The sequence below is a fragment of the Watersipora subatra genome, chromosome 2 (genome assembly GCF_963576615.1).
Source record: "Watersipora subatra chromosome 2, tzWatSuba1.1, whole genome shotgun sequence".
NCBI classification, from domain to species: Eukaryota; Metazoa; Bryozoa; class Gymnolaemata; order Cheilostomatida; family Watersiporidae; genus Watersipora; species Watersipora subatra.
In genome coordinates this window covers 67,717,144-67,789,232 of record NC_088709.1, presented here as the reverse complement: position 1 = coordinate 67,789,232, position 72,089 = coordinate 67,717,144, and the positions used below count along the sequence as shown (strand labels likewise).

Here is a 72,089-nt window from a genome sequence, read left to right as displayed (position 1 = left end):
GTTGGAATTTTTAAATCAACTGCTATTGTGACCAAAATAAAAGGCTTTGACATCGATACTGCGCTCGATCATTTTGAACAGATTAACAATTATTCAAAAATTGCTTTTTATTAGTGCCAAATCTGTTACTCCTAAACAAATCTCAAATGAAGCTGATTTCAGACTGAATCAATCATTATGCAAAAAGTATGTTATTTTAGATAAAATACGTTTTGCATAATGTTTAATTTATCTAAAAGTTGCCACAGTAACCAATTCATGCATCACACAAGATCTATTAGCTTTTACCATCAACTTGCAGATGTTAGCTATATATGCTGAGACAGTTTCTTGCCCATAATAAATGACATTCACAAAATGTATACCTCATCTTGATTAGGAACACTCTCATAAGCATGTATAGATAATAATGGCTTCTATGAAATCTGGTGTCTATAAAGAATAAAACAGATGGTAATTTTTTTTCTTCAAGGTACATGTAAAGCATTTGTTAATGACTGCCTGTTGTAAAAGTCAGATACAGTGAATAATATAATCAATTTAGTTAAACTTCAAGATGAGGTGAAACTAGTTTGCAGCCTTAGCAATGTTGTAGCCGGAGTGTAGATTCAGTGAATGATCCATAAAAATCAATGTCAATCTTGAAAGAACATCGTTCTGTCAGTAAAATTTTCTAATGATCATGATCTGAGAAAAAAGCTGAGACTCATTGATATAATTTATGCAAAGTTCTAAATTGGTTTTGAATTTTCAACAAAGTAAAAAGATATTTGTATTCATTAGATTCTTTATGGGTGTCCTATTCTTCAGGGGTGTCCTATTCTTCATGGGTGTCCTATTCTTCATAGGGGTCCTACTCTTCATGGGTGTCCTATTCTTGATGGATGTCCTATTCTTTATAGGTGTCCTATTTTTCATGGGTGTCCTATTCTTCATAGGTTTCCTATTCTTCATGAGTGTCCTATTCTTCATGGGTTTCCTATTCTTCATGGGTGTCCTATTCTTTATGTGTGTCCTATTCTTGATGGGTGTCCTATTCTTTATGGTGTCCTATTCTTTATGGGTGTCCTATTCTTCATGGGTGTTCTATTGTTCATGGGTGTCCTATTTTTCATGGGTGTCCTATTCTTCATGTGTGTCCTATTCTTTATGGGTGTCCTATTCTTCATGGGTGGCCTATTGTTCATGGGTGTCCTATTTTTCATGGGTTTCCTATTTTTCATGAGTGTCCTATTCTTCATGAGTTTCCTATTCTTCATGGGTGTCCTATTCTTCATGTGTGTCCTATTCTTGATGGGTGTCCCATTTTTCATGGGTGTCCTATTTTTCATGGGCCTCCTATTCTTCTTGTGTATCCTATTCTTTTTGTGTGTCCTCTAACTAAATCCATCTCAATCTTTACAATAATTTGAAAGGTGATTCTATTTGTCTGCCTGTCTGAAGTCACAGATGAAAGTTACTTTCATTTTTCCTACTGTAGGAAAAATAAGATTGTTTCATAAGGAGTTCAAACCCTCAATTTTCCGCCTGACGACCAGGTAAGCCACATCTGTGCTAAGCATGTTTAGTTGGGTACCTGAATAGGTTCTAATTATAGATATTTTTCAGGGGTCTATGATTAGTCTGCATATCATTATGATCTGTGATTCTTGGTAGATCTCATGATCTCTCGTGGTACTTCAAGTTTTTTAGGGTACTAGTTCATTTAAAAAGGCCACTGGTTTTATAGGAAATTATGAGGTTATAGTTTTTTACAGAATAGATTATAGAAAGATTTTACTTCTGTTCTATATAAAATAATTCTTATATGTTGTAATCATAGTGATCAGTTATATAAATAATATCTAATGCAGCTGCTTTTATGTACTTTTGTTTTTACGTCTCGCTCAGCTAAAGAACCACATTATCTAATTATCGAAAATCTAATTAATCTTTTATATTTAATACAATAATGATAACAATTATTGTCCATTATAATTGTATTCATAGAATACACTAACATGTAAGTGTATTCTATGCATACAATGTATGCATAGAATATATGCACAGTGTATATTTTCTATATGTATATATATGTATATTTTATATTTATGTATATGTATATATACATTGCATTTATACGTATGCATATGTATTTATTGTATATATAATTGTGAGTGTTTGTTTTTTCTATAAGCTGTAGTTTTTATGTCCAGTTATAGCCATTAAAATCTAGAAACGAAAAACTGGCTTCGCACTTGAGTTGAAATTGAAAACACCAGCTCTGCAGACAGGCATGCTATTTAATACACTATACCTTTATTTGCCATATTATTTGTTAATTTTGCATATATTTATTACACCTGCCATTTAAAGCCAATTTGGCTTAACATTTGTACATTCAAATTTACAGGTTCGATTTCTGTGAGGTGCAATCTTTTTTTTAGTGCTCTTAGCTGATTTGTGTGCTAGAAAGCTTGCGCGTCACAATCATTGATTATGAACAAAACTTTGTCTATTTTATTTTTGTACATTTTTTACATTATTTGTTTATTTTAATTAAAAATAACTTTTATTAAAACGATCTATCTTTAATCAATTTTATTTAAAACATTGTGATTTGTATGAATATTACTTATTTGAACTTGATATGGATATAGTACATTACCATGCACAATTTCCTTTTTCCAGCATTATGCATGTTCATCAAATTTAATTGCTATAATTGTTTATGTAATAACATTTTCTGTGTATTAGTAGATTTTTTCTTTAGATTTCCACAGAATCATCATTCGTAAGGTTATAATTTTCAATTTTTTCTCACTCTCTTATATTAGTTTTATAATGATTGCATTTATATAGTTCAACTTGTTTCATTATTATTATTTCAGACTTACGTTTTGCAAACTATTTAAATAGTGTTCAAATTTAAAAAAATGCTAATTTACCAATCACTGTTATTACCACTAAGGTAATTTCTATTCTCCCTCTATTGTCAAAACGATATTATACATGTAGCTACTCAGATCTATTGGATAAAGAAGCTTGGCCAATGGCAACTAAATTACCTTTTACTGTTTATAGTGTTTTAAGTCTTGAACAAATGCATTCCATAACAAGTTAAACAAATTCAACAATCTGCTTTAGCTATGCATTGAGCTTTTAAGTATTTCAATTATGCACTAGTAGAACACACACAAAAATAAACTAACACTTTCAATTAAGTTAGAACAGTAAATGCTGTAAATGTTGATAGAAATAATTTTTCTGTGCAAAAACCTTTTTATTTTTTTAGCAAAGCTGAGCATTTATCTAATATTCAGAGTACAAAGGTGAGTATTTTACTTGGTTTAAGGCTTAAGATTTTAAGACACTCTAGAGAAAACTTAGTAAAAATTGCTGCTACTTAACAGCAAAAAAGTATAACAGCAAAACTTTTGTTAACACTTTCAATTATATGAAAGGTAATTAGTTGGTTTTACTATGACAGACCTTTCATATTGCAAGTAATATATAATAAAGTGGTACCTCACCATTATTATTCTCCGTGTTAAAAGGAGGCCTGTTCATCAGCTGCATATTTGTATGACAAAATCTCTGGACCACTCTCATACACAACCTCCTCAGTTTCCCTTAAAAGGGTACATGCTTATATTTAATGGCAGTATTGTATTACTCGCTGATATAATTTTTAAGCCTAAGAATAGTATCTTTTTCCTGGCACGTGAAAAAATTGCTGTGTTTTTGTCAATGTAATATTTTTGCTACAAATGCCTTAAAATTACAATAGCGAAGTTCAGGAAGATTGAGATACATTTGGGATGACATTTAGTTTCTGTAATTAAATTAGTTAATGTAGTATACTGTTTTTGCTACCTTAATTTGTTTAGTACTACTTGGTATTTTAATCTGTTATGTTTCTGCACAGAAGCAATTAAATAGAGTATTAAATTAGAGAAATGGTTTATTGCACACTCCAGAGACAACTGATTTGATAACAGAAAACCCAAGTATTTATATGTTTGGTCATAGAAAAGCTTTGTAAAAAGCTACAAGCATTATTAATAGCTATAATGAGACAGTACTATATAATATTAGCTTGTATAAAGCTTTAGCTAAAAAGCATAATGTTTGTTGGCAAAGTACCAGTGATACTTGGCACTTGCATGACACCTCCTCACTAAGCTAAAGGTTCTTTCTGGTTCTCTTAGACCTTCGGGGTTTGTCTCTGCTATACTCATCTCCATCAGGTAGACGAGGGTTGCGTGGTCTTCTTCTAGACGGAGGTTGCTCTGTTACAGTTGTAGGGGCTGGTAGTTGCAGTTTTGTCTCCTCTGTTATATCAGGTTTATCTCCAGGGTCTTGATCTTCTTCTGTTGAGTATCTTGGTCTGAGTTGTTCAACATGTCTTCTCCAAGTAGGTCCCTTTGGTACCACTTTGACATTGAGACTACGAGTTCCATATATCTTAGTAACAATGGCTGGAACCCATCTAGGTTGTCTGTTGCGTCTAGGTCCATGATACAAGGCATAGCATGGTGCTCCAAGATTGTAGCTGTGTATCTTGCTAACTGTCTTTTCTGCCGATCGGTTGACTTCTCTGGATTGATGAAACTGTGCTATGTGTGCGGGTGATGGCAATAGGGTGTCAATCTTGCATCTCATCTGTCTTCCATTCAGCAGCTGACTGGGAGAGTATCCTGTAGGAAGTGGTGTCCTTCTATAGTGTATTTGTCCATATTTCCTCTGTGTGCTGGTCAGTGTTTTTGAAACATTGGCTATTGGTCTCTCACTTCCATCAGGATAACGATGAAATAGTACAGCTCCCAGTCCAGTTTCTGAAGCATCACATGAGATTCCAATGTCAAGATCTGGGTTGAAGTGTGCTAAGACACTATCAGTTGATAGCATATCTTTCAGTTTGTTGAAGCTCTTTTCTTGTTCAGTGCCCCACTTCCAGGTCTCTCCTTTGCGTGTCAGTTTGTGCAATGGTCCTGTGAGTTGTGACAGATTGGGTATGAACTTGCTGTAGAATTGTGTAGCTCCTAAGAAAGATCTTAGCTGAGTTAAGTCTGTTGGGACTGGCATCTGTTGTACTGCATCTGCCTTCTTTCCTTTAGTGATTCCCTTTGAAGTGAGTTTGTGTCCCAGATACTCTACTGTCGGTTGAGCAAAACAGCACTTGTCTTTTCTACATCTGAGCCCTCTTTCTTCTAATCTTTGAAGAAGTCGACGTAAGTTTTGTAGATGGCTCTCTGCATTGACTCCACTCACTAGTATATCATCTAGGTATACTGCTACTCCTGGGAGGTCTTGTGTCAGTTGCTCCATGATTTCTTGAAAATACCCTGGTGCTGAGCTTATGCCAAAGGGCAACCTCTTCTGTAGTAGTACTCCTCGGTGTGTTGATAGTGCTAGTCGTCGTTGACTTTCTGGTGCCAACAATATTTGATTGTAGGCATCTGCTAAATCAATCTTTGTGTAGCAATAGCCTCCACCTAGTTTTCTGATTAGATCTTCTGGTAGTGGGATAGGTTTCCTATGTGTTTCTAGCTGATTATTGATAGTCTTGGAGTAGTCTCCACATACTCTGATCTTCCCTGCAGCTTGACCTGTTGTAGATTTGCGTACAGGTACAACTGGTGTTCCATACTGGTTGAATTGAGTTGGTTCCCATATGCCTTTAGCTACACCTGCTTCGTATGCTTGGTTGAGCTCTTCTGTCAAGGCAATAGGAACTGGTCTGGGTCGGCAGAAGACTGGCTTTGTTGAAGGTTTGAAGTTTATCTCTAGTTCAAAGTTCTTGAGACATCCTAGCTCGTCTTTGAATATTTCTGGAAATTCTTTGCACATCTCCTTACACTTGATTTGTAACCTCCCATCTGGCTGGTTCTCTGTGATTGTTGATACAAGGTTCTGTTGTAGCTTGTCATCAATAGCGATGCCTAGTTGCTGTATAGCAGTTCTTCCTAGTAGGTTGAGATCTTGTACAGCACTAATCACAAATGGTAGTCTGACTTCTTTCTGTGCATCCATTGGGCAGTTAGCTCACATCTGCCAAGCGTCTCTATGAGATGTCCTGAGGCTGATTTGTAGTTAACTGTAGTAGGTTTTAGGTTTGGCTTTCCTAGCTTCTCCCATATTGATTTACAGATAAAGTTGTCACATGCTCCAGTGTCCAGTTCAAGTGTGAAGTTGTCTCCCTCCAGTTTGATGTTTTCAGCAAGTTTCACCATCTTGGTTGATGTGCATTCTATCATCTTTACTGGTTTTTCTGCTGCAGATGTTTTCTTTTTCTTGCATGCTCTTTCTATGTGACCTTGTTTAGAACAAAAGTTGCAGGTGGCTGCTTTGAATCTGCAGTCATCGGCTGTATGGTTAGTTCGGTCACATCTGTAGCATAGCTTTCCTTCCTTCTGCTTGTCAGGTGTAGAGTTGTTTTTCTGGATTGGTTTGTATCTTGATTTCTGTTGAGCAACCTTGTTGACTTTAGACGAGTTTCCATAAACTGTCTCTTTGGCAACTTTAGCTGCTTCTTCTGTTTCCTGTGCTACCTGTATAGCTTTGTTGAAGCTGAGTTCATTGTCCTTGACCTTGAAGAGAGATTTTAGAACTGCTTCATTGTTTACAGAGCAGATAAATCTTGTTCTGAGAGCCTCATCTAATGGATCTGTAATGTCTATGAAGGCACATGTAGTTGCATCTTGACGAATTCTGGCAGCTAACTCTTGAATAGTTTCTCCAGGTTTCCTCTGCATGTCACTCCAATACTTGTAACGCTCTCTAACAATGAAGCACTTAGGGTCATACTGGTCTTTGAGAAATTCCAGTATTTCATCCATGTCGAGGTCGTTGATCTGCTTGGGTGTTGAAAGCTGAGCTGCCATATTACTAAGCTGCTTGTAGAGTGTAGGCTGTTGGTTGGTGAGAAAAGTGCCAGCAATCTTGTCTTGATGAATAGAATTTGCTGAAATGAATGTGTTGAATCTGTCTATGTAATCTGTTAGTAGCTCTGCTGTTGGGTCAAAACCTGGGAAGGCTAGAACAGCGGTTGCAGCTGTTTCTTGTTTCCGTTGTAGGTTTTGTAGTAGTAGCTCCATCAGTTTCTTATTCTCCTCCATTCTTTCATCTTGCTGACGTCTGTATTCCTCCATTCTTTCATCTTGCTGACGTCTGTATTCCTCTTGTTGCTGCTTGAACTCCTCATGCTGCTGTTGTCTATGCTTTTCTTGCTGCTTTCTCTGCTCCTCTTGCTGCTGTCTCTGGTCCTCCTGCTGCTTCTGCATTAGCTTGATCAGGTCTGCTACTTCTGCCATTGTAGTGGTGCAATTTTGAACCGTTACTCTTGTAATAAACTAGAACTCTTTGTATAGATTTTATCAATGATAAAATCTGAACAAAACTCTTTGTAACTGTTCAAAAGAGAAATCCTTGTCGCCAATTAGCTTCTGTTATGTTTCTGCACAGAAGCAATTAAATAGAGTATTAAATTAGAGAAATGGTTTATTGCACACTCCAGAGACAACTGATTTGATAACAGAAAACCCAAGTATTTATATGTTTGGTCATAGAAAAGCTTTGTAAAAAGCTACAAGCATTATTAATAGCTATAATGAGACAGTACTATATAATATTAGCTTGTATAAAGCTTTAGCTAAAAAGCATAATGTTTGTTGGCAAAGTACCAGTAATACTTGGCACTTGCATGACATAATCTAAATAAAATTTGTATGTTGAGCAGGTGTTGTATTATATTGTATTTTACACTAATACACACTGATGTATTACAGATTATATCTTATTGGATAGCATTAGACTGCTTTCACCAGCAATAAACGTTGCTAAGTTGAACTACACTGTATCACATAGCATTGATATGCATTATTGCACCTTTAGTTATGCAGCGTTGTTTAAAAACTATACGTTACTAAGCATGTGATATACACACTAGCTCATCATAAACATAAAGTTTAGTTTTTGTTTAGACAAACCAATAGTTAGATATATGTCAATTATGTTGAAATATCAGCTAAAGATTGTTGACTACTATTTTCCAGATATACTTTAAAATTTAAAGGCCTATGCCCAACTTTGATAAAACGGCAATAACACAGCACATCAAAAATGTCAAAATAGCATATCAAGTTGTCGAGGTAGTTAATGTTTTCTTTTTCAAAGGCTTTACCAATAGCTGTAGAGGCAAAAGGAAGGTTAAGCTATAGACATTTTATAGCACCCATTGTAAAAATAATACTTTAAACCATATCAGAGCTTTACCTGGCTGTATGTACCAAATTTTTTGGTATAGTTCTTTGTTGGTTAGGTTTATTGACAACACTGTAATCATCCTCCATCATAGGTTCCTCCAATTTGCTTTTTAAAAAACGTGAGAAAGTTCAGATGAACTAGAATTATTTCTAACTTTCGAAGTTAAATGGAGTAAAAGCCAAAGCAGGCAGGCAAGTTGAAGTCTAGCAATAGTTCTAATAGTTTTAGAATATTAAACTTGTGCATCAACTTCCTGTGTTAATAATGTATACGATATATTATCTTATAGAATTCCTGTGAATACTCCCATAAACTTACCCAACTGCATTTTCCACATGATTAGTCTCAACAGGTGGATACACGTCAGCTGATTGGCTAGCAATTTTTGCAGCTGTATTTCCAATCGGCAGGTCAACATCACTTTATCCACTGCATGAGTAACCTCGGCTTCGTGTTGCACCTGCATAAAAAAACTGTCATGAAAGAGCAGCTGAGGCTTTTTTATATATATATGAGTATATATACAGTATATATATATATACTTTATATATACTTATATAGGCTTTTTATATATATACTAATAAGTGTTAGATCAATGTGTAAAGCCAAGTATTCAAGTTAACCATAAAAATTGACAGAGCAGATACAGACACTTAAAGATGTTGCTTAAAAATACGCAAAAAAAGTTTTTCTTTTAAAACTCATAACTTTACCCAAGTATTCTTTAATATAATTGTTTTGTTCAACGGTCTAATTTGCTTTGAATGGCATTGATTATTGATCATTGATAGGAGATAAAAATACTGAGTAGGCACCATTTAATCTGATAACAGGAAGAAAAAAAAGTGGAGTAAGGAGTTGAATGCAGTGTGAAGAGTTATTACTGTTTTGGAGTTGTAATAACTTGGTTAATGCGATTGTACATTGTATCATATTTCAAGCTGTCTGTTTAAAAATTGTCAAACTTCAAACAACCATTCATGGCATTTAATAATTTTATATGAATATAAAAAAGCCGGTGAGCAAAATAAAAATGTCTTGACAAATTGAATTTCTTACCTAAAAATCATATTACGATTACCTCTACTGAAATACAGGACTTGGCATTCTTGTAGCAGTGACATAAATTATCATCATATAACTACTTTATCCAGCCCCATGCTTTCCGGTCATTTAAATAGTTGTTTTAACAAATGCATAGCATTGTTGTAGTCTAGCTAGCTAGCTAGCTAGCTAGCTAGACCTAGCTAGCTAGGTTCTAAACAGCCACATTCCTACATAATTTACTGGAAGGGCTAAGATAGACTCAAGCTATTGGCCCACAAGCTCTTTACCTTATATCTATATTTAGGAAAATAACCACAATGAAATTCCAGCGGTCATTTGAACAAAGGGCTTTAATTGCATTCTTTAGCAGCAAAAAAGGATGCATTATAATGTGTTTTAGATAAAACTAGCAAAAACTTTAATTGTAGGCTAGGTTTCTGAACATTTTTGTTCATAGCTTTGAAACTCTGGTAGGTTTAAAGCCTGCTTGTGTGCTTTTCATTTTTATTAGAAACTAAAATGATTTTAAAATGGGTATTAAAAACTGTTGGGTAGCATTTTAGCTTTTGTTATAGCACAGTAGGCACTACTACAATGTAAGTAGTTTATTCCAGAAATGTTTACGCTATAAAGATTTTATATTATACGAACGAAAAATACATGAAATGGCCTAATTCAGTCTAAAATCATAACAAACTCATCCTTTTGGTCATTAAAAAAATTAGACTTAACTTTTTAATTTGTGGGCTGGACTTTAGCTGCAGCATAATTAGTTTGCATTGACAACTTTTCTGCTATTCCCCATCAACTTCACTGGTTTTATAAACAATGAATTCAGCGACTTTTCAATAAGCTAATGGAAAACACACATCTTTGACGCTTATTCACATCAATTCGCATATTTTTTCCTAAATAGTAAAGTCTATTTTGCAAAAGAAAGCTAATAAAAAATATAATAAATGTATATAATAAAGCAAAACGAAAAACAATTTTACTATAAAAAGAGCAGTACTACCTGCTCGTCATCTATCTGTCCCCTGGGGTCAAGGTTAAATAAAACCTATGCAATAATCCATCGCCTTCAAGTATTTATAAACAGCAGCTATCCTATTTTCTGTTTTGTTGACACATCTGACAATCTATCACAACAAACTAGAATGTCAAAAAGTTTTATATATAATAGATATAATGTTATATGCGCGTCATTTTTTTTGCAAGTGTGACGAGATAGGTTGCCATTCAACTCAAATCTGAAAACTTGACCATCTTGACAGCTTATGTTGAATGGAATTTTTTTTGTAATACGAAGCAAAAATTTCACATCAATTCTTAACTGTAATTAGAGTGTATGTTATAGGAAGCATATGTTATAGGAGCGTCTATTGTATTTGTATTTATACTTGTTTTTATGGTGGCTTGTTTGAGCTTCACACATCTGTAAGTTATTGTCAAATGCAGAGAAAATGCTTTTCTAGAGTTATTTAAAAGTTCACCAGTAGGATCTTTCTCAAATATACCAAAACCTAAAACTAATTGAAAAACTACACTGCAAAATTGCTACTGTTTTTGATATTGTGAAAGTTGAGGGATTGTACCAAACCATACAAAAATCAGTCTCAGCAGGCATTACTCATGTTTCGAAGAATGCGTTTGCAGATGCATAATTTCAAATAAAATTTAATTTAAATGTAAAATGTTTCATAACAATATTTTTACTAGTTGCGCTAGCCATCAAGTTGAGAGAAACAAAAATAATGTTACAGCAATCAAAACAGGGAGACCAGCTTTGGCTCTTACTTGTGGTTTACCTACTCATTTTTTCATGCGAGAAGATGACTCCTACTCTATGTAACTCATCAAAAAAGCTCAAAAGAGTTTACATTGTACATTGCCTTTGATAATAGCATGCAATTATTTTTTTTTATTTTTTTTTGGTCATGAATAGATCTGCCGCCAAAAATTTTTTTGAAATAATATCTGAAGTAAACAAAATTACCCAGGACTCTAATGCCTCTAAAGGTTAAACTAGTAGTTAGTAAGTTTGTTTTAGTGTTGCTGTTGGTACTAATTAGCATCAGTAAAATGCTGCCAGACATCAAATCTTGGTGAGTGATCAAACTAATGTTCAAAATATACATGTACTACTTGAAAGCCAAAAGTTGCATAAGCGATAGAAAAAGTTTTTGCATAGAAAAATATTAATCAACATATGGAACATTTACTATTCTAACTTTTAAATGAAGGTATTTGTTCATGTCGGTGTGTGTCTGGCCAGTGCATACATGTAATTCAAATATTTAAAAGCTTGAGCACAGATTGAACAGATAAAACATGTTGATAAAATATTTTTTACTTGTTATGCTACATATTCGCTCAACATTTAATGTAGCTCATAAACAGTGGCAAGTGATGTAGTTGCCATTGGCTAAGTTCCTTTACCCAATAAATTTGGGTAATTCAAATTAGTAACTTAAGCTGATATTTTAATATTTACTATAATAAAATATTTTTCTGTCAGAAAATAGTTAGGAGTGTTAAGAGTTAGTAAAAAAAGGATTGCGCCAAACTGGAATCAAGCACATACATTTGGTTGCACAGATGTGAGACCGTATGCACTACCAATAAAACATGCAGCCACCCTCCTACAGTCCAGAATAACCGTGCATAAAATAATTATATATCATGGTATCTGTTTTTAAGCTCACTTTTACACTAAGCTTCCTAAAGTTCCCTTTGTGCTTCATATTATGATTGACATTATCATTATTGATATTGACATTATTATCTACTAGCGCCATGTAAATAAACAAATAAAAGTCGAAAAATTGATATTTTACTAAATGACTAGGTGATTATTTACCAGGATTGCTTTCAGATTCAGCATTTGGCATAAGTTCCAGTCCGCCATAGGTAGAAGAAAATGTTTCTGGGGTACTGTTACTTGCCTCCTTAGTTTTATCTTTTTGCCAAGAATTTCTAAAAAAGATGTAGCTTTTAACAACAAAGTCTATATTGTCTTCGAGACTCGTTTATATTACACAAACTATATTATTGGCTGTATGTGTACTATATGTTCTTTTTGTAACACCTTTAAATATAACACTTTTTTTTAAATATAACAAATCAGAAACTTACCATTCTTTAACAATAATGCCTTTTTATTGAATTAATAAAATTTATTAGGCACAAAGTGTTTTTTGAAGTTTTATGCGGTGTAATAGATGAGGCCAAGCTAATTTACTTTATGATGATAGTTAGAAAACTGAACTTGAATTTATGTTAGAAGATGCTGTGCAATAGATTGAAAAGAATTGCTCTTTAAACAGTAAAAACTTTTCATTCATTATAGCCACAGTTTTTCGTGTAGTTTGAAGAAAGAGTGAAAATAGAATTATGCATACAAAAAATGAAATAAAAATAGAGCTAATTAAATGACATGTGGTTTGCTTTAGTCTGCAGTAGCCTACATTAATACATATATGCCTTTGATTTTTATTTCAGTGATGTACTTTCAAAAGAATCTATTTTCGTTGTTTGCCTAAATGATAGCTAATGAGCTAGATTAGGTCTATATACATTGGAAAGCTATAGAATAAATTTGAGCTTATCTGTTTACTAATTATACAATGAGCTTTTTATTTTATTAGCTGCTACAGCGGAGTCTATAAAAGGTGATCTGTTTTACAAAAAACAGATCTTAATTTACAAATAACATCCAAATTGAACAGCTAGAAACTAATTTTTTTTCACTTTTGTTATAATGCCCAAATGGTCTCACACTAAACAAAATAATATTTTCAACAATGACATTGATCAATCCATACCAATTTATGAATCAAATTGTGAAAGCTGAAGTTTACTTTATACTATTAAACAATTCTCTTTCAATTGGCATTATTTTACATGATGCCAATTCTGCTCATAAAAATATTACCTTGTTGAAGTTTTACTATGAGTTTATTATAGTATATAAAAACTAAGAATTAAAATTCTCATGAATTGTAAAAACCGCTGAAAGCAATTTAAAAATATAGCTTCTAAATCTTTTTAAAACTCACAAGTAATATTAGAAAATATCTGGAATTAGGTGAAAGCGATTACTTGAACATGCCTTAAGAATTAAGCAGATAGCAACTTCATAACATCTAATAAGATGGCCAATTGCGTAGATAAAGTAGATAAAAATTATATAATACTTGAAAAAGAAAGGTAACTTGAAATCCATTTATATTGATTCATATTGAGTTGCAATATTACTAACTAAAACGTTACTATCTTTTTCATGTTTTTAGAGACTCAGTATATGTTTATAAGATTGTTTGCCTGATTATTCACGGGGTTTCCCATGCTTCAAATAGATTCAGAGTTTCTTCCACTCTGAATTATAAAAACAGTAATTTCTAAATGCCATCAACACCATTTTACTTTTCAAACTTTGTGCAAAGGCATTAGCAGTGAGACGACTATTCAACATCAAAGAAAAGCTCTCTGCAGATAGATTCAAAATGGTAAGACATAGTAAAACTTTCCCCAGTGGAGGTAAAAAAATTCTGTGCATTTCATCACAATATCCTATGGGTATATTTTAACTACTATTGCCAGTGATAGAATGCTCATATGACAATGATGAGGTGATTACATTTTTATTTATTTTATTGTAGCTTGTAGCCTCAACATCCTGCAATATATTTTTGTTTTGACTACATTATTTATGTTGTTATTTATTCACATTATCACACTTTTATTCTATCTTCAAATAAAGTTTTTTTCCTATTCAATTTAATTTAGAATCCATCATCCTTATAAAAGCTGCTATCATTCATGCAACCTCTGAAGTATTAATTGTATAGCAAGCAGTAGATTATGTTGCTGTTTTGTACTATGAAGGACAGCAATAACAAAAAAAAGGAAAAAAATCATCATGCATTGTGGGTAGGTTAGTGCAACAAGTGTACAACACATGATTTGAAAAGTGACCATGTCCTGAAAATGAATTCACTTTAACAATTTTTGTCTTGAGGAGTACATAGCTAGTTTGGCAAAAATTGATCAAGTGCAACTTCAAATCGTTGGAAAGGTAAAATGGCAATTAATCGGCAGTGACTAACGCCGAATCTATTTGAAGCATAGAAATCCAGCAAAAGATCGTATGATTATTAACATAAGCTTTTAATTAAGATCTAAAACAAACTTTAATTCAAATAAATTTTGTAATGAATAATTGATAGAAAAAAGAGTGATGTATTTCAATCTTCAAAAAGTATTTTTCTTGATATCAAAAGCTTTGAGTTTAAATCAACTTAAGTTGATCCATTCACATGATACATTCATGTGATGAGCTTACGCGAAGAGCATTGCATAGAATATTCCTATTTTTGCAACAAGTTGCTTGAAGCTCATTTGCTTCAAAGAAAAACTGAGGATATACATGAATGTTGTGCATGATTGAAGAGCACAAATTCTAAAAATTTTAGGAGCCTAATTTATATAATAATGGGTTAATGATATATTGTCAAATCGTTAGGAGAAACCTAAAAAACTCCATGAGTAAAATAATCAAAGTGAAAAAGCACTAAAATACAGCCTTGGTTTAATTGTACTGGTATGTATATTGTAGAAAGTTTCTTACACCGATGAATATAGCTTTAGATATTCGATCTCATTGTTGTTAAAAACCGGAAATGAACTTTATCTTTCAAAAATTTAAGCAATAAACACTGCAAATGCACATAGATGATTTGTAATAAATATTTGTAAAAGTTGTACCTACCTTTGTTTTACCTTGATCAGGCAACAAACTAGTACAACAATTACAATGATTAGGGCAAGAGCACCTCCTCCAGCACCCACAGCTACCTGGTTGTTCGTGTCAGTAAAGAACTCACTGATAGCCATCCCGATGAGATTGGCTACAAAACAATTAGATAGTCTTGCTGTTTAAGTGCTGTTTAACATGACTCGGTCAATTATTGCAGAATAAAAACAAAAAATTTGTGAAAACTAGACTTTGAAAAGTACATGAAAACCTTATATTAAAAACAATTTGTAGAATAGTAGAACAACTGTAAGGTATCAATGAGCTTTAAAAATAACAGCTATCACAAATCTATAAAAGGAGATTTATTCAGCTTCCAATTTATACTGTAAAACTTTTGCCGAGGTTTTCATTTAAATGTATAAAGTAAAAATAAACTATAATTTTTAGACTTTCAAAAAGTAGCAGGCAATAATTATTTAAAGAGCTTTGTAGTTAACTAAAATGCTTCTAAATTCGCATTTACCAAATCATGATGAATATTTCAGTTTTATAACTTTTTAGTCAGTCTATTAGAGAAACAAATATTTTCATTAGCTTGTATGAAGCATTTGAGACCGAAACAGTAAACTGGCAAATAATTATACAATTACTTGAACAATATCAAATGTAACTCAAAAATAACTCAAAAGTAAAATAAGATTGAAGCAAATTAAGCACTACTTACATAGTCTAAAACTGCAAGTACACCAACTGATAACTGAATAGCTTTGCAAAAATCTTGATCAGATGATAAATTTCAAGAACCTTGACTTTTACTCAGTAGATGTTTGAAAACTAGCTGACCTGCTGCTTAGACTAGTTCAGCTTAAAAGTAGCTATTCTTTTTAGAGAAGGTCATGAACAATTTCATTTTCTCAGTCAAAACGAGACAAAGTGCCATAACAATGATGACAAATGTATTTGTGCCTGTAACGTCAGTTGTCGATGAACCAAGCTTTGAAGTAAATTGGCAGTGTCAAAGATTGGGCAGAAGCTAGTAACATATATTTGGCTAGTTTACCTGCAGCTTTAGACCGACATATCAACAAAGACACCCATATATTTTTGATAGATCAGCAAGTAACCTATGTTTAGCAGTCAGTAAACTTTTTGTTAGTAATTAATTCAATGTAAAATATCTAACTAGTGCTAAAATTTAACAACTATGGCTATACAAGGAAAAACCGATCAAATATTGGTGCTCACAAAACCTTCTGCTTTTTGCTAAATTGTTTACAGAACTCAGACCTACTAAATCGAACAATTCTAAGACTCAAGTCTTTGTAGGATTTTAGCTTGCCATGACTATAAAACAATGATTAAGGTGAAGCATGCAAAATAGTGCTAAACCTAGTTGGTTGGATTTTTCTCACCACTTTTCTTGTGTGGCAAGCTTGCCTAAGTCAATTTGAGTCTCACAATCAACTAACATCCTACTATAGCTATCAGTCTACCAAATTGAGCTGAGCAACATATAAGTACTCTCCTACTATTTGTCTAGCTGTTTCTATCTTTTCACTTTTGTCAATGTTACTAATTCAATAATAGTTAGCTCAAAAAGCCTTCTCTAGACTGAAATTCATAAAAAACTTAAAATATGATACACATTTTAAATGTGCAAGTTAATGACCACTACACAAACAGATTGCATGGCCTCTGCAGGCATAACATTAGTGCTACACAATTGTGGATACTCTCAGCAAACTACTGAATACATTATTTACTATCTTCACCAAGATAAATCGTTTCACCTGTTTGATATACACATAGTGATCGTCATGAACCACTGTACTAATATATAAGGCAGTTTCTGCTCCGACAATATCTGTGAAAAATAATGCAAACAAACGGCCAAAGAAAAATTACCATTTCTCATTGTAACATTGGTTGAGCTGGCCTGAGTTGGTGTGGTTGTTATTCTAATTGAAGTCATGGGTGCCGTTAGAGCTGTTTGAATGGTGGTTGCAGAAACAGGGGTTGAAGCTTCTGTGGTAGGCGGAATGGTTGAATCAGCTGGAGTAGTTAGATTTGTTGCAATGGTTGTAGTTGTTGAAGTAGTTGGTGTGGTTGGAGTGGTCAGAGTGTTTGTATTGGTTGAAGTATTTGTAGTAGTTGGAGTGGTTGGAGTGGTTGGAGTGGTTAGAGTGTTTGTAGTGGTTGAAGTGGTGGTAGTAGTTGGAGAGCCTAAAGCGGTTAGAGTTTCAGTAGAGGTTGGAGTGGTTGGATTGGCTGGATTGGTTATGGTGGTTGGTATGGTTAGAGTGGTTGGAGTGGTTGGAGTGTTTGTAGTGGCTGAAATGGTTGCAGTGTTTGTAGTCGCTGAAATGGTTGCAGTGTTTGTAGTGGTTAAAGTGGTTAGAGTGGTTGGTTTGGAGGTAGTATTTGAAATAGCTGCAGTGATGGTAATGTCTTCAATTGTTGTAGCGGTTGTAGTGGCTGTAGTGGTTGGAGTGGTTGGAGTGGCTGTAGTGGTTGGAGTGGTTGGAGTGGTTGGAGTGGTTGGAGTGGTTGGAGTGGTTGGAGTGGTTGGAGTGGTTGGAGTGGTTGGAGTGGTTGGAGTGGTTGGAGTGGTTGGAGTGGTTGGAGTGGTTGGAGTGGCTGTAGTGGTTGGAGTGGTTAGAGTGGTGGTAACGGCATCAGTGGTTGTAGTAGTTGCAGAGACTTCAGTGGTTGTTGTTTTGCTTACTAAAACAACAGAACACACCTACATACAAATCAAACCCACCTCACAACAAAGCTTTGTCTGTGGAAGTAATCAATTCCACAAAGCTTAAAGAAGAAAACTTTTAATACACACACAAATAAAAAGGTGTTTTATACAAACACTAGAGTAAATTACTTTGATAAGTAAGTGATATGTACATATACAATCTGTTGATGGTGCAAACACAAAATGTAATAATTTTTGCTGAAAGCATGAGTGCCTAATTGATTGACGTAATTTCAAGCGACTAAACAATCTTGTATTTTCTGAATAATTTCTAGCCTTAGTGGTGTTTGATGTTCAGTTCAAAATTGCAATATAAGTTTTCTTTAACTAGGTTAAGTATATAAGAGTTTTTAAACAGTTCTAAGCAATCACCTCTGATATGCTTCGATGCATCTATTTTTTTTACCTTTTTTATGCAGAAGTTCTTAAAAGTAAGACAAAAGAGAAAATACTCCATAGTGTAGCAAAGGTTTATTAGGTTTATTATTATAGCAAACTACTATGTTAATGAATTGGATATCAGCAAAAGGAAAAAAGGGGCATGTTGCAGATCATATCTTCAACATGGCTAATTTAAAACAAAAAACAGTTGCTAAAAAGCAAAAACCTTTGGCTGATAACAGCAGGTCAACTTAAGCATATTTTATTAGCTTGAGTTCAAAATGCTAGTAAACTCAATTAGCACATAAAAAATGTTGCTGGCTGCTTTTTATGAATTTCTTTTAGTTTCACAAAATTATTTTTGGTTTTATTCATAACACTGTCACATATATATTTTTACTAAAAGTTTAGAACTAAAAAAATTTGAGTCAGTAGTAACCTATAGGTGAATAAACCCAAACATAAAATTACATTTTTGAAAAGCTATGCTAAGCTAATCAGGAGTATAAAAACAGGTCAAGGTTCTTAATTTGCAATCTTAACACAAATAATTGTAAATTTTCTGTACAGATATAGCTCTAGAAGTGAGTCATAGCAATCATGCAACCCTGCAGCTGTTAATGACTACTTTTTTCTGCAAGAATACATTTTAGTGCTAACAGATATACTTGATAGGTGTTTTTGTATTTTTTTTTTCTATTTCCTTCTTACACTGCCTTGATATTTTTATTACTTTGAAAGAAATTGAATTTCCAGACCAAAATGACTATAATTGAGTCAATTTTACACTACTCTTCAAATAGCAGACATAACCATGCATTTGCACTGTAATTAATAATGCATATAAAATTGGTAAAAACATGATGATATCTATATTGTATTGGCTAAATTATTTGTAAGTAAGTTTTTAAACTAAAATATATTTTTCTTTTTGTAAGTACCATATATCGATAAGTTGAAACAACTAATATCAAAACAATACCCTCTTCATAGTCCCAGTAACTGGTCATATCACTTTAATAAAGCGTTCAACATTTATGCTGCTATCTCGAATTGTGTTTTAGTTGCATTCTCAACCACTTTCTTCTCTCACCATTTATCTCAGATGGCTGATTGTAGTAGAGAAAATCTAGTATACACTTACAGCCACTCAGCGCAATTGCTCCCTGCTGATTCACTTTAAAAACTACAGGTATTTAGGTGCCTATGTCTGCACGTCTTTCAGAGTGATGCGCGCTTCAAGTGCTCACTATTGAATTGAGTGTTAGTACGCGAAGAGCTCAATCTAAACTTGATTCACCATGTTGTACTGTAAATTCTCTGGTATAGTCACTTATTTTAGGATGCTTAAATCATAGCAATAGCCAGTTACCATTTTGTAACCACTTTAGAAATGAAACGTAACCAGATAATTCAAAACTTGCCACAAAAATAAGTTTTTAATTAAATCAGCTCATAGCTTTAGCTGATTATTAACTAATAACTTTAGATGCGGTTTTTATGCTGTTCTCCTAAGTACACTGTAAGTCTTTATTTAAAAATGATAATACTGCAGTTGCTGCTCATCTGCGACATATTTCGCTTGCTGTTTATAGTTTATTTGATAAACATTTGATAAATTGTGGTAAAGGTTCAGTCATTGACTGACATTGCGTCAGTAGTTTAAGTTTTGTCTTACTTAATTTGCTATTATCGAATTTGAAAGAATTTATAGAGCTATGATCACTTATCAGGTTTTTCTTATTATTTTTTCAGCATATACTTTCTAATGTTCAGAGCACCATATAAAAAAATTTTTTTCTTCAAAAAGCTCTACATGATCTAGAGCAATATGTTTTTATTACTAACCTTAATTTTTACTGTTTCTTTTAAAAAACGTTTTTACTGTGCGCGAAACCAAATCTCAATTAATATAAAAAGCTCAAGATCAACATATTATAAATGCATATAATTATATATAGCTGCACACATATAATCAATATGAAACAGTGTCATCCTTTTTCTCATCCTATTTGTTTTACCCTTTTAGCTCCACATCCTTTCAAGCTGTTTAATTCTCTTGTCGAAAGCCTAGCTATTTAGTCCAACGCGAGCTGACCCCGAGCCAAGCCAATGTAGGCTTGCGCACAGGGCTGGATAGCTCTCAGCACAATACATATATTTTTATGTCAGCCCCAAAGCAAAAGTGAAATTGATGTAAAACTATATGTCTTATAAATTGTTTCCCTTTGACTCTTTTACGTCAGTCTAGGAGCAAGCCAAACTCATTCTTAGGAGATTCGCCAATAAAACATTTTAAGAAACATGCTGACTAGGACCAACTCTCGTGTTATCAAAAGCCAAAACTGTTCAAGTATTGTGTAAAAGTATCTATACTGTTACTGCAGTACCTAAGACTTGAAGAAAGAATGCTGATCCTGTTCCTATTTGCAGCTGGAGACTCAGAAGTTCAGCATCATTATTTATTCTTGTGTAGATCATGTGAGTCTTTTCATTAGTTGTAGAGTCGCAGGTGATGTTCTGACTTGATGGAGTCTCATATCTACCATTCAGTACAGCATAAGGTACTGTACAATCACTAGTAGACGCCTGCTCTACTAATACTAAACATGGTTTAGCTACAGTATTGCCAGCTAAAAGGATCATGGTACAATTATTAGATATACTGTAACTGTTAGGATAGTCAGGACTCTGAACTGCAGCTGCTGAGTAATCATTGAATATGATAGTATTGTCTTTACAGAGTTCCTTTGTATCAGCTGCTCCAGCTACAAAATAAGTCAATATGTGAACACAGGATAATCTAGCAAGCTTTTAAACAGACTGTTGACTATAAATATGTGACCATTTATTATATTTGAATGGAGGGTTAGCTCTACATACAGTTGGTACAACTGTATAAAGTATATAAAAGTACATAAATACATAAAGTATATAAAGTACAACTGTATAAACTTTATAAAGACTAACATTACATTTCAGGTTTTAGCTCTACCTCCTCAAGACTTCTAGTTTTACATGAAAAGTGGGTTGCTGCTGTTTTTCTTTGCGGAATGTTTTGTATTACTTTTGTATTATTTACGCATTACAACTGACACTCTAGTCGTTATTATTATATTTATGCACTCTTACAGTACTTCTCTATACTAGAATGCTAGTGCATTGGCTTTTTTATTAGGCCCGAAAGTAATGCATAAGGTATACCTTTACCTTGTACATGATTAAACTATTATTGATTAAAAATCGATTGCTTTTATTTGTTGCTAAGATTTTTCTGTTGCTTACATTTTCAAGTAGACTATTGCTGATATGCTTATGCTCTTGCTTGTTTTATTAGTCTGCAAATTTTTTTGTTTTTAAAGTTGCTTAACTGGTCATTTATTTTTAAAAATGGCAGCCTTTGGACATTCTAAGTGCAACATGCATTCTTTATGTCATTGATCTATCACCAGATGCTAATTTTTCTAACGTTTTACTTTTAGGTATTTCTTTTACCAACACTTTTTAAGCAGTTTAGCACATTTCAAGAAATCTGCTTCAAAAATATTATAGCTTAACTTGCTTTTATCAGTCAATGTTAAATTCATTTCAGTATGTTAAAATCTCATTGGCACTGCTGCCTGAAGTTAGTTACTATAATGTTTTAAACAGTGTTTTATATTACCTCAATCATGCATGACTTAACTGGGAAAATGAATTCACTTTTGAATCTGGTTTTATTGTTTTAGAAAAAGGTTGGCTTTATATTCATCTACTTACGGGAGTTAGTAGAACTATTATATACATGTACTTCATAGTAATAAGTATACACTTTGTCAAAAATAATCTTTACTTTTTTTGGCGTATGCAGAACAATAGTCAGTCGTTATTAAAATAAAGCCGTGCATACAATCTTAAAGCAGAATTTTACAAAAAAGTGTTTATTACCAATAGCATATTAAAACTTTAGCTATAAAATTGTTAGCTTTAGCAAATGTATTTATTTAATATGCACAGACATAAACAAATCTGTAACATGGAAAATATGATTACTAGGTTTTACAAAAAACACTTAGAAGCAAATGCTGAATTTTACCTGATTAAAAGTGTTTTAGCAGTCAAATGTGAAAGATTTTTTTAAATTTTGCATGATAGAACGAAAAAACTATTTTCAAGTTTTCAAGGTTATCTTTTTGATCTACTGATTGATATAAATTAATATACAATAGTGACAAGATATATATATATATATATATATATATATATATATATATATATATATATATATATATATATATATATATAGATCCCATTCTGGGGAAAAATGTTAGAAAAATTTTTAAGTTATCATTCGAATTATTTTATCACAAAAATTATTTCCTTTCTTCTAAATTGATTTTATATTCAATTGTTGTGATTTTTTTAGAGAAAAAAATGCAGAGCGGGCTAAAAACAACAAAATATTTTTGAGTTAGTTCAAATGGAATTACTTAAAACTTAAAGGTTTACTTGCAACAAAGTTCATATTACAGTTATTTGGTATCAAAAGATTCCCCATGTCCTACTCTGCTGTGTTGTAGGTGCAAAATATGTGGAAATGTGTCTACAAGCTCTTAAAAGCTATAAAACGAACGATTAATCCTAGCCATTACGAAAGCGCCGCAGGCTAGAATCTTTTTATTTTGCTGACTTACTCAAGCCAACTTGGTTATTGTTTTGACACGTGGTGTTATAACGTGAATTGAAAGGCCAATAAAAGGCTCAATATAAAACGTCTCGTAGCACTAGTTTATTGCAAACGCTTCAGGTTCTACCGAAAAGTCGGTATCAAATATAGATGTTCGCTATGTTATAGGTTTGTTCAGGCTTGGTCTAATCATCTAGTCATAATCTGATCATGTGACCCGTACATCTTGCCAAATAGCGCAAACAATTTCTGCAGCATTTCTTGACCATCACATGTGACCAACAGGCTCCTCATGTTTATCAGAAGATGATATGCATTCTTTCGAGCTAAGGTTAAAAAATTAAACGAATTTTTGAGGTAGGTTTTGAGATATCGGTGCTCAAAGTGACAGCGTTACAATGATGATGAAATAGATGCGTAAGGACAATAGACATGGTTTCATTGAATGCGTGAAGTATATTTGTAAAAATATTTCAACGAATTAGGCTGCATGAAAGTTTAAACAGAAGCTATCTTGTTCAACTACGTCCCATTTGAGCTGTTTTGGAAATGAATTCCAATCTGCGGCGTTTTTGTGATGGTTGCGATTGACTGTTCGCTTTTTAGCTTTTAAGAGCTTGTAATATCATTTTTACATACTTTGCACTTACAACACAGCAGAGTGAAGCATGATGTAGCTTTTGAGACCAAACGGCTGTAACGTAGAATTTGTTGCAAGTAAACCTTTATGTTTGCATGCTGTCAAATTTTTAATGAGTTAAATGTAATTAAAACAATAACGCCGGAAAATGCATAAGCAATGCTTTCATTTAAAGATAGCACTAGATGCTAATGTGGTTTTATCCAATTATCTTATCAACTGAAGCAGCTTCATAAGAATCAATTGAACTTCACAATTTGTCACTGGTAGTCTTGAACTTAACCACGGAGTGATGTTTTATTCTAGTAAGAATTCTAAGCTTTCATCACTAGCTTTACATGATATTATCAGCCAGGAATAACAAGCACTTATTTTAAGCAGATATATTTTTCAGCTAGTACTTTAAAATGTTGCATGATAATGTGAAGTTTTTTTCTTCAAAACCACAAAGTATAAATTAAAAACAAAAGTCTTGCAGTTGTTACAGCCATATGTGCAGTTAGACATAAAGAGAATAACAATTTGCACCAATGCAAATTTCATAAGACCTTGCCACAGTTACAGTATTTGGAAAGCTCAACTGTAAGGTTTTAGTTATATTAATCAACAATATAAATTAAATAAAACAGTCGATAATTAAGATCAGACCTTACTTAAGAGCTATTAGCAATAACTACTTAAAGCAGCCCATCTGTATTCGATAATAAACTGAGCCATTCCCAACACATTGTCGAGTAGTTGGTAGGACAATCCAGTTCTATCAATCTCCAGATAACACACTCAAGCCAATTTAAAGTGTTAGCAAATTATCAAGAGCTACTAAAATGATAGTTATAATTACTTTTAAACTAAACTGCTATGGAAACATAAAATATAATCTCACTTAGTTTTAAAACTTTTAATATTGCACCACTGCACTGCATAAGATTGAACTAACACTAAGAATTCTCCCTAAATGCTATGCATTGCTAGTATGTTCATCAGTGTCTCCTTTCTTTGAATGCATATGCAAAAAGAAAGTGTTAAAAACAATTACTTCGATTCTGAAACTAAGCTCTACACCTAATTATGGGAAAATACCGCATCCATGTATTTTACAAGAGCCAGTTGCAAACAATCTACTGCAAAAGGTTCACTACCGCAAAAACACTTATTTTACCAAGACAGAGGCAGATTTATACGTAGCTATTTATGAATATAAAGCAACGACTTACCCGTAGATACTTTGCAGCTAAATATAAGTATTAGTAATAGCCATACATTTATGTACATGCTACCAGTCCTCATCGTAGCTATACGACCGTATGCACTAGCTGTTGTAGCAAAAGAAATGGTCTTTAAAACAATGCCCTTTGAGTATTCAAGGAAATAAAATCAACATTTTGTTAAGCAAAGTATAAACTCATAGAACAATAGAATAAAAATAGAATATGTGTGGATTTACAGCCTTGTATCAACTTCCTCCTTTGACTCACTTCTATGTCTATGTGACACTAAATAGTTGCTATTAAGTGAGTTCAATGAATTGAGAATGTTGGACCTCCTCGGTCATGCTGTGTAGGCAAATAAGGATTGTTTTCATTACTAAGCTTTACTAGGCGCAGCTATGAAATGCATATTATTATAAATACAAAAGTATGTGGTATTTTAATTTTTTCACATTACCATTTGTGTAAGAAGAAAAAGAGCCTACTTGTAGCTTCAACAGTGAGAAATATTTCTCCACCCTCTCACTTATAACGTCCCATGGCTATATAGTGTACTAGTAAGTTATCAACTTCTTGCTACTGCTGTGAATTCATCAGACATCAACGCATTACGGGCTCAACAGCTCCAATCATACAAAAAACTTGAGTGCTGGATTTACTGCGGCTTGCAACTTATATCCCACTTACTGCATGTCATCGTGTTTTATATTTTGAAAAATACCATAACTCTTTGGTCAACATAATATTATTAAAGTATCTATATGTTTAAGCTCATCGAACTTCTCATGTGATATATCACTTCTATAAACTAAAGATTAGCTATCTTTGATGAGCTCGATTATATTGCTGTAGTTTTAATATTTTTGTAATAAATATCTGCAGTAGAGGAAAACTGTAACGAAAAGATCATGCAAAAACTGTGCATGCATTTTTTAACATCACAAACTCAATAGAAAATATTTTCTTAATATTATATACTTTTTGCTATCTTAAGTTGAAGTTGGCTATTATTTGCTATTCTACTAACTATATTTCCACAACTGCATTTTTCTAGCCTCAAGTCAGTTATTTTGCAAGCAATAGATTGCAATCAAGTGTATTTGTAGTTTAGAACAATATTATCAAGTATCACCTATATAATGTAAAATGCCAACACAACAATTCTGAATTTAAAACGCTGTGTAAAATTTAATTAAAACTAAAAACAAACAATAACTCAAGATCACAAAATTAGGCTGTCCCAAAGCCTTTAAAAAACTCCTCAGCAAGTTGAGACATCCTAAACACTAAGAAACTATTTATATGAAATACACCTACATGAATGATGTGGATACAAATATATATGTCGCTGTAATTAAATATTATGACTAACAGAAATTCTTACTATAACATCGTGCTGTACTTAATAGAAGAGAGTTATAGATGAAATTTGATAGGATATTGATCATCACTTCTCCATCATAATATCAGCTTAACATCTTTAAGACTTTTTAATTTGGTTCTTTGTATAGACAATAATATTTTCAATTTTTTTCAGGCTACTACTGTTAGTACATGTAACAGTAGGAGCTCTAATGGAGACTAACCATTTATATAAATACAGATTATTGTTATCATTAATACTTTTATATAGGTAGCTATGTTGTACATACAGGTAAGTCTCTGTTTCATGTCAGTATACGGCAACTGTAGGCTTACTTATAAAATCTCAAAGAACAACATAGTTCAACTTATTGCCGAGATAGACTGTTCGATGGTTTTAATTAGCTTATACGAAATAAATGTTTTAGTCTCATCGAGGAAAATTCACCAAGCATTTGGTTTGTAATTTTGTGTTATTTATTTAAAGAAAGAAGTTGATTTAAGCCTATTGATCACAATCTGCTTATTATCCCCCAATAAGCTTGAAACTGTATTTTTATTTCCTTCTCATACTCAACCATAGATTTGAAGAAGGCGTTGATATAAGATTATTGATTATGTCAGTCTATTTTTCTCTAGTCAACTTGAAAATGTGCTTTCACGCATTGAACATAGGAGTGCTTATATAACTGAGCAGCTCCCTTATGTTTATATAGTAGTCTAGCTAAGTTGGAGACGGGTGGCATGAAGCTATTTGAATACTTTGATAGCACTGTGTAATACTTAAACTGTTTTATTCTAGATTAGACTCCTGTACTGTTTCACGCTTAAGATTGGTAAAAGATCTACTTTGAGTAAACTCTATTGCCATGTTAATAAAGTAACATAAATGTAATTGCTAGGATAATAAAACATTTTGTACTATACGATTTTTTGTTAAATATACCATTTTTTATTAATAAAATTATATCGATGGAAAATGGATATTACTATGAAGGAAACTGCTGTGTTCCCTTTACTGCTGTACCAGAATTAAAACTACTGAGTGCAAGACAATGAAAGATATATATTTTACAATAAACATGTATATAAAATAACAAGCAATTCGGCGAGTACGCGTACAATGCACAGCATGCGAGAGACTGCAAGCAATCCCTCCTCAATGTTGCTTCAGGCGTTTCTTTTATATCCTTTCTGCCTAATTGGCTCTGAGCCATTAGTAACTTGTCTGACTCGCAATTGACCTTTGGCTGACTAGAAGTCTCACTAGCAGTCATGTCCTCTGCCGAGTCAATGCTCAATCTGGTTATGGCGTCAGACTTCGATTTTGGCAAGGCAACCGGCTGTGGTTTTGGCGATCTTCTCCCACACTCTCCTCTCTAGTAGCAGCCCTGAAAGCTGTCTACTCTTCTTTTAGAAGAGAGATCAATTATGACCAGAGCCCCTGCCTAGCTTCACTGCCTAGCTTTGAGGCAGTGAGACTTTCATTGCTCTAATCTCATTGTCTCAAATCGAGCTATAGTCAAACAATTTGAAAGTCGAGGCTACAAACATTCAGGAGTTTTTAGGCATGCAGGCATTTCAAGTTTGTATTTAAAATTCACTAGATATTTTTGTAAGAAAACTAAAAAAATGCAAAATATACAATTTGTATACAATTGGTAAAAATGTAACAATTTGTGTAATGTTTTAAATGTTTTTTTGCTTTCATAAATTTGATTTTGACAGCAAATAGTTTATACACGCTGCTTAAGTTTAAATTGCTATTTTAGTAAAGTTTTGGATTATTTTAAAAGTGACAGTTTGTTCATATTTCCTTACTATTCTTTTAGCTTGCTTGTGAAAGCTCTTTGCAGTATACTTTTTGACATCGGTACAGATACTGCTTTATTATTATATCAAAAGCACAAATGAAGCTTTCGGCTGACCTGACTAAAATTTTTGAAGACACTGTCAACATTTATCCGTGGAAAGTTTTGCTTAAGCCCAAAGAAGTTTGCTAACAGCTTGGGCAAGCTCAGACATGTTTCAAGTCTTATATAGAGTGTTCACTATTATCACATCAACTATATATATATATATATATAATTCATGTGTGAGTTCTTACATGTTATGCCTCATTAAAAGCCTTTTTGTTTCTGCACAGAAAAACTTATTTGTTAGTGTTTCATGAAATCAAATGCTCAAATGCCTTCTCAAATGCTTTATGAATGATTTCTAGTAACTGCGAGCAGTAATTGTAGTTTATGTTATTACAAATACTACTGTTCTGGATAATGTACGTATATACTGTTATATCCTTCTAATCCAATCTTATCTTCAAATGCATTATTAGGTAGGCTTACAGAGCAATTTAATATTCTCTGCAAATCGTTTTAGTTTTTTCTTCAGCATAAATCTCTCAAGTCTTTTAAATATTTTTCTGTGGTGTCTGTTTATAAAAGCGACTACATTTTTGCAAAACAAGTTAATAAAATAGAAATTATTGATTTTTGAGTCCACGGAAACTTTATATTAGAACAAAAAAATACCGCTCAACCAGCGTACTAAAAGGTATCCAATACAGAATTTTTAAAAAAAGTTTTAATGTTAAGTTTCTCCTTTTTGCAAATAAACTTTTAGTATAAAAAGGTTAATACTTTATTTTACTATCTTTAGACACACATGTTAAATATTTTTTCAAGGAAAGAGATCATTGCAATAGTATTTATATTTATCTGTAAAGGTTTAACATGCAATGCAATAAAACCTTTCTGAGAATTGAAACTTATAATTATTTTCTAATATATAAGCAAAAACATTACACTAGAATATACTTTAGGCTATATTGGTTTTTTAAGATTATTGGCAAATTATTGGCAAATATACGTGTGCATTAAAACATTTAATCTTACCATCTATTTTTTGTATGCAGTTACTTACCTTGAAAATAATATAAATGAAAAGTTTTTAAGATTTATTGAAATATTTCAACTTGAAGCTAGCAAAAATTAAAATTTTAATTTTCAGAACCTGTTATTTATGGTAAATTACAACCATTCAAATTATTCATGCTGTTGTTACAGGCTACAGTAAACTCAGTACAATGACCTTACAATGTGGCTAACAGAAAGCATGGAGTGTAGATCTCAACGCTTCAGATTAGGAACTTAATCTATTTTGACAGCTATTCAACTTTAACCTTGCTGCTGAAAGTCTTAAAGCTGGCCACATTTAGTTTTGTAGTAGCCTTGTTTCCAACTCAAATACTTTTAACCCACTTTTGCTTAAAAACTTTTAAACTATGAGTAAATCAGTAAAGTGTTTTTTAGAGAGCTCTCAAGTTTTGCCTTAACTACTCCTCCTAATGTTCTGAACTAGCTATAGTAGCCACCTAAAATATTTTAAAGTCAGAATCACCATTTTCTTAAATGAACAACTCATATCACAATAAGAGGCCATGAGCCTTAAGTTAAATTCCTTCTTTGAGTCAATCGTATTGATCAGTAACATTCCTCATATGCCATCCTTAATAATTCAAGATTGTAATCAGCTTTGTTCATCCTTTTTATGGGTCAGTGGAGAGAAGTGAAAGTGTAGGACAATCTTAATCTGTGCCAAGTAAGCAAACAGGAGATGTTTACATAACTAAACTTCATTAACTGCTATCATACAGTAAGTGTGTAACGCATACTAATAAAGACCCACCCTTTCATATACTCGGTCTATTGGGCTAGATAGGAGTGATTCATATAAGGAAGTTTATATAAGATTACCGCCTTTCTATTTTTCCCTAATCAATTTGAAAAACTGCCAATTTAACCAATGTAAATAGTCTAGTGCATTATCTAAGTGATTGGCACAGCCTCTCCTTATTCAGTAATGTAGTAAGAATGGAGACTGTTTGTGTTCATGCAAGTATGTGGCTGTCCCTGTTACTTATCTCTGGTCGCATGATATCTGCAGGTAAATCTTTGCTTCATAATAACACAGAATGAAATACTAACTTGTATCTAACTTGCTTAAGTAGGCGATAAACCTTTTCTAGCTGTAAGGCAGTGTTTAGTATCTTGCTAGTAATAATTGTAGGTATTGTATCAACTCTTAAATGTGGTATAATATTTAGTTTTTAAGGTTTATGCAACCGGCCTTTTTTACTGTAATGATAAACCTTTGAACTTTTAACCTCAATTTGATATATGTCATCATTAAAGAGAAATAAGTAATCTAATACATTTTACTAAATTCTAAATATGCTCCTATTAATAACAGATAAGCAAATTCCAAGGCAGAAGGTAGTGGTCAGTTTGCTATTACAAGGCTAAATGCTTACTCGAGACTAGATATTACCTGTAAGTAGACTAGATATTACCTGTAGGCAGACTAGGTATTACCTGTAGGTAGACTAGATATTACCTGTAGGTAGACTAGATATTACCTGTAGGTAAACTAGATAGCACCTGTAGGTAGACTAGATATTACCTGTAGGTAGACTAGATATTACCTGTAGGTAGACTAGATATTACCTGTAGGTAGACTAGATATTACCTGTAGGTAGTATGGACTGCTCATATTTACTGCTTAGGTAATACTCATTTGCTAACTTAACATGTAGGTTATGGGCTGACTTTATTCTCAGCAGATGGTACTAATAACATGCTTTTCTCTGTGTGAGCGCATCAGAAGAACTGCTTTATAAAATGCTTTTTCAAGTCAACCAAAATTGAAACTAGTAACTTTTTATCAGCTTGAAAATTTTTTTTTACTGGTTTTTAAGATACGATTATTTATATCTATAAAGCAGCACCACAATTTTAATGTCTCATTTTTTCTAGTAAAAAAAGGTTCTATAAGAAATAAGATAATCCTTAAAGTTGAATCAAATTTTCATAGGTATTTCAACTATTTTAACAGTTTGAAGTGCGCATAGAAATATTTAATTTAGCTTCAAACAATCATTTAAACTAAATATTGTTGCAAAAAAGGGCAAAAGTTTAAAGTTGCAGTACATTTAACCTCTTGGGAAAGTTTTCTCTATAATTTAGACTTTTTTGTGCTCATAATGCTATTCAACAATATAATGTTTGCAATACCAAAGAATAGTTTTGTTGAAGATAAATTATTTTCCAAATTAGGTTAAATATCTCTATTTATCTTTGTTCATACGTAAAACAAAAACGATCAAAGACAAACGCAACAAATCAATTGTGTAATACTTGTCCACGAATAAAAAATAATATTGGTAGCTTTCATCAATAAAAATACCAAAGTAGCCAATATGTGATGCAAAAAGGGCCAACCAACTTTGAAGACTTATTGTAATATTACAATCACATCATTGGTACAGTCACGATAAAATTAATCTTATTTCACAATGATGCCTGCAAAAGATGCCAGAAAATTAGGGACATATAGCCAAGTATCAAGGATGTAACATAGACAGATAATTCGGGCGCTGCTCAGAAGTTATCACAGTCTAAATGGATAATGGCCAGCTAGTAAAGTTGATTATTGAGAAAACTTTATACCCGCTACATCCAAAACAACTTATTAATTGCTACAGGTTTTTAGACTATACCTTAAATCTTATCCATAAAACTGCTTTGCAAAAACCAGTTCCAAATGATTCCAATGTGAAAATGGTTAATTCGTTTTAGCAGTGCTGCATCTTGGAGCAATTAGTATTTACAATTTAAATTTACTCTGAAAAAATTGTTTTTTTTTAAATATCATACATGAACTTATAAATATTTGTAAAGCTCTGATAAATGTAAGCACATTTTAAAAAATACATACGCTAAAAGAATATAAATAAAAAATTATTTTATAGTGTATAAAATAATAGAATACTAGTTTATCTGTATGTGTTTGCAAATATCAGCAAATTATGAGTGTCCTAATGTTGCCACAAATATCTGAAAATCTGCACAGTTGACTGAAAATCATGTATGTACTTTTGCTTAGGACAACAGAGTGGTAGCTTTTTTTCAAATTTTACGCTGAGCTACTGCAGCCTTCCACAAATAAAGCTTCAACAAAACATTTCATATAAAGATTATGTTACAGGTAAATGTTCTAACTTTTTACGCACATTTCTTGACTCAAACCAAAATATCCAAAATAACTCAGCAATTTTTTGTAGCTAAGGGAAGTGATACTAAGGAACTCTGTCAGGATTATGCTATTGTCTTCAATGACTACTCAGCAGTTACAGTTCAGAGTCCCGACTATCCTAACGGTTACAGTATATCTGATAAATGTAGCATGCTACTTCTAACTAGTAGTACTGTACCTAAACCATGTTTAGTACTAGTAGAGCAAGCATCTACTAGTACTTGTACAGTACCTTATGCTGTACTGACTGCTAACTTTCGACTTCCATCAACACAGAATATCATCTGCTCTTCTACAACCAATGAAAAGACCCACATCATCTACATAAAAACAAATAATGATGGTGAGCTGTTAAATTTACAGCTTCCGATAGGGACAGGATCAGCCTTCCTTCTGCAAGTGTCAGGTACCTCTAATACATTAGTTTTGTATACTAAGTGATCAATAGGTCTAAATCAAAGTCTAAGGCTCTAAGTGCTCCTATATTTCTTGAAGCCCCAAAATCATAAAAGCATTTGCTTTGCATTTATATCGCAACTACCGAGCATTGCTACACAGATCATACTGACACATATCTAAGTATCATGCTGCTTTAACATGTACCACTCTAGCTACACAATTATTATGCTGGTAACAGAGCCAAAAAAGGCTGGTGATATAAATTATTGTCATTTCCTGTTTTATGTCAACTTGTTTAGCTAACAATGTGCACAATTTGTAAAAATCTTGTTGCAAGACAAAGGTTAATCTAAAAGGTTGCCTAAAGGTTAATCGTGTTTTTGAGCTATAATATAATTGCATTGTTTTTAACATATATTACTTAATACTGTTTTGTATACAAAACATAGTTTATAAGAAAAAATCAACGTCAACTAATTATTTAATAGTCTAAATGCAACTTAACTAGTGAAACTTAATAGAGCAGAAAGTAAATAAACGCCTTTTTAGGTTCATCAAGATTGATGCTGCCGGCTGACAAATTTAAATCAGTACTCAACTACTTACCTCTTTTAAAAATGCTGTAATGCTTGGTAAAAAGTGTGCTCTGGCTCTGGACAGTTATAAATTAATATAAATGTCTTTAGAACTTTTAAATTTTGTCTTACAAATCTTATGTGGCCTCAGTGAAATATGTTATGTAAAGATAAACTTAAACTCAAAAGTCAAATGACCTAAGCCAAAAACAAGATTTGTTTTAGGTGGAGAGATACCTACCTAAAATTAAACAACTCTAATTTTAGGTAGAGAGAAGGTGGTTAAAATGATTGTTTTTGTTTGTGCTTTCATTATTCCAGTATTTCAAAGTATATAATGTATTTTTATACTTGTATGTCCGATCTTACTAATTGTTTTAGTGAATCCAATAACAACTACTTCAGCCACAACAATCAGACCAACTATTATAACCACTCCAACCACTCCAACCACTCCAACCACTCCAACCGCTACAACTGCTCCAACCACATCAGCTACTCAAAGTACTAAAATTACTTCAACCTTTTTACCCACTCAAACCATTTTGACCAAATTGAATAACGTAACCTCTGAGCTCTTTACAACGCTACATCTGGTTTTAAGTGTTACACCAGTGAAAGGGACAGGCTTTACTTCAGCTGGTCGGTCATATTATTATTAAAGGATATACCTGAATCTATTTTTTTATTTGTATACTTATATTTATTACAAGGCAAAAATATTTATTAGTCACCATATTAATAGCCTGAAATTGTACAAAATATGCCAATGTTTATGTTTTGATGTTTAGATATGCATTTGCTGCCATTTATGCACAGGATTATTAAAAATGAACATAAATATTCGATTAGAGAAACCCTTGTACCAATGGAAGCATTGAAATGTCAAGAATGTTTGAGATTTTAAAAGTGATTAGAAGACCTAGTCAAATGTTACTTACTTTTGTCAAATAAAGTTGAAGTAAAAACAGAAAGACTGTCTCAGGTAGGAGTATGTGAAGAGCCTAGTAAGCATTGCCTCACATTCCTGTAACTGCTTTGGCCATTAGTTTTTGTGCACTCTGGTCACCCTCAGTGGTGATTCATGGACAGTCAGCCTGTCCTCTGCACCGGTTGCCTTAGGTGGTCTAATGATGATGACCAATGATAGCGCTGCTTTTGGGTCACCAAATTTTGTTTGTTGCCGCTCTTTTTCTTTGTCTTGTTTTTAGTTTAGTTTTAGAGTGTAAGCAGATAAGACTTACCTGACATATTTACAGCTATTTTTCACAAATAGCAAATAGACTAAAGAATGTGACGCTAGTATGCTAGTAATGTGATTACGGAGGCACAAGGTTAGTGAAATAGATGTTATACATAATGTGTCATTTTGCTTGCTATTCTGTATTATTTGTCAGTTTTTTGCATGTTATATGTTTCTACATAATGCTTTATACATTTTATGCTTTTTACTTTGTGTAGTAATATTCCACTAATTAGAATGCTTTTATCCATTGTATAGGTTTCACGATCTACATATCTAAAATAGACCAGTGAGCTATAACTCCAAACTTATCACGCTAGTATCTAGCAAAACTCTACAGTGAAACCTTATCCGGTGTTTGGAGAAAAAAAAGAATTTATCTGCAAACGGTACCGAGGCTCTACAGTTGAGCAATAATACAGTTCTACAGTTTACAGTTCTACAGTTACACAGTTCTACAGTTTACAGTCCACAGTTCTACAGTCCACAGTTCTACAGTTTACAGTTCTACAGTTACACAGTTCTACAGTTTACAGTCCACAGTTCTACAGTCCACAGTTCTACAGTCCACAGTTCTACAGTCCACAGTTCTACAGTCCACAGTTCTACAGTCCACAGTTCTACAATCCACAGTTCTACAGTCCACAGTTCTACAGTGCACAGTTCTACAGTTTACAGTCCACAGTTACAAAGTTCTACAATTCACAGTTACACAGTTTTACAGTTCGGACAGTTTCGAGGCTTTACAGTATACCGAGCACTGCAACTACATAGGTCCAATTCAGCTAAGTGCATTTACATGTGCCTATCAGCCGCAACATTTTTTTAGTAGATTGTTAAACGTTTGTACCACAATATTGGTGAACAATCTGACATCCAAATAGCTTCAGCTTGAGGCTGGCCTTATGTATTCAACTGGTTCATTAGAAGTAATTGCTGTGAAACATAAGTAACCATTCACACACTACACCTTTCATTTTTCATTTGATATTTTTATCTCTTGAAACATTTGGCTTACCTTAAAGATTTTTTAATATTTTTTGTAAAACAGACATCAGTTGGTGACCCTTGGGCTGCTTTGTACATCATCATCCGCTATAGGGACTGCGCGCGGGGGCAGTAATGTCGAGTGATACTGAGAGTGGTAGTTCACGGGCGCCATCTCCTGATGGCTCGCTGTTGGATAAGTTAGATGATGATCTAGGTTCTGCACACACTCATTTAGTTACAGCGCAAGCGAATAGTACTAACGATGTTGGTAATCCTGAAAACAGTCCTTTTGAACCTAGAAGGTCAGAGAGATCTCGTAACCTTTCTCTCATAGGTAAAGAAAGTAGAACTTTAGAGTTGAAAACATTTTTAGTCAAGTCCATAAGTACTCAGTTGGTCGAGTATACTAAGTTGATATCAGATATTGAATCTTTTGATTTACACCAGTTAGAGGAATGTAGTTCTACCTTCCAACAGGGTTTTGATCATATCTGTACAGCGTACAAGGAAATGTGTGTTTTATGTGCTAATAAACCAGATAAGAGTGTAGAAAGTATGTTTAGCGATCTATCGAATGAGTTTGAGACTATCAAGGAGTCTATGACAGAAAGAGTGGCAGCCCTACAGATTCAGGATGAAGAAGAAGAAAGAGAGCTCAAAGAAGCTGAATCTGTACTGCAGAAAGCGAAGGAGCAGTTTGCAAAAGAGATGCAAATCTATGAAGAACTCAAAAGACAAAGGCAAAGCCGAAGAAATCCCACATTGAAAGAGGCAACTCCTGGCACACCGCAAGACGTAATTGTTATTACTGAGAATGACACACCTCAGCCATTACCCCCACTTGCCAGTACAGACAAAGTAGAGCGCTCTGCAACGCCCGCCTCAGATGGATTAGATGCAGTGCGTCAGCTTGCAGAAAGTCTCGTTTCAACAATGAATAAAGCCACTGCAAAAAGAACATCAGTAGAACCTTCTCTTTTTACAGGAGATTTGCTAGATTTTACTGACTGGCAAGTAGATCTAGATGCTTATTTAGAGGCTGAAAACATCAATGGGAAGGAACGTCTCAGACACCTAAAAAGGTTCGTTGGAGGAGAAGCCAAGAAGTGCATCAATGGACACTTTGTGACCAATACTAACGAAGCATATCTAGATGCAAGAGCTATGCTTAAAGAGAGATATGGCAACAAGCAAAGTATTGTTCACACTTTTCGCAACAAGCTTGCTGCTTGGCCGAGAATACATCCCAAAGATGGGAAAGCACTCCGAGAATTTGGAGATTTTCTATCACACATTAGGAGTGGAATGCAATCAACACCAGGGCTCGCTATACTAAATGATTGTCAAGAAAATGAGAAGCTGAGTGATAAGTTGCCAGACTGGCTTAAAAACCGATGGGCCAGAGTAGTAGCCAAAGCAGTCAAGGAAGACTCCTATCCAAGCTTTAGTGAGTTTACGAGCTTTATACAAGACGAAGCAGATGTCATGCTACTACCAATATCGCTGCAAGCACCAAACCCCCAAAGCAAAATTGTTAAACAGCAAGTTCGAACCAGAACTTTCAAGGCGAGCACCATAGAAATCAAAGTTCTGTGTCTGTTCTGTAAAAAAGATTCTCATGCTACTACACAGTGCTTTAAGTTAGAAGCTCTGCCCTATGCAGATAAAACCAAATTTGTGTTCGATATTCGTTTGTGCTTCAGCTGCCTGCGAGCTGATGGTCATCGATCAAAGGACTGCTCAAACAAGACCACATGTAAAAGGTGTAGTAAGCCTCACCCAACAGCAATGCATACATTTGAGAATATAGGGAGGACTAGGAAGGACCATCGTGAAGAAAGGATAGCTAAACCACGTGACAACAGCACCACAATGAATACTAAAGTAAGTGCAGAGGCAAGTCAAGCTGAAATCCGCAAAGAAGTGAGGTGCAATACGGTTAGAACCACCAATGATGGCGTGGCTTGCATGGCAATCCCAGTTTACGTCAGCGCAGGAAGTGGCAAAGAAAAGCTTGTGTACGCTCTCCTTGATACACAGTCAGACGCATGTTTCATATCAAAAGAAACAGCTGAGTTTATTGAACCAAGAGGTAGACCAGAGCAAATCACTATGAGCACGCTCAATGGATGCTCTACACAAACAACAAGTAAATATGTTAATATCAAACTGAGAGGATTCTCAACTAATGAAGTTACATTCATAAATGCTTATGAGCAAGATGCTATCACATGTAACAGAGAACAGATACCAACTGCAGCAAAAGCAGATGCAACGGGCCACCTGCAGGATATCGCCGAAAAGCTACCTCCGCTACTTGACATACCGGTAGGTCTCTTGATTGGTACTGATTGTCCACAAGCCCTCACTCCGCTTGACTCAGTACCTGGAACGGCAGGAAAAATGTTTGCTATGCGAACAATGTTTGGATGGACTCTGTGTGGAGGCAAACCTCAGAATGGAACCAGATCTATACACAAGACAGATACTAAGGACAAAGAGATTCTGAACATACTTGACCAAGAATTCAAAGATACTGAATCTGGTAAGGTATCACAGAATGATCTGCAATTTGTAAAAATATTGGAAAATGGAACTACTCAGAACCCTGATGGAAATTATGTTCTGGCACTCCCGTTCAAATACATGCCAACTCTCCCAAATAACAAAGCACAAGCACAAAAACGCTTAGATCAGCTAATAAGAAAGCTCAAAGCAGACAAGTCTTACAAAGCAGAATATTTCAAGTTTATGCAAGCCTTAATCACAGCAGGACATGCAGAAGAAGTGACAAACACATCCCTGACAGATAAGTGCTGGTATATACCTCACTTCGGAATACGGCACCCAAAGAAAAAGAAGCTACGAGTAGTCTTCGATGCGAGCGCCAAGTATAACGGCATCGCTCTGAATGATGCACTCCTTCAAGGCCCCGACCACATTAATAGTTTAGTGGGTATACTATGTCGATTTCGGCTAGAAAAGATTGCTATCTGCTGTGACATTCAGCAGATGTTTCATAACTTCTATGTCCAGCCAGAACACAGAGACTACTTAAGGTTTTTGTGGGTAGACAAAGACTTGTCTACTTGCAAGGAATACCAAATGACTGTTCATCTCTTCGGTGCCACCTCGTCACCTGGAGTAGCCACATTTGGTCTAAGAAAGCTCGCCAATGACCATCGCAGCATATCTGACAAAGTAGCAAATTTTCTCATCCATGATTTTTATGTGGATAATGGGGTGACAAGTATTGCTAATCAACGTGAAGCTATTCAATTGATTGACAGCGCACGGAAGATATGTTCCAAAGGCAACATCAGGCTTCACAAGTTTGCTAGCAATGATTGACACGTTCTTGCCACAGTTCCGGAGACCGAAAGGTGTGAGACAATTCAAAAGCTTGATTTGCTGCAAGACCACCTACCAAATGAACGAACTTTAGGCCTAGAGTGGTGTATTGACACCGATCGTTTCCAGTTCGTCAACAACATTAAAGAAAAGCCAACAACTAAGCGTGGTTTGTTGTCAACCGTAGCCCAAGTGTACGACTCTCTTGGGCTCCTTGCTCCTTTTATTTTGAAGGGCAAACAGCTATTACAAGCATGCACATCGTCAAAAGAACCATGGGACCAACCAATCAGTTGTGACTTGCTTGATGATTGGAATGCTTGGGTATTTGAACTGCAAAAGTTAGAAACTGTAAAAGTACCGAGATGTATCAAGCCACCATGTATGGTAAGCCCACGATATGAACTTCATCACTTCAGTGATGCAAGCCTTAAAGGATATGCAGCTTGCACATACTTAAGATTAATAAATCCAAATGGAACCACGAGCTGCGTATTGCTAATTGGAAAGTCAAGAGTCAGCCCATTGAAACCAATCACAGTTCCTAGACTTGAACTCCAAGCAGCAGTTATGGCCACACACTTGGGCACTATGGTAAAAAAGGAGCTGAGAGTCCATGTAGACAGTGAACACTATTGGACAGACTCCAAGATAGTTCTGGGCTACATTGCCAATGATACCAAACAATTCCGCATGTACGTCGCCAATAGAATTCAAGAAATCAAAGATGCGAGCTCTCAAGAACAGTGGAATTATGTGGCCACTACGGATAATCCTGCAGATATTGCCTTTAGGGGTGCAAATATAGACCAACTTTTGCAGTCAACATGGTTTGGTGGACCTTTATTTTTGAGACAAGCCAACCTTGAAAGCTACATAGACAAACACAAGATCAAAGGTGATCATATAGAGAATGATCCAGAACTTAAGACCGTCAAAGCTGTGGCCACATCAACTATACCCAAAATCCAGATGTCTTCTAGATTTGAAAAGTTTAGCCAGTGGAAGGATCTGACTCGAAGCATTGCGGCGCTTAGCATGCTACCTAAAAGAGCTGATAATAAAGACAAAAAAGTAACTCTTGCAGACTTATCTAAAGCCGAAACAAGAGTAATCAAGGTTCTTCAAACTGAACATTATGCTGATGAAATTTCTCAAATAAAATGCCAAAAAAGAGTGGGAAAGAAAAGTTCCATCTTCAAACTCAAGCCACTGTTAGATGGATCTGGAATACTTCGTGTTGGTGGAAGATTTGATAGAGCTACTACATTAGAAGAAGTCGAAAGGCGCCCAGCAATTATTCCGAAAGACACGCACATAGCCAAATTGTTGGTACAACACTTTCATGAAAAAATGCATCATCTTGGTAGACAAAGTACTTTGGCAGCAATCAGATCTGGAGGCTTCTGGATACTCAACGCTTCCAATGTAGTCAAAAATCTCATCAGCTCTTGTGTTATATGTTCCAGACTCAGAAAGCAACCTGAACAGCAACAGATGGGCCAGTTACCTCCGGAACGAATAGAGCAAACCCCACCATTTACTCATGTAGGCATGGATGTATCTGGTCATTTTATGATGAAAGACAGGAGATCAGAGCTCAAACGGTGGGGAATGATGTTCACGTGCTTATACTCCCGAGCCATTCATATCGAACTGTTAGAAGAATTGACCACGGATGCATTTATCAACGCATTGAGATGTTTTGTGGCCATCAGAGGACCTGTTTTGACGCTATTTAGTGATCAAGGCACCAACTTCATGGGTGCACAGAATGAGTTTCAAAGGCAAATCGATGTGACTACAGATGAAGATGTAAGAAACTACCTCATCGCAAATAAAATAGAATCTCGAATGAACAGTCCAGATGCGAGTCACCAAGGAGGTGTATGGGAGCGAATGATCAGGTCTGTACGAGCTGTGTTAAATGGCATGGCTGGTAAGTATAAGGGAAGGCTTGGGACTCAAACCCTGAGAACTGCTTTTTATGAAGCGGCAAGAATATTAAACCATAGACCGCTCACAACAACCAACATCAGCAACGCTGATGAAGATATAATCACTCCCAACCATTTGTTGACCATGAAAAGCACCCAGCTTGCAGCTCCACCACCAGGAAAGTTTCAGAATGACGAGCTCTATAGGCGGACACAATGGAAAATAGCTCAGCAATTTGCTCAGGAGTTTTGGGTCGCCTGGAGAGCCGACTACATGCGGCATCTAACCCTGAGACAAAAGTGGTTAAGTAGTAAAGAAAGTGTCAAGGTGGGAAATGTTGTGCTTCTAAAAGAAGACAATCAGCCTAGGAACGCCTGGAGATAGGGAGTTATTGAAGACGCCATAAAAGGTGAGGACGGTCTTGTGCGCAATGTGATCCTGCGGCTTGCCAACAGGCACTTGGACAGAATGGGCAGACCACTGGCACCTGCGACAATGCTAAAACGACCTATCCAGAAGATAGTCGTGATCGCCAAAGCGTAAATGTGGCTTTGGACGTTATCGTAGATATAGTGTAGCTTAATCAAATAGCATGATCATTATATGTAGAGTATTTTAGCAATTATATATTCAATAAATCAAAACTTTAAAGAACATTGGGACCATATTATTTTAGTAAATTTGATAAATTTAGATGGGAGTGTGAAGAGCCTAGTAAGCATTGCCTCACATTCCTGTAACTGCTTTGGCCATTAGTTTTTGCGCACTCTGGTCACCCTCAGTGGTGATTCATGAACAGTCAGCCTGTCCTCTGCACCGGTTGCCTTAGGTGGTCTAATGATGATGAACAATGATAGCGCTGCTTTTGGGTCACCAAATTTTGTTTGTTGCCGCTCTTTTTCTTTGTCTTGTTTTTAGTTTAGTTTTAGAGTGTAAGCAGATAAGACTTACCTGACATATTTACAGCTATTTTTCACAAATAGCAAATAGACTAAAGAATGTGACGCTAGTATGCTAGTAATGTGATTACGGAGGCACAAGGTTAGTAAAATAGATGTTATACATAATGTGTCATTTTGCTTGCTATTCTGTATTATTTGTCAGTTTTTTTGCATGTTATATGTTTCTACATAATGCTTTATACATTTTATGCTTTTTACTTTGTGTAGTAATATTCCACTAATTAGAATGCTTTTATCCATTGTATAGGTTTTACGATCTACATATCTAAAATAGACCAGTGAGCTATAACTCCAAACTTATCACGCTAGTATCTAGCAAAACTCTTCAGAGTATTTACTGTTAATATCTTACATCGAGGTTTTGTATCAGAAAACGCTGAAGACCTAGCGTTACTCATGGAGATATCAGCAGTAACTTTAGCTTTCATATTCGTTAGCTATATTTTTGAGGGTAATCTTTATTCCATAGTTGGGGTAAATTGAAACGTGTTAGGTTTTGTCAAATAATTTATTCTCCACAAAATGAGAACTTCACTTTAGATAGTTTGTAAAGCTTTAGATTCATGTTTGTTTAATTTACTGGTATCGTAAATACAGAAATATTTTGATAAAAAGAGGACGTTTTAGAATTTAGAAGGAATATAAAACTTAATAACACAACAGTAAAAGTTAACTTATTTTACATATACTACAATGACAAGGAAAGATAAATCAATGAATGATAGTTTAATAAACTAGAGATGAGTTGTTGAACATTTTATGCAAACTAGCTCTGCTATCCGGCGTTGCACGGGTAATAAAAATTAGCTTATAAACAATGGTGAGTAATGAAAGCTGCCTGCCACTTGTTACTAGTTTGGCACACTGCCAATGGAAAATTTGAGTATGCTTACTAATGCAAGCTATCTGGTTCAAGTTACGCAATTACCCTGCATAGAACACAAAGCCGTTGAGTATTTGCTCTCACCTAGCGACATATGTCGGTTAGTGAATAAATCAATCTTGGGTACGGCTTCGAACTAGTGAACGGGAAAGTCCGAGATCAAATCTTCTTTGGTACAGATTCTTTATTTTAAGATTTTAATAGCTATAGCTGGAATACAGACATATGACATATATACTTTGAGAAATATATTTATATTCGTATATATATATTAATACAGCAGAACTTCGGTTCTCGAACATAATTTGTTTCAGAACGTTGTTCGAAAACTGAGTTGTTCAAAATCTGAAACAATTTTCCCATTAGCATTAATGTAAATGAATTTTAATCCGTTCCAAGCCGAGAAAACAATATCGGTAAAGTATTTTTTAGCAATTTACGCTATAAACTGTGTTGTATACTACATACTATAAATAAAAACACGTAGATATAAATTGCGTTTATTTTTAATAAAATACTTTCTATCAATGATGATGAAAAAAGAAAACCAAAATTAAACATTTTGCTCTTAAAACATCGAAAACATTCTAGGTTAAAATACAATATCAAAAACTGCAGAAATCAATAATAAAACATCAAAAAATGCAGATAAGTTACATGCAGAAAAATCATGTAAAAAAAGAAAATACAAACAACAATGGTACGTTCACTGCACATCTTTGGAAGAGAATCTTCTAAAACCATTAAGACTAACTCGATTGGAGGAGTTGTTTTTTTAGCAAATCTCTTTGGTAGAAAGATGTCGTCCCAGATGGTTCCTCCCTTTTTTTAAACAATTTATGAAGCGTATCTCGCTTCACCCTTTGTTAACAAATGCTTCCATGCTGTTTAAATGGACTGTTTCAAACGTTTAATTCTAATGCCCATGCTCCGGTTTGGTCAAGAACCAAATTTATGTTCAGGATCTGAAACGAATAAATCTCAAGATTTTTGGTCCAAGACCAAATTGTTTAAAAACCGAAGCATTCAAGAACTGAGGTTCCACTGTGGTAATGCAGCTTGTGCACATGTCACAAGCCTTTTGATCTGCTTTTTTGTAAGAAAAATGTAATTGATTAGATAATTTGCTATGACATATATTTATATCAGGGAGAAAAATGATTGTTAAAATTAACATTACAATAAGTGTCACATTATAACAGAATTAGAAAATGTAGGGAAATTACAGTAGATCACTAAATGTAGGCAAACTTTTAATAAGCCTACTAATTAGTCTTAATAGAATAGTCTCATTTTTAGTGTTTTGAAAATATAACGGCAATTATTTCTATTTACAAATTGTATAATTTAATGAAACATCAGCTAATTTTAATAAAATTAAAGTGTAAAGATTAGAAAACAATTAGAGTTTCATTGCATTCCTCTCAATCTCTTATTTGGCTCCAAACTATTCCTAGCATTGTCAAATTTCCTTGCAATCAGTTTTTGAGTGTATTGTTAGTCTGGAACCTTTTAAAGTATTTCTTAAAGTGTCTATCTTCAACACAACAGCAAATATCACAATAATTTATTGAAGCCAGCAATAACAAAAAAGAGCTAAAGAAGTGTGAGCAACCATAATTCTTATTAACTTGTAGATACAAGCACCAGGAGAGTCTCCAACATGAACTACGAGGCAGCTGTAGGTGCTGGAGTAGGTGTACCTGCCCTGATTATTGTACTTGTAGCGCTGGTTTTTATTCTGGTCAAGGTCAGAAAAAGGTATGTGAAAATTAAGGAATATTTTATACAAGTCAGTTATCAGTACCGGACCAATTTTTCCACATGAAATTGCCTAAAACTGACTAAACAGCATGTTGATTAGCCAAATTCATACTAAAACTTGTTATAACTTGATTATTTTACTCGGTGACCTTGCTTGAGTATTCTGTACAAGCATGCTATAAACTGCTAAAATATACACTATATATGACATTCTTACATTTCTTAAGAAAATGGCCACAGTTTTTGCTCTCAATGTGTTCTGAGTTTACCATGCGAAAGACACTAAAATATGAGTTGGTTTTTATGTAACAAATGTCTTTTTTGTAAATTTTAGGTTTTTTACCACTTTGTCTATAAATTTAAAAAGCAATCTGTATTTCAACAGCAAAAGAAATTAATTTTGTGTTGTTTAACCATGTAATTACACCAATACATTTTATATGTGTATACAGATCTGACCAAATGAAAATGTGACTAAATTAGAAACTTTTAAGTAACTGATTACAAAGCTAATTCTTACAGGAAACTTTCACACATCAGCTGGTCAACTGACCTTTATACAGCCAATCAATACAACTGATTTTAACAAATGCTGTCAGTATTGTGTGATTGACAATAAATCTACTCATCTACAAATGACAAAGCTTAGACGTTCATAACATTTTGAAAACATTAAAAGTGGCTCAATAAGATGCTTAAGGTAAAAAGGTGGTTAGAAATGAAAGTTAATTATTGGTATATTACACATAACATGAGCTGAGTTCCTACTTTTTAGACAACGATCCAGTGTCCAGATGAGTGTGGAAATGAAGATCAGTTCCCCACAAATAGTATTTTCTACGTGTGAAGTAGTGGAGCGTAAGTCAAATTCCAAACTTGGTATATGTGCTATTAACACCACCAAAAAAGGCTTAAATAATTGCCATATGCTGACCTTTATGTGGATATTTGACTAGTATTGTCAAAAGATGATCACTAAATATGCCACTAGTTTGATGTTTAAAAAAACATCAACAGTTTGTATACAATGTTTATATTTATAAGTTTAATTTTCTGCTGCCTTTACAATGAGGAATGTGCAGATTTTTCACTCTAAAGGACACTCAACTAAACATGTATAGAATGTAGAATACATGTAGCCAAGATGAGTTAGCAAACAGTGTATTCACTCCCAATCACCATCTCCATGCTATTACTAAACTTAGCAAAACAAAACTGACAAAAGGCAAATTAGGGCAAACACACATTAATGTACTTTTCAAACTTAGATAGTTTTAACTATTTATTCCACACTTTTGGTTTATTGTAGAATCATTATAATATCAACAAAATAAAACTAACTAAAATAAATAGACTGGAAATGATTACATATACATGAATATACCTAGAAAAAAAATTAAGAAGCATAAAACTTTTCAAAGTAACTTACGTTGGTTTAGCACAGCTCTAAAATCTTTTTATCCAATCTTTGGTTAACGACAAAGGCTTTTCAAAGCTGTATATTATAAACTAAAACTAAGATAACATCAGCTATGCATTCTAAATACAAAACTGCATGTACTGTAATCTATACTGTCACATAAGAATTTCTATAGTGAAAAACGAAAAACCTTTTGGTAGAATAAACAGACTGATGCATCCCCAATAAGAGACAACTTGTATTTTATTTTTCACTTCAACTATTAGAATTACTGCTATTTTTATTATAATAGCTATCATAATTCTCATTACTTCAATGATTACTATTGTTACGACTCAAATTCAATGCTAAATGATAGTGCATCTTAACAGATCGCCAACTTCTATGGCTAACACTGACAATTTAACCATCTGTCAACTCCTTACTACAAAACTCCTATCATAACAGGCTTGCCTAAATCTTAGCTCAGTTTCATGACTTTGTTAGCTCTATGCTCAACTTAGTTTTTATTTGGGTCTTTTTTCGCTCATTCTCTGGTTTATGTATGAGTAAATATTCATAAAAATGTACTCTGATGCGTTTTTGTAACTCCTATGTCTGCTAAATTAGCGTGACCTACTTTCTGAAATGTCAAGTCGAAAGACTTTTTTAGATTTTTTATCTATTTCACTTCTATGTGACTCTGGATCGGGTCTATGATACTACATGTAACTATCATATAAAAATGTAATTTTCGTATCAGCTGTTTGTGTAAACATCCATAAGTGCTTGGTAACATGAGCAACTGTAAATACATGTAATTATTCATTAGTTTCCTTTTTAGCAGTTTTATTTAGGCCTTGATTGCTGTGGTTATCTTATTATGTCCATACCACTATATTATTTTCTCTAATTAATATCATTATCCTAAAATTTTAGAACCAAATGATTTTTTTAGGATCAGATAACTTATTTTTATGTTTTCACAGTTTCCTCCATTGATAAAATCCTTTTGTAATGCAAGTTAGCTAGAGGTGTGCTCTTTAATGTAGGTGCAGCAGAACACCGAGGAGAAAATTTAAGAGTGAACGGTGACACTAAGCTGCCAGTTCACGAAGCGCCGGTGGAAGTTGAAAACGATTCATCAGAGGAGGAAAAACCAGGTGTACCAGTACTTATAAATTATATGTCTCAGTGAGTAATCCATATATAGTTAAAATACCACTAAAATTTTACATGCCCAACACACTAAACTTACTAGCATTTGCCCATTAGTCATAGGCTTTCTTGGCATTATATCTCTTTATCCAAAATAGATACTAAGAATTAGATATATTTTATGTAGACTGATAGAAAAACGATACAACATTATGTATTGCAAAGACCGAAAGAAAAAGTATTCTCCGGGGCCAGTTTATGCTGTAGTCAAAAAATCTGATCACAAACGAAAGGCGCTAAACACAATACTAGACAAAAAAGGTAAATTTTAACTTTTCAATGCTTTCATAGTCAGGTTTTTCAAAAACAGTTGTATCATAAAAAAAGTTTTGTTGCTTTCACTAATGTTGTTGCTTAACTACAAACAAAGAGTCCTGTAAAATGAGGTTATTCGTGCTAAATTCTGAGACAAAACTTATTTGTAAGTTGTTCACAAAAAGGGTCTTTATTTGTTGTCAATAATTTAATTGACAGTGTGAATTCATAACCTTTCGTAGCTTGTCACAGCTGTTGTCTCAAACATCGATGTTGTTTGTCTATTAGCATTCTTAATAATGGTATGCAAGCACTTGTTTGGTAAATTCCAGATCTGCCAAGTATTTCCATCAACAACCAAATAGCTCCTTGGCTACATCTAAAGAAGCTCTCACCTTTTTTGATTTAAAAAACTCATCAAAGGTACATGTTTGTTGTTTTGCACCATCTGGAATTGTTTGCCTTATCTCCATGAGGTTTCTTTTTACTTTGCTGTCAAAATCTCACCTATGATAAAGTCCAGACACAGAACCAATGACTCACTATTTTACTTGGTTCAATTCCTTTGCAGCTACAGTGACTACCGTCAGTTACAGCCACCACTAGTGTTTCTCTCATCACCAGTGTTTCTCTGGTTGCTACTTTACTTTGTATCCCAGATGCCGAGAGCTGTATAGTAAAATCAAATTAGACTTGTCAACTCCAGATGCTAGGTTGCCTTTTTTGCAACAAATCTTGCAGATGTGATCAGTGTACAGTAGATTAGCACCTTTTGCTCTTATTGTCCCACACCTGGTCATTGCAATTGAAACTTGAAAAAATACAACTTTGTTTTATGTGATTAGTTTTAGCAGCTCAGTCAGAGGCTCAACAGCTGTTCAAAATTATTTTGTGTTTTCAACTCTACTGCTACTGCTTTTTAATTGACTTTTAAACTACCAATATCCTGCCCAGATTTTCAAATATCCTTTTTTCTAATTTCTAATTCTATCAATGGTTTTCTTCAAAAGTGTTTTAGCTCAGCATTTTATTAATGATAAGCTGTATTAGAGTTAAAATAGCTTTTTTCATTGTTGGTCTAACTCTATATTTTTTCTAGCAATACCAAAAGCATCAAAATAACTTTATTCATATTCAGTCCACAGTATTTATAAACCTAATACTTTTGATTTGTTCAAATTGAGTTGCTTACAGATTCCCTTACTCACTTTATATTTTCAAGAATTCTATGTTACCTGAACGGTCAGTTAGTAGCTGTATAGCTAGATTAAACATAACACTAAACCTATAAGTTTGTAAAAAGAGGTCATACCAATAACTGAACTTGTTATGTATTACTTCACAAAATCTATTCAAAGACCTGCCATCTTTGATTACACTACTATTTTTCCTATTTTCCTTTCTTCCTTTTTCTCTAAGTTTTTTTTTTCATTTATTTCTCTTTACTTTTGCTTTAATCACTGTTTGTCACTGTCATTCGATGCTAATCCTTTTTAATGCTCATCTTTCTTGTCATCAACTTTATCTACTTCAGTTTAGTGTTGTCATGGATGCAACTCAGATATTCAAAATTGCCCTTTTAGTGAGGCTGCCCAGCAAAGTAAATATCTGCAAGTTTTGAAGATCCTTTTATATATTTCTGTTTATTTGTTGTTTTAGAGTGAAAAATAAAACTTCTCAGATGTCTGATACTACCACTACTGCCACAAGTGCCGAACAACTAGCTAGAATAAAAACTTTTTATGAAAATGTTGAGATGAATTCAAATGGTAAGTAGCTCGTTACTCTGAACTACTTAAGTTAGCAACTGAAAATCTTACTATATTTTTGCCTGACTTGAATGACTTACTAGTAGAATCTATAACTTTTGCTAGGAGTTGATGCGAGTTATGCCAGAATATTTTTAATAACATAGTTTCTAGCTAATGAACACATTCTAGAGTGTATAATGAGCTTTCAGCACTGTAACTTTTTATAACTCAGTCCTTTTATTAATTTTCAATTAATAATGTTAGATAAAACTGTAGTTTAAACTGAAGTCTTTACTTTAAAAACTCTACACACAAAATCTTTGATTTATGGCATATCCTTTGGCAGAAATTTTGCTTGGACTTGCATAAGATATTTCTAGATATGAAAGACCAAACAACTTTGACTCTTGTATTTGTTTATTTTCTGTCTCGGCCAATTCTTATTCCGTGGGTACAATGTACAACACATCTTGCTCAGTTCAATTTTTGAACAAAATTCAGAAAACAACAATAGTTTTGTTTTTGTTTATTCTATAAAGCAGATTTGTCATATATTATGTACAGAGTAGGCCAAGCTTTGCTTCTTCCCAAATTCAAGTTCTGTGTATTCAGTAGGAGGACATAGTTTTCAAGTTTATGCCAGCGCAAATAATTTTTTTTACTTACGTTCTTAAAAACAGTAATTCTGAGCAAGGCAAAACCCAAGCAACAATGCAACACTTACTTCTTTTGACTGTCATCTTCCCACTTCCTGTGATCTTTACTTAGTCCTGTCAAGACAGACAATCTCAAAGATAAACAGACAAATATGTTGATCAAAGTTTTATTAGCTATTTCTCTGTTCGTTTTTTTTTTCATTCATAAGTTATTCTACTTATTACGTACTAATATAACTTTACTGAGTATTTTTGACATATTTAACTGTTTACTTCATATTTACACGTACAGTATTAATAATGTTTAAAAATTTAATACCTGAGCTTTGTGAAGCCTTGGAATGGATTTAAGCATTTATATAACAAAGTCAGTTTCTACTCATAAAAGTAATTAGATATGAAACAGCTTTTGGGGCATATTAATTTTTAAAATCGAGGTTCCAAAGTAATGGCAATGCTTCATAGAATAACTATAACACATTTGTATTGTAGTATCAAACAATTCAGAAAAGGCATTTATAATTCAGTCTGCCCTCAGTCTTTTATTATGAGCCAAGATTCAAACTCATTAAACAGAGAATGAAAATACACAGTAAATGAGTTTGGAGTAGCTAATGCTAATAATTTACTTATAGGTATTGTATTAAAGTGCGCTAATATACTAACATACACAAATGCCAAGGCCAAATCTTAAAGTAATGATCAGCAATTTTAACTTGTATATGCATAAACTATACTTTTGAGTTTAATGTTAATTTTACATTCCAATGAGGTAAGTTCAAGGCGCTTAGGTTTTTTTACCTAAGTCAATCTGCACACAATAAAAATAATTCTGTCCAGCAGTTTTATACATATGTAGATTTCTGCCTTAACTTTATTCTTATTGGCATGATAAGGACAAAACAATCATGAAAGTAAAACAGTGTAGAGAATAGAGTGTGACACCTCAAATTAATAAAAAACCAAAATAATTGAGACAAGACAAGTCAAAGACGAGATGAAGTGTGTTTTACTTACAGCAGAAAAAGGAGATGTTGCTCATGTTGACAGAAACTTAGACAATGAAAAGCCTGTGACTGCTTCTCCGACTTCTTCATATATGGATATGATTCCTTTATCTAGTGAAGGTAAGATGTTTTGTTCTCTCAAGTCTCTTATTAAAAACGCCTATATAATAACGAATAACACAAATACACAGCATTAAACTGTGGATAGTTATCTTAACTTGCGTACTCATCGATGGTCCGGTTAAAAGTAAAGTTACTGATGTATATGAGAGCAATAGCTCAAAAATTGAGTGCGACGCCTGCTTATCTTACAGCAAGCAGAGGCTATGCATGCTTTGAAAAGCATTGTTGCATAAACATTAACCCAACAGTTTTGGGTGAACATGTCTGAATCCAGTGGCTAAGAATGCTAGGAGCTTGACTGTCTTTTCTTTTTTCTGTGATAGGAGCTCAAACCACTAAGGAGCACATTTATGAGAACTTACAGTCTTCAGAGAACTAAACAGAAAGTTTTATTAGTATTAATAACAACTTGTGACCTATTGCGACCTCCAACAGACATGTTGTTGCTTTTTCTTTGTGTACATTCTTTTTGCAATACATTATTTTATAATACATTATTTTTGTATCTTGCAACAGAGTTTCGTGATTGTTTTTTTGTATTTCTTCAATACATTATGCAAAATATATTCCACCAGATGTACAGTGTGTAGTTCAAAATCTTTTATTCTAACTTAATTGTTAGTTTTTTTAGTTTAATATATGTAGCGCTTTAATTATGTAACATGCAATATAATTACAGTATTTTAGCCTTCTATTATATATACTCACTACCAAGTTCTCTGACCTTTTTTGCAACAGATTTTTGTAATTAGTTGCATATACATGTACAATAAAGCAAATGCTTTACAATGCAACCACTGCCAGACAAAATTCAAAAGTAATCTTCAAGATTTGAAGTAAGTAAATGTTGCTATGCAAATTTTGCCATGTAAATGTTGTCAGAGCGCTCTATTTTTCTACTTCTTCTCTATAGTGGCAATCAATTAGAGGCGGCGTTCAAACAGAGGCTTGCAGTGTATGTTTCAAATAATAAATTTAGCCCTATTACAAGCAAAGCAAATGTCGTTTATAAATTGCTATCTTTTTTCCGGTGAAGTGGTATCAAACTTTTTAGATGCAACAAATCTGTTAACTTACCTCCAACTTGTAAAGACATTTTAATAAATATACATCAAGAAACCGAGAAATATTTCTACAAGTTGTCAAATAGCGATGGCGTTGAAATAGAGAGTAGCGCTCTATTTTTAAACCCTTTCCTTGTAGAGGCGGTCAAATAGCGGTAGCGCTCAAATAAAGGTTGTGTTTAATTAGGTGTTTTACGGTATATGTGATTTAGTTTATTTTGCTGCTCCTTAATTTTTAAATATGTCTATATAAATGTGCTGCCGTTTCTTTGTTGGTTCCTTATGGAACAAAGAGTCAGTGCAATTTAGTGCCACTAATATATATTTACAACTCTCAAAATCTGTCTGTATGTCCTTCGGTATGTTGGGCGATAGCAATTAAAACTTTGGAGTTAAAACCTCATGTTCTGTTAGATTTTAACATACAAAGATTGTAACTGCAAGTATCAAACAATGTATTTAGCTATCAAGCTACACTGTTCTTACAATTTTCACGCACTTATCATACATCATATAACATATGCTCACGGTAAATGCGCAATTTAGATTATTAATTAATATTACATTGTGCATTTATTATTTTTTTGAAATTGTTTAAAAGCTAATTTTTTGCTACCATTACCTATTTTTTATTTGTAATTCTAAATGTGCCATTTCAATTTCAAATGTCACGTTACACTATTATGGCTGGTCTTTCGTAAAGTTCGATTGCTAAATCGGTAAAGGCTAATACTTTGGACGCGGACAATTGTATTATCTTGATTTGGAATAATCTCTACTTTCTTTCTTCATTGGTCAGACGCAGTAACGGACAAAGACAGTTCGATCTCATTTTTACATGTGTACTAGTATTGAGAGGAGGCAGTATAGTCGTCCTCATAGCTTTGATGGATAGCATCTGCTGCAACACAGTCCTATCAATACACACCCACTTCTATGCATGAATTTTTATTATTAATTCAACATATTCAAGATTTTTATTTTGCTTTCTCAGTTCGTATTAATTTCATCATTACCAAATGATGTTTTTTGCAATCGTAGCCAGACAGACTTAATTAATCTATTACCTGCTAATTATTTCACAATTACATTGAAACACTTTTAGAGCTGTTTTTTTTGCCAATTAATTTGACTTGCACAAAACATTTTCCTCATGATATGAAGTTTAAAAGTTAGAATGGTAACTGTTGTTATATGTTAAATAAAAATAAATTTTTTGTGCGAAGAATTTTATTATCCGGGCAATGCCGGGCATTTATCTAGTTCCGAAAAATTTGACACATGGGTAATTACCACAGTCAAAATATATGATAAAATCCTTTAAATAAATAAAACAGTACAATTTTAACAGGTGCTCATAGCGTCTAACGCGCAATCAAAATATTCAAATATTTAATTCACAATCGTACCTTAACATGCCCATACCAACATTTATATAATGATAAAAAAACAATTTTATGTACAGGTATTCATACATATCGTACAATATATTTTACAGTAATATTTAGCTGTCAATAAGCGCTGAACTTTTAACATGTCTAATTTCAAATGCAATATTTTTAAAGGTATAAACAAGTTTTGATTCGGTTTAATCTTTACAGTGAGACCTTTCCTTTTTGCAATCAAATGTAAAATTTTAGCGAGTAATTTATTGTCTACATACGGCTTATAAAGCATCTTCACACGGTTGTATAGGTGAACAGGTTGACTAGGTTTACAAATTAAACACATTACATAACTAATAATAAACTAAGTTGGTTTAAACTTGACTTTTGTGAAATAAAAAAAGTTATACTATATTTTTAATTTAAACATATCTAATCTCACTTAAAGTAAGTAATCATATTTGCCTACAAGTTCAGACTTGTGTACAGCTAGACATCTCCTCAAGATTTTCTTTCTCAATGATACAATAACAATAAATACCTTGTTTTTTTTATTATTATTTTTTTAATAATTATTGTAGTATTTTTTATAATTTACTTTTTTATGTTTAGTTTTATATAATGTATTTGTTTTAACATTACATAAAACATTTATTAATGGCTATGGAGATTTAAAAGAACTAAATAAAATAAACTTTATTATTATGGTAATGACTGTCTGCTTAAACATTGATAAGGTGTCTCTAGACCAACGTTAAAGGCTTGATTATATAGACAAACTTGAAGGCTGAATTTTAATCAATTTGGACATTTTTACATTTCAAAAATTTTTTATCAGTTTATTAAAACTTTTATTTGAAAAAGCTGTGATATAGCCTGTTACTGCAAAACAAACAGAAAACCAGAGTTGATAATAACAAATTGACGTAATATTATCTTCAAAAAGAATGTTGACAATCTTTGATATATTAGTCATGTCTGTTCATCAGCCGTAAACCATGATTGGCTGTTGGAAATAAGATTTCTACAAACAGAATTCAAACTCATGACAAGCGATTTTACTGACCATCAGTCTAACACCTTCACCAATCAACCTTACGAGTGTTTTTATTTGAAATAGTGTGCGAGTATTCATGTTCTGTACTTTATCAGCAAACCTGATAATCTTTATTGAAAAACTAGACTGCCAGAGTGCTAGTTACATAAAAAGTATTTAATAGCTTTAAAATGCTTAGAACTTAAAAAAACTAGTTAAGATAATATATAATCATTAAAACCTTTTTTATTATATGCTTGCAACTCAGTGTCATTGTATGGCTGCCTAATTTTTAGCTTACACCATCACTAAGCTCTAAGACAACCAACAATTTGATCTTTAAGGAAAGTAATGTAAAACTGTGACCTCCATTCAGTACAAATTCTCGGCAATGAGCTTGTCAAGCATTTTAACCATTTGATCTTATCAAGACCTTATGAACAAAATTGGAGTTCTATTAAATACTGTAAGAACTGTCACCCTGGCATAAAGTTACCTGCATCACAGCATTCAAAGTACTTGTTAACATTATTGTGGAGTGTAAAAGCTGTAAAATACTATTCTAGACACAAAGCGATACAAATGGTGCAGCCTGTGGAAGTGCTCAAATACTCATCATACTTATCCTATGTATTTGTAATACAAGATGTGCGAATATTATATGGAAAATAACAAATCAAATAAACTGAGCTAACTAATACAGTCACCAATTAGGTAATAAAATCATGAGACTCCTTTTGCCATTTTCACGTGGCATTCTTTGGAGCAAACTTAACTATTTCTCTACTCCTAGTTAATAAAATAGTAATAACTGATCGTAGCAGCTGCCAAGCTGTTTAGTCAGCTGAGTGCACATTTACAATAGTCCTTTCTTTTTTGCTGATTTTTATATTGTCTTATTAGTAGCTTAATTTTACAGAAGTAAAGGTTAGTCTTTTTCAAAACATACTCGAGGATTAAACAATGATGGAGAGTTGCTTCATTTTAATCAGCTAGCTGATTGGTATTTAGGAACCGTGTTCTCAGCAACCAGATGGAGCTTTAGAGCAAAGTATTATAACAATGAGGTCAAATGTACAGAGTGTACCCACACTTTCAAACACACATGTATGACCTCACTACACTCATACATACAGCATATCAAAGTATAATTTATTTACTATAAATTAGTAGTGTTCAGTAAATAAGTTTGTATAATAATACTGTTTTATTAAAAAACATAGTTTTGTTATATTGCTATGTTAAGTCGGAAGCCTGAATTTAAGAGCTAACTAAAAACTAAAAACTTGTTAGCAATTTGAATGAAATTAAATTGTTTGGTTGTTCTGTAAAAAATCATATCTTGAGTTATACATTCCAAAAAACAGACACAGTTTTAAAAAACAACTACTGCTTCAAAAATAAACTAGACATAGTTTATAACATGCCTTGCAGTAACGAGCAGCTGGTAATAAATGCCAAACTTTTAGCATTGTAACATCAGCTTCAAAAAACTGTTTAAATATATAAACACAAATAATTTTTGTTTGTATCCAGTCAGACCTTTGCTCATGATTACCTCAATTTATCAGTACCTCAAAATAAAATGTAAAAATTTAATTTATTTGACCTGCACAAAACATTTGTCTCATGATATGAAGTATAAAAGTTGTTTGACAAAGTTTGAAAACATTTACAGTTTTTTTCATTTTTTCTCTTAATTTATTTCAACTACACAAAACACTTTTTTCATGATATAAACTTTAGAAGTTTGAACGGTAAATTTTGTATAGGTTAAATAAATATTAGCTTTTGCACAAAGACGTTTTCATTACTCGGGCAACGCCGGTTATTTATGAGTATATATATATATATATATATATACTATATATATATAAAACTATATATGTATAAAACTTACAACATATGTATATAGTTATTTAAAATCAAGTTAACATGAAAACAAGTTTCCATATACAGAAGCTCTCACAGACTATTTGGTAACAAAGTTTTAATATTATTTTAATTACATCAATGAAACTTTATGGCCCTCTTAAGATGTTGCACATCATGAAAATCAATAAAACTATGTAACTATTAGTATTCATAGAGTTATTTTGTCAGCTTACCTGTGTTTGTTGGAGATGTCATTGGTGTTGTGATATGTGTGTATGGAGAAACGTCAGATGGGGGCTTTGGGTTTTGCAAGACCAAATCGCTGTACACATGCGCTGTGTTTCTTCCATCTGCTAGAGTAGAATAATAATGGTCAAATTATCCTGTGTTAACAGTTATTGTGTTTCTAACTCTATATTTTTCAAACATTGAATTATGTTCAACTCTTTTCTAATTATTTATGAAAGACAAGTAGCCAAAATAGAATGTGGAGCTGTTAACAAGCATCTACATAATGTTCACTTCTTACATGGTTAGAGATATATTTTTTGACAATAGTCAAAAGGGATAAATAGGGTTTAGTTAATTAAATGTAACTTTTGGTGCGACCTTTATCTGTCATGTTTTGTTGAACCTAATAAGGGAGAGTTTAAATTAGTACTGTTACTGACAGTCAGAAAAATGTATTTTAATATTATTACATATAAAAGTAGCCAATGCAGTATAAGCATTTAGTGTTAGGAAAGATTTAGGTATCCTGAACAGCTGCATTAGGGCTCCATTAACTTTAGAAACTTTTCGTGAAGGCCATTTAATGTTTGATCACAATACTTTTGGAGTTGCTCTTTTGAAATTTATTTGTCGACTATAGGCATCGTAGACAGAAGACACCGTCAAAGCAATGTAGCTATGTCGTAACACATTGCAGCTGTCAAAAATTTCTGGTACTTCGGCAATGATCATTAACTGTCGTGGAATGCTTGATCTATATTTCTCTTGCTGTGGGACTAGTATTTCATCGTTTCAGCAATCTCAAAGTGTAATGAGAATGCTGTGCTGCAAATTATTTGCTAATGTAAACACATATAGGTTTGTGATAGTGTGAACAATGATGTCACAGACAACCACCAATGTTTTGTGGTTCTTATGCCGACATTCTGTGATACAGTGTGTACCATTCATAAAAAGCTGACTCACACTAACACATTCAAGTTTATTGAAAGTGATCAATGATTAGCATATAATAAAGACTACTGCACTGATCATATCTATGATCTCTTTTTTTCTTTAAATGAATGTTTACAAATATTAAAGCTGTGTTACAGCTTACTAGGAAGATAAAAGAAACTTATTGCAATATAGTAATGAGATGTGATAGGATTCTTGCAAGAAAATGTTTTAAAGATCTGTTATCATGCTAGTAACTCTCAAATATTAATCACAAATTCTAATATTAGTAGAGTAAAACTAATGAAAACACAGAGTTATGTGCAATTAGTATTACTAACAACTCGCTACACAAGAAACAAAAGTTACAACTTTGGTTTACAACTTAACTAAACTTAAATGGTTTACAACTTCGGGTTGTAAACCATTTAAGTTCTAAATCCACGCAAGCATCAATAGTGGTTTCCTACATTTACAACAGCTAGGCATTTATCTTGGTTAGAACTTACTAATAGAGCACAGAGCGGCATTGGGTGCAACTTCGGGTCGTTATGTAAAGTATAAAACCATAAATATGTGTAGAAACACGAACATTTTATTATATGAAATTCACTTTTAATATCCCAGCACACACAAAGCCAACATCAAAATAGCCACTTATACGACTATATGTTTAAATATAGTGAGGTGTGAGAATATTATCAGCAGAAAAAATTAGCTAAGTTATTATTAGCGCTGGCTAAATTAGTATATATATTGTATATATATATATATATATATCAAAGTTTCCTGCCTGTCGTTTAGTGTTTGTCCAACTAAAACAATTAAAACCTAGGAATGAAAGATCCTATTTGTAGTGAACTTGAACTCACAAAAAATGCTACCACAAATTTGTAAAAAAGCGCTTCTAACCACAAGGCTACACTAATTTTACCATGCAAAATGCTTTTATCGTACACTATATACTCTTTTAACAATTTCAAACGCAAAATTATTAATTAATACACTGCAACCACAAGTTATGATGCCTCATTATAAAAAATTTTCAATTTACTTCATAAAACATGACACTTTTTGTTTTTGCCATACTAGGGCAAATTTGTTTTCCGCTATGTGATGCCAACAAAAATTTATCTCGAAGTTCAAATTTGCAGTTGGTGTACTAATTATAACAACATAACAAAAATTTTGATATGCTATTTGCTGAAGTCCCTCCCACAGCACCAGAAAAAGATATATGTTACTTGCTATCTCAGTTCAGCGTTATTCATTCATTATTTTTTTTAAACGAAAACAGATGATATATAAAGTTTTAGTTAGAAGTTGGAGTTTGGTTTAGTGATATAAATGTAGCAACTAAAACTTCCTTTAAGTATGTGTTTAGTAAGCTAAATTAATTTAAGTTAGATTCAACAGTTTTGCTATACATCTGTCTTGGAGGTAAGAACTTCTCTTGGTACATGCTAAATGTAGTACCTTGAAATGTTAAATTTTCTTGCAGATAATAACCACTAAATACACTAAAGTTACTGTAGGCAACTGTAGGTAACCTTACACATGTAGGTAAGCTTAACATATTGTTTTGTCTCGAAAGTAAGAACTTTCTATGATAAGTACTGCACATAGTGCATTGTAATGTTACATTTCCTTGTAGACCATATCCACCAGCTAATGTAGATAACTATAGTTGCTAAGGTTAATATATATTTTGGTTACTATTTTTAATACGTACTATACGTGTATAACATGTTGAAGATTTTAACCAGGATGTGTTTGCATTAGATAATTACTATGGGTTTCTATACCACTCTATATAATGTTTTTTTTGTTTTATGATGCAAACAATGAAACGAATTATAATCATACAATTGTATACCAAATACTGACATCATCAAACACTGTAATTACGGCAAAACAGACTTTTTTAGCCATTACTGTTGTTTACATTTAAAAAAACTTCACCATTTTATTTTTTCTCTCAAGTCATTTCAGCAAAACACTTCATTCTTGTTGTGCAATTCAAAAGTTACAGCTGCTTGAAGAAGTTTGAAAACCTTTACAGGCTTTTTATTTTTCTTAATTCATTTGCACTGCACTATAAAACTTAGTGTATCTCATGATATGAGCTTTAAACGTTAGAATAGGTAATCTAGTATACATGTATGTTAAATAAAAAACCTTCTGTTCATAGACTCTCTGATACTCTAGCAATGCCGGGCGTTCACCTTGTATATGTATGTATGTATACACATGTGCTAGCTAAATGTATGTATATACATATATACATGAAAGTATATATGTGTACATATATACACGCATGTATATATACATAATTTTTTATGTTGATATACAGTACATATATGTATATATACACATATATACATAAGTGCATATATATGGATGTATATGCATGTATAAATGTATCATTGAACCAAATATATATTATACGGTTCAAGGAGTTTATTACAAAGCTATTGTTGAGAATAGTTATATCACAGCCTGTAACCACAATGCCAACACATAACAAGTGTTAATAATGATCAATTGAGCTAAGTTTGACTACATGAATGATGCGGAAAATTAAAAAAAATACAGTAGCTATAAGTGTTGCACTCCATGAAAGTTAAACTCTAATTTTCATGGAATATGAATTCTCAAAATAGTTCAAACTCAGTTGCTTTTAAAAGACTTGTCTAGCCTTTTTCTAAAGTGGACAAACTGTTAAACATTATGCTAGACATAATGCTACAGAAATTATGCAAACCATTTAAGTTCTAAATCCACGCAAGCATCAATAGTGGTTTCCTACATTTACAACAGCTAGGCATTTATCTTGGTTAGAACTTACTAATAGAGCACAAAGCGGCATTGGGTGCAACTTCGGGTCGTTATGTAAAGTATAAAACCATAAATATGTGTAGAAACACGAACATTTTATTATATGAAATTCACTTTTAATATCCCAGCACACACAAAGCCAACATCAAAATAGCCACTTATACGACTATATGTTTAAATATAGTGAGGTGTGAGAATATTATCAGCAGAAAAAATTAGCTAAGTTATTATTAGCGCTGGCTATTGTTAAATCAAATCATAAAACTATTGCTTTGACGTTTTCACAGGACATTCCTTGGAGCAATCTTTAAAATTTCTATAGCCTAGTTGAGAACACATTAAACAATGATTGTATGGACTAATGAATGAAAATGTTTAGTCAGGCGAGTGTAGCTATTCAGTAGTCAGCTTGGGAACACTGAGGTAACGAAAAGGTAAACCCTATCTTCAAACTAAGCTGCTTAGTCAGATCAGTATAGCTATACAGTAGTCATCAAGCTTTAATTGCTCCATTTAATAATTCTGTGAGTCTTGACTCTAAAAGTTATGACTCTAGTGATTCAGAGTTTTAAATTCAGCTAAGGAGGCTCTGAGTGTAACTCTATGTAAATTGTAATACTTTTTGGCTAACTTGTTTCTTGATGAAGATATCATTTTTACATCTCGCTTTACTGCTCTTTTTTTGCATGCATTGAATGTTTATGCATTTATGTTTTAATTTTAGTGAAGTTTATTACTGATACAAAGTTGCATTACGTCAGCTATAAGTTCAATTAATGCAAATGAGAAGATATATGAGCTAAATAAAGAAGATATGGCTGCTCTTCATAACCTCTTTATATCAATTCTTGTCTTTTTTACTCAGCAAGCAGGTATGCTAATAATTGTATTATAAAGATGAGTATGTAAACCTTTAAAGCATGTAAATATTATACAATTATTTTAATATAGAACTTTATTCTGTATATTTCAGTACAACATAATCGTCAGTTTTGTGCTGAGACAGAACAGAGTTACCAATTTGGAGTCTATGGCTTAAAGCTTTATATAACCAGCCCAGGTTATCCTGATTTTTACTCAACATCAAAAGATTGTAATATTACTATTGACTTAGACTTCCCTCAGCCTGTTGTATTAAATGTAGAGCATACTGGAAAGCTATGTTATTCTCCTTATTACCTCACAACTGTTGATGGAGATGCACCTACCTATCGCTATGTGAATTGTAAAGAAACGGATGGCAGAGTGCAAGTTTCTACGGATGGTTTTTATAAAATAACCGAATCATTCAGCATAAGAATACAACTAAGACAAGGTTCAGGTAGTGGAGTTAACTTAACCCTTGCAGGTAAGATATGAGCTCATGCTAGCCAGATATTTTCAGATTTATTTTGTTCATGTGACAAGCAGTGTGATTTGCATAAGTTAAAAATAATTTATCTCGTAACAAAGAACTATAAATGTAGGTAGAGACACTACATAGACAATTTCTACTTACTGGCTCTAAAACTATCCTGAATTGTAGAAGTAATACTCAATATGTTGCAACAGCACAGTAGCATCAAATTTTTCCATTGCATGTTATGGGAAGCTTCTGAAAAGAAAATGCTCAAACTTATTGTGTTATATACATATGTACGTATTCTATAATTTTTTAGCCAGCAAAAGTTGTCAGTGCATTCTAATACCAAACCAATGATTCTCCTCTCAATTGAGTCTGACTGGACAAATCAGATCCGTGTCAATTTTCAGCAGAGACAAAAGTTTCAGTAACCAGTTGTTGCATCATCAATCTAAGCTGGTTATTGTTGCAGTGTATCCTTTGATGTCAATGAGATCTGTTGGCTATACAGTCTATCTCCCTAGCACACCAAATGCCTACATTACAAGTCATCAGAGCTTTCCAGAAAACCCATACCCAAACTCTATAAAATATCAACTTACCCTGAGAGGGACTTCTTTCAGACCCAATGTTGTCCTCGAGTTTATCACCATGAGCCTTGGTAAAGCTGATAATTGCCTGACAGCAAATGCTGCTAGAGATATAGTCAGAGTGATAGATGAGGCAGGAAGAGTAATCTATGAGTGTGGAGATACATCATATGTGTTTCCTTTTCGAACTCCGCCAATTATAATGGTGAATTCTTCCAACAGTGTAGTGATTGAGTTTAAGACAGATGAAGCAGGTCAGTTTGGAGGATTTTTCTTCAGATACTCAACAGGTTAGTAGATGACTGCTGAATCAAGCATTAGTAAAATTTATATTGCTGAACACCTTGATTTATCTATATGCATTTCTCAAAGCCCGTATGTTCTTTGTCGTATGACTGCATTTCTACTATAAAAGATGATTTGAACTCCGACCCTCCTGTTTCCAATACCATGGCCCTACCATTTAGGCCACAGAGAATGATTTCCTCACTAGCTAATATATGTTGCTATATGGGAGCAAATACCCAACAGCTTTGCATACGACTCAGAGTCATAGCATAATGTCACGAGAAGCTGTTGGCTCTCATTATTAGGCGTACTCCAGTTTCGTATAGTTTCACAAAGTCCCGTGACCAAAATCCAGAAACAAAACGCTTGATTCCAAACAAACCCGATCGACATACTGATCTCTAATGGAATATTCTTACCTCGCTCTCAACATCTCACTATTTTGCATTTACTGTACTTTATTACAGAAAATAATTTGTAGTTTCTTGTAGAAGATTTTGCCCTTTTTCAAATGGTGTATAATAAAACAATCAATTTCAGAGTGACTGCCAATGGGAGTAATTTTGGTTGGTTAGTGTTGCGGCCTCTCCATTATAACTTATATAAAACAATAGTGGGCGCGGCTTGTTTGTTTGGAGCCGTGCGAGCTCCGACATACGTATCCATTAACAGCGAAACTCTGTGAAGTTATACAGCTCTGCACTGTCAGAGTCATATAGCTTTAATAAGTCTCGCGACCAAAACCGGAAACAAAAACGTCCGATTCCAAACAAACCGGATCGACATACTGATCTCTAACGAAATATTCATACCTCGCTCTCAATACCGTTCTTTTTCATTTACTTTAGGTTTTTACAAAAACGTTATTAGTAGCTTTTTATAGGAAATTTTGTTTTTTTCAAATGATTCATGATACAACAATCAATTTTAAAGCGACTTCTAATGGGAGTAGTTTTTGTTGATTAATGTTGCCGCCTCTCCATTATAACTTATATAAAAATAGTAGGTGTGGCCTGTTTGTTTGGAATCGAACTAGATCCCGTATAGGCTTCTGTTGGTTGCGGGACTCTGTGAAACTATACGGCCCTGGCATACTCAAATTTTCCATTGGCAATGTGCCAGGCTTATAGCAAGTGGCAATCAACTCTCATTGCTTTTCACTGTTTAAAAGCTGATGTTTATTACCCGGGCCACGCCGGTAGCACAGCAAGTTTAAAATATATAAAGGTTCGATGTCAGGTTTGCAAGTTACAAACATTTTCTCTGTTATCAGCTGTTTACTTCTGCTAATAATATTTTATAGCTAAATGCAGAGTTTACTTTTTTAGCAATTCATTAATATTACTGCAAAAAGAATAAACATGTATGCAAAGTTTTTAAAGGTTGACTTGCAACAAAATTCACATTACAGTTATTTGGTATCAAAAGATTCGCCATGTCTTACTCTATTGTGTTGTAAGTGCCAAATATGTGGGAATGGGATTACAAGCTCTTAAAAGCTCAAAAACGAACAGAAAATCGCAGCCACACGAGACCGCCCTAGTTTGGATTCGTTTTCCAAAACGGCTAAAATGTGACGTATGTGTGCTAAAACGGCTAAAATGTGTGCGAGATAGTTTATGTTTACACTTTCATGCATCCTTATTCGTCGAACTATTTTCACAAATATACTTCACGCTTGCGATAAAAACCATGTCTATTGTTCTTACGCGTCTATTTTATCGGCATCGTAATGCTGCAACTTTGAGCACTGATATCTCAAAACATAGCATAAAAATATGTTTAATTTTTTAAGCTTAGCTTGAACGATTGCATATCATTCTCTGATAAAAATGATGAGCTTTTTGGTCCGCTATGATGGTTGAAAAATGCTGTAGAAATTTTTCGCGCCATATAGCGGGAATTGTAAGTCACATGATCAGATAATGTTAGTTTCAGTTCAAGTTTGATCTATCGCAAATGGCAAACACGCTATCTCATATTAAACTTGTTTATTTCAATTCGTCATAATGTCTAACGCGCCACATAGTGTTTGTGCAGCAGCCAAACTGAGAAGCACCTTTTTTGGCCAAGAGCTGAGAAAAGACTAGACCTTCACCGGGTGTGGAGCAACTGGGTGAAGCTGGATGTGACAAACTTTATTTATTCGTCTGCTTACTCTTACCTTTGTTTTCGCCAGTTCAAAGACGACATGTTTTCTAACCTGTTTGCATACTCCACATATCACCAAAGCACGTGAGTAATTTATTTTATGAACTACTTGTATTAGTAGTTGTAACTCGGGTTATTATCTAGTATTCTCCTAATAGTACTGTATTAATCTATATTTAATATAACAATATTAATGTCATTTAATTGTAATATTATATTATTAGTATTTTATCTTTTTAATTACGTGTATTATTCTTATTATAATAACAAAACTAATTCATACTGCGTATCTATCTGTAAAACGTAATATATTAATATATAATTGATAAAATAATGTTGTTTCACGATTAATTTCGCCAAATTTCTTAACCCCACTCACTTATAGATATGTTATATAAAATAGTTATTGTCATTTTCTGGTATCATCGTTAATAGCATATTAATATTATTAGTTGATTATTATTAGATGAAGAGTTTGTGCCAACCACTGAAGACTGGGAAGAGTTTGAGCGCTATGTTGGCCAGCGTCAAACGCTCTCCAATTACATGTAAGATAAAGCTGAACTAAACCAAACTTGACAAAATATAAAAAATATCCATAGAGTTATTACTCACATTTTATGTTTACAATATCATGGATTCTGATAGGGTTTTGTAAAATCTGTGTCATGATTGCATGGCTATATATTTATTCTTTTTCTGATCAAGCAAATATGATATAATAACAGGAAATGATGTTGTACAAATCTTATTGCAAGTCAACTATTGCGTTGTGATTTCAGAACCGAATCCTCCTTCAAAGAGGAGAAAATAATAGTAAGTGTGACAGCACTCCAGCGACTATTTCACTGTCACACCTGCGCCCTCCCCTGCTCATTCACGATGGTGCGAGAAGGCGGATGGGTAGAGTTCAAGGTTACATGTGCCTCCTGTCACCGATCGTACACTTGGGAAACAACTGCCAGGGTGAACAGAGCTCACGTCATCAACCCCCTGCTGGCAGCTGCATCACTCTTTTCTGGCGGATGCCTTACGCAGAACCTCCGTTTTCTGTCGCTCCTGAACATCGCAATACCAAGCCACAGCGTTTGCCTCTACCAACAAAGAGAATACTTACATGGTGTGAGTGTTAATATTTACTCATAAACTTGGAAAATGTGAGTAAAAGCTTGGCACACTAATTGAATAACAACATTTAGAAACAATTTTTTTTTGAAATGAAAATATGTCATCCTTCAAGCAAAATATATTATAATTCAAAATTCTGATTCATCATAATATAGCACAAAAAGGGGAAAGAAGATTCTACATTCTTAGACTAATGATAATGATACAAATTAATCTTGTATAATGAAGTTTTACAATATTTTACAGTGTATTGCTGAGCAGTGCACCCTGCATAACGAGGGATTGATGGCAGCAATCGATTGGGAGCTTGATTTGGCAGGTGACGGTAGATGCGATAGTCCGGGGCATTGCGCACTATACAGAGCCTACACTATGATGGATCAGAGCTGCGGTTTAATAGTCAGCAGCCATCTTGTCAAGGTAAAACTTTGACAGTTTTTACTTCACAGCCTGACAAAAACCCAAATTTTTTAGTAGTTATCAATACATAAACATGAAGTTGCTCATCTAGCTAAATAGTTCATTCAAATAATGTGAAAGTAATTGTTGGTCGTAACTTTCTTTACATTGCAGTCAACAGAGACCACCAGCTCTAACACCATGGAGCTGGAAGGCTTCAAGCGATGCCAGTCCGATCTAATTTCCCACGGCCTGAGAGTGAGGTCCATTACAACGGATGTTGTTACAAAGGTTGTGTGCATACTGCAAGCTTGTGTTTTGGCTTATGCCGCAAATTTGTCGCCGTGAGCGACGGCCTCTACCTGCATGCTTGGTGTCTAAGATTCGGGCTCTTTTCCCACCAACGAATGATGAAGAAGAGTTTGCAGACTTGCAAACAAGATTTGCGGCATAAACCAAAACAAGATTGCGGTATGCACACAACCTGTTCCAAGCATTTGGCGATGGCTCTCCAAATGGGAATAGATTATCTACCAAAACAACTATTGAAAAACAATAATTGCTGATCATCAAAATAATCTCGATCTTTATATAATAAAATCATAAAACTAATACACTCTCTACTGTAGTAAGTGTACAAGCCAAATATACCAGTTCTCCTTGTGTTCCACGAGTTCAGAATATGTGTGTTCAACTGATGCATTAAATGTGTAACACAAGAATTGTAGATAATGCTTGACACATTAGCATAACCTTGGTGTTGTTGGCATTAAATGAATATCCAACTCACTATGATATCGCAGGTAATTATTCCACCTCAACTCAAGGGGTGCAGACGCCACAAATTCGTTTACACCAGGATGCATACGCAGGCATTCATGCTCCCCTCGGTGAAGGAGACAATGCGCAAACTCAGCATAATGGCAGCACAAACATTCAGGAAGAGATGGCATGTCTTGACAACGCTCGCAGGCACACCACTCTGTAGCCGGTGGTATTAGCTCCTAAAGAAATGAACAGATATGTCTATGCAACCATAGCTAATACATCAGGTCGATGTTATCCAACAGTATATCAGTGCAGCACTAGATTTAAATATTAAAATTGTTAATGTTGTCATTCGAGAAAAATCTGTAATTATTTTTTCGCAATATTGAAGCGATAATTATCATCATTAAAATCATATATAATAATATTCGTTCTATCACTCTCAAGCTAAAACTAGTACTACTAGCTAGCTTGGCACATAAGAGCTGGCTAGTGGCGGTGCTTACTTGCTGGGAGGTTTTATTCTGTTGAGGATTTTCTTCAGATAGAGCGTCAGGCTCGAAACGCCAGGGTCTTAACTCTTCAGAATTTGACATTTTTTATGATCGCAACTCAGACATGAATAGTCGAACGGAATGGCCAAGCCGAAACTGTAAAGTAGCGAGCATCTATATTTGATACGGGATCTTAGGTAAAACCCGAAGTGATTATCATAAACTATTGCTACGATAAGTTTGATATTGAGCTTTTTATTGGCCTTTCAATTCACGCGAGAACATCACGTGACAAGACAATAACCAAATGGCGCGGATACGTCATCAAAATCAAGAGATTCCAATCTACGGCGGCTTTTTGTTTTTGAGCTTTTAAGAGCTTTTAATCATATTTCCACATATTTGGCACCTACCACACAACAGAGTAAAACATGGCGAATCTTTTGATACCAAATAAATGTAATGTGAATTTTGTTGCAAGTCAACCTTTAAAGGCTTAACCAGACTGCTAACCAGGGCCCAGTGTAATAACTGCACATGCTATGCTATGTGCAGCATTAGACTAACTGCTATGCTACTGCACATGTAGATTCTCATTATATCTTCCTATTCTTTCATTTCTCTCTGTTATTCACTCTTTCAATGAAACAAAAACAAACAAACTTAACTTTATGAAATTGAGTATAAAATTGCAATTTATAAATGAACAGTAAGCTACTTAGGATAACTCTGTTAAATGTTCTATGCTAGTTAGGATAACCCTATTAAACTAACTGAAGACCTCCCACAAAAAATATATGATGTCTTCAGCAAGTTTTTCTTTACTGTTAAAACTTTTTACAGTTACTTCAAGCTCATTCCAGACAGCATCCTTGGTCTTCTCATCAACAACAACTTCACCTAAATACAGTTCAAAGAATTCTATTTTTACCGGTGCAAGAGAAACAACTCTACCCTCATTTAATTTCTCAAGCTCATCGACGACATGTAAGTTCATATTCTTTTAATAGTTTTTTCTCAATCTCAATTGTTTTTTACAGTTGCCACAAGCTTTGCTCAAACATTTATCTTTGTCTCCCTATATCAAAACTATCTTTGTCTAGATACAGCTTTAGAGATATATTTTCTACTGTTGCAGCAGCAACCTCATCCTCGGCAACCTTTTTAAGCGCAACAACAGGGTGTGAGTTGCTATTTTAAGTACTGAGAAAAATATAATAGTTCATTAATAAAAATTAAACCTAATTTTTGCAGTATTTAAATAAAACTATTAAATAAAATATATAAATTTCTTATACATATATTTTATAGCCAGTCTCTTATATATAATGTATATAAGAGACTGGCTGATTGTTGTTTTTGGTTGTATGCATACACTCTCTGCATGTTTGTGTATGTTTTGATTATTAAATAGAGATATTCTCTTGGATAAACACTTATTTATTTTTTATTATTGTTATTTTTAGTGTATTTGTTTGTCTTATCGGTCTTGTGGAAAATAAAGGACTTGGGAGTCCTTTACACTAGCATATAAAACTAACTTTTAATTAACATAAACAACACCAACCACTTTAACTTTTAAATGAAGGTGCTTGTTCATTTCTGAGTACTGTGTTTATTTTTGTGTGTTGTGTTTATGTCTATGCACTGTGTTTATTTCTGTGAAACTCATACTGTACAGGCTGCCATGCCTACTCCAGCTCTATGCTGATTGCAATAGTCTTGCTGACCATGTGAGTTTAAGCATTTATCTACAGTTCTAGTATAAAGCTAGCATAATGCTAGCTAAAATGTTTAGAATAAAGCCATGAAAGATTTGCATGTGTAATGGGTATGTGAACAATTTATTTCATAGTATAGTTATGCTGTAGAGAATTGGATAAATGCATGTTTGCAAAATTAGAATTTTCAAGTTCAAGTCGAGTGCATAGCAGATTTCATTCTTAAAACTTGGTTGTTATTACTGGACATACAAATAAACAGACCAAAACAGACAAAAGACAACTTGGAGATTCGTATATTCAGGTTTATAATGGATATCAGTCTATATTTATTATATTGTAAAAGGATGCTAAAAAACAGAATTTAAAACTAATAATTTGAATTGCTAGCACAAACAGCAAGCTGAAATCATCAACAACTGTCAAGACACTTTAAATAGTTCGAAACTTCCAAAATTGATTAATGAAAACCTGTTTATACAGATTTAACTTTATCATTTATAACAACCATAAGCTGTTGTTCATAAAGAACACTTGCTGTGTCAGAATGAGATATAAAATTCTATAAACATTGTAAGAAAATATTAAAATCAGAAACTTGTAAAAAAACATTTGAACATATACTTGCTACAGTCACAATCACATTGTGTAAAATCAATATGTTATCGTTAGTAGATGTCATAGAAAAGTGTTTCAAAGCATCTGTGACAGCTGTCATTGCTGTTGGGTCAGCGATTACAGGACTAGCATTGGGTGTTGGAATTACTTGTGTTGTCTTAAAGAGGTGGAACTCTAACAGGTAATTTAACGTTATATTAAGTAGGAATAGGGAACAGCCTACAGATGTTTCAAAGATTTTTGTTTATAATAATGTTTTTTTTATAAAATATGATGGGTGTAATAATCTCATGTCTTGTCTCACTAAATGATAAAGAAACCCTTGAAGTTAGAAAAAATCTTGTCACTAAATAGTAAAAGTTGACAGCAGAGCTTTAAAGTTTAGTAACTTAGAGTCAGCGATGATGTCAGTGTTTAATGCTGATTTTTTAATATCACAGAGAAAAGACGGAAACCTTTTCAATGTCTCAAGGAACCAAAACCGCTGAGACATCTGAAACAGCCCCAACATATGAAGCATTTGTAACACAACCAAATGGTAAGAACTCATTTACACTACCAATTCAGAACTCTGTAGACATATTTTTCTTTATAATGTCTAGCATTAGCTACTGGAATGAACCTGAGTGTGTTGCTAGCATAGTTCTAGGCAGTCAACATCACTTCTCATACGAAACTGGTATGAGACACTTAAGTGGCTTGTTATACCGGTTATACTATCAAGTTGTTGTTATGTTAATCTTACACTACAAACAGTTTTATGTCCAAGTTATTTAATTTTAGACTTCACAAAATACTGGCTCTGTCCAACATGACAAACATTAAAATGTTGTAACTTTTGTTTATGGTGTAGCGAGTTTTTAGTAATGCTAACTGCACATAACTCTGTGTTTTCTGTAGTTTTGATCTACTAATATTAGAACTTGTGATTAACATTCGAGAGGTAATAGCATGATAACAGATCTTTAACACATGCTCCTACAAGAATCCTATCACATCTCATTACTATATTGCAATAAGTTTCTTTTATCCTACTAGTAAGCTGTAGCACAGCTTTAATATTCTTAAATGTTCATTTAATGAAGAAGAGAGACCGTAGATATGGTCAGTGCAGTAGTCTTTAATATATGCTAATCATTGATCACTTTCATTAAACTTGAATGTGTTAGTGTGAGTCAGCTCTTTATGAATGGTACACCCTGTATCACAGAATGTCGGCATAAGAACCACTAAACGTTGGTGGTTGTCTGTGATACCATTTTTCACACTATCACAAACCTATATGCGTTTACATTAGCAAATAGTTTGCAGCATAGTGTTCTCATTACTAGTCCCACAGTGAGAGAAATATAGATCAAGCATTCCACAACAGTGAATGATAATTGCCAAAGTACCAGAAATGTTTGACAGCTGCAATGTGTTACGACAGCTACATTGCTTTGACAATGTTATCAGTCTACGATGCACATAGTCGACAAATAAATTTCAAAAGAACAACTTCAAAAGTACTGTGATCAATCATTAAACGACCTTTACTAAAAGTTTCTAAAGTTAATGGAGCCCTAATGCAGCTGTTCAGGATACCTAAATATTTCCTAACACTAAAAGCTTATACTGCATTTGCTACTTTTATATGTAATAATATTGAAACACATTTTTCTGACGGTCAGTAACAGTACTAATTTAAACTCTCCTTTAATAGGTTCAAAAAAACATGAAAGATAAAGGTCGCGCCAAAAGTTACATTCAATTAACTAAACCCTATTTATCTCTTTTGACTATTGTCCAAAAATATATCTCTAACCATATAAGAAGTGAATATTATGTAGATGCTTGTTAACAACCCCATATTCTATTTTGGCTACTTGTCTTTCATAAATAATTAAGAAAGAGTTGAACATAATTCAATGTTTGAAAAATATAGAGTTAGAAACACAATAACTGTTAGCGCAGGGTAATTTGACCATTATTATTCTACTCTAGCAGGTGGAAGAGACACAGCGCATGTGTACAGCGACTTGGTCTTGCAAAACCCTAGGCCCCCATCTGACGCTTCTCCATACACACGTATCACAGTACCAATGACATCTTCAACAAACATAAGTAAGCTGACAAAATAACTCTATGAGTACTCATAGTTACATAGTTTTATTGATTTTCATGATCTGCAACATCTTAAGATGGCCATAAAGTTTCATTGATGTAGTTAAAATAATATTACAACTTTGTGACTAATTAGTCTATAGGAGCGTCTGTATATGGAAATTTGTTTTCATGTTAGCTTGACTATATATAAATATATACAATGTACATATATTGTAAGTTTTTATGGATTGTTATAAATTGGTTAGGCATTTCATTAGATACTATGACTCTTTGTAAGTGAGCATAATTGAATAACTATATAAATGTTCTTATACACTTAGTGTCATATGACATGTATGTTTGTTTACCAGGTTCTTGTTGTCATCTTTTTGGGTCTTTGTAACTGAATGGCCAAACTTACTCTTTTCTTTCTGGTCTGATGTGACTTTTAAGACCATTGGTTAATCAAGCTCTT

At 33.5% G+C, this 72,089-nt stretch overlaps 2 protein-coding genes across 2 annotated transcripts; both read left to right on the top strand.

Annotated features, from left to right (window-relative positions):
• Window positions 1-35,490: 35,490 nt before the first annotated feature.
• On the top strand, window positions 35,491-51,044 carry LOC137388474 (uncharacterized). The gene is made up of 9 exons (XM_068074960.1): window positions 35,491-38,608; window positions 38,726-40,974; window positions 41,103-41,172; window positions 44,130-44,253; window positions 45,032-45,114; window positions 46,708-46,849; window positions 47,001-47,134; window positions 50,555-50,662; window positions 50,989-51,044. Exons 1-9 carry the CDS (start codon window positions 35,491-35,493, stop codon window positions 51,042-51,044), a joined length of 6,084 nt encoding a protein of 2,027 aa, XP_067931061.1.
• Window positions 51,045-64,392: 13,348 nt separating this feature from the next.
• On the top strand, window positions 64,393-66,394 carry LOC137387666 (uncharacterized). Its single transcript, XM_068074148.1, has 5 exons — window positions 64,393-64,485; window positions 64,868-64,949; window positions 65,184-65,523; window positions 65,776-65,949; window positions 66,103-66,394. The coding sequence occupies exons 3-5, from the start codon at window positions 65,284-65,286 to the stop codon at window positions 66,274-66,276; spliced, it is 588 nt and encodes a 195-aa protein (XP_067930249.1). The 5' UTR covers window positions 64,393-64,485; window positions 64,868-64,949; window positions 65,184-65,283; the 3' UTR covers window positions 66,277-66,394.
• Window positions 66,395-72,089: the final 5,695 nt, after the last annotated feature.

What these genes read in the sequence shown, in the direction of transcription:
- LOC137387666 (XM_068074148.1), top strand. Translation starts at nt 65,284, where the DNA reads ATGGTGCGAGAAGGCGGATGGGTAGAGTTCAAGGTTACATGTGCCTCC. An exon ending in AAAGAGAATACTTACATGGT is followed by an intron (nt 65,524 to 65,775) that starts GTGAGTGTTAAT and finishes AATATTTTACAG; the next exon opens with TGTATTGCTGAGCAGTGCAC. An exon ending in TCAGCAGCCATCTTGTCAAG is followed by an intron (nt 65,950 to 66,102) that starts GTAAAACTTTGA and finishes TTTACATTGCAG; the next exon opens with TCAACAGAGACCACCAGCTC.
- LOC137388474 (XM_068074960.1), top strand. Translation starts at nt 35,491, where the DNA reads ATGTCGAGTGATACTGAGAGTGGTAGTTCACGGGCGCCATCTCCTGAT. An exon ending in TGTGGATAATGGGGTGACAA is followed by an intron (nt 38,609 to 38,725) that starts GTATTGCTAATC and finishes TTCTTGCCACAG; the next exon opens with TTCCGGAGACCGAAAGGTGT. An exon ending in GTAGTAAAGAAAGTGTCAAG is followed by an intron (nt 40,975 to 41,102) that starts GTGGGAAATGTT and finishes GCTTGCCAACAG; the next exon opens with GCACTTGGACAGAATGGGCA.